We start from the raw sequence: 72,089 nt of genomic DNA on the forward strand, positions 1-72,089 counted from the left end.
TTACCCATTTTGAAGCATGAGTCGCATAGACAAGCCAAGTACCATTGCGAAACATTGCCTCATAAATATATAGATCATTAGCATATTGGCATCCAATCTATAACTCCGTGGGTCGGCAAAAAAACGTACTGCTGTTGCTATACGATTCTGTTGTATGCTGTACCATTACATATAGGCATAAGAAGAGATGACAGAGTTCTGCATCCATCAGCGCCATGCCATGAATTCAAAACGTCTGTTTAAAGGCAGGTACTGGAAACTGTTTTTCTTGACTTCAATTGCCACCTAGAAAAGCAGCGCTTATAGCATCTGCAATCGCGTGTTTTAAAAATTAACGTGAGAGAGCGAGCATCAACATATATAAAAGATCAGGCATAAAATCTTCCCAACGTTTCAGTAGAATCAGAAATGGATCACCGTGGTCCTAATTGCTCTGTATGTTACTGGTTAAGGTGCATACTTTAAACGAATAGGACTGCTGGTCGTTGGTCATATAAAGACTATACATAGTGCATACAGAAGTCCTCAATAGCTGCCCAGCCGTTCCATAAAGTTATTAGGACACTCTGCATGCAGTAAATAACTGAAATAATATTTTAGTGTTGCATACCATTAGAGACCTTTGTGGATGGAAAAAAATGCCGTGGAATAAAGTTAATAGATGTATATAAACACGTACGTACTTCAAAAATCATGAACGATGATCTACTTGGATAAAGAGCACTTAATCTCCCCAACAGTCCCCAAATAAGAGCTCGCTATGTTCTGATCTAATTAGAAAGTTCCGCTACTCATTGTCACTGAGGCAGGTGTTGGAGCGCGAAAGCTTGATAGACGACCTGCAGACAGATGATTGTTCATCGAACATGGCCCAGTTAACCCTATGCATTCGTCTCGCAAAAAGGGTTTCAATTTCTTTTTCTTTGCGTGAGTTGATATACCTTTGTGCTGTTCAGGCAGATTGTCATCCTAGCAATAATTGCTATCGTCCACTGATTTATTTGATTCGGTGATTCAGTGTAACTTAACTAAATGCCAGGTGCCTTTTGTGTCTGCACTGAGATCATATCGACAGACTTCTATTGTGGATTCAAACATTTCGACCGTTTTGTTAACCATTCGACTATTTTGAATAATCCTGGTTCACCCTTTTGCCATGAATTTGAGAAGTAACACAACGGGAGAGACGAGGTGCTAAATAACATGTCGGATACGTCGATTCGTTAATTTTTCTAAGGAAAGTAGACCAAGAGTGTTCATATGCTGAGCGTAGATTCTGCTAACCGCGCGTATTGAAACCGGCCGTGCATAACACAAGGCGAATATTTCGAAGCTGAACTCGCGTATCTCATGACTTTCGTACTAGCGTGTATGAGAATCGAAAGCCGTGAAGCTACAAGGAAAATCCCTATATGAATAAGCAGAAGAGACTAGTGCCAGGAAATTAATTTACCCCGCGGAAGTTTGTCTACATTAAATTTGGAAAGTAACTACGACAGTTCGTATCACGACGTCACTATATCTTGCCTCGAGCTGTTCTAAATAATAGTGGTAAAACACACATATGTTTGCACACTCGTTCATAGTTTCGGCCCGCTATCATCTTGCAATATTTGCCATTAGACATGTTGCCGTTTGTGCAATTTTAAGCCATATTTAAGCACAGGATTATCACATAGTATGTTTTTGTTAGTTGCTTTCTTACCTTATGATATTGGTTATTCCGCAGACGAGGCTATTGGTAGTTTTTTTTTTGCTATGATTGCACCATGTCGCAAAAATTGGCTAAATAAATATATACCCCTGAGAGTATTTAACCTAATGCACAAATTAAACGGCTTTTTGCAGTAGGACAATAGGACCTTTACTTTTTTGACGGTGCAGTCGTGTGCATAGTTACAGATGCCAACTTCCCACATATACTATACGTATATACACATTTTCAACTTGAAAAATCAAAGCACCACTATAAAGATTCGTTGGTAGTTATTTCTAGTAGTATTTTTAGAATTTTTAAGCGTAACCTAGAACATATGAGACACTTTGTAAAGATTCTACAAAGTTCTGTGGGATTCGCTAAACCTAATAATATAAACGGAAGCGATTTTACATGCAAGCGACGTCCGGCACTTCCAAGTACCTATCTCGTCTTAAAACACACTTTAGCGATGGATTTATGACTTGAGAAAGTCACATCCTTCATCACCTAATATAATGCGATTAGGTGGAAGGCTGTCTGTCACAGCAGATATTAGAAAATTGTGATGGCTTCTAGTTGTGAAGATACCTCATGTCATAACGGGAAAAATATTAAAAATAAATTCTATATATTTAACATAAATTAGATTTACTCATCCGAATTCGCATTTACACTTATTATCAGCTCGATGCTTTAGCTTTTTTACAGAAAAAATACAAATAGCTCTGAGAAACATCTTAAAAAATTGACCAAATATTACACATTGAGTTCAGTATTTTTTTATTTCTGTTAATTCATCGTCAAGCTTTCCTTATAGAACTTGATTTTTAGCTTTGTATTATGAGCGTTTATGAAAAAAGTTGTAATTTTTTATTCGTAGACCCGTAACTTTATAACGCAGTTATTTATTAAACAAAACAGAATAGATACATTTATACGTAATACTTACGCGCAGAAGGCTTGGTATTGGTATGGTAATTGGCTGTTGCGTATAATGTCCTACCTATAAGAGCCCTCTCTTGTTATCCACGCGGGCCGCCCAGAGGTTTCCAAGGAGCAGATGTGCTTCTACTTACATTATCGTATACTCATATTAGGGGCATGCCACTGAGTAATTTGTATCGCGCGTACCATTTTGTGTTCTATATTGTATACTAACGGCGATCGACCCAATGTAGTCGGGCGTGCCTACATAAAGCTCTTCTATAGCCTTTTACACGTTACTGTGTCAGAAATCTTCTGTATGATACCGCATTGAATGTCTACTCTAGTCCTTCTTTAATATTAAATAAGTAACCAGAACCTATTGAAACTGCCATAATCGTAAGAGGGATATTCGCTCTGCGGCGCAAAACGATGGAGCCAGTTAAGAACATCCAATGGCCGACCTTACCCGTCCTGTGATAACTTCGGTTTGCTTTTGTGAAATGCTCTTTTGCCTGAATTGATGCATCATTATAAGAATAGATGAGGCGAATCGGGCGTCGCTCTACTTGGCCGGAAGCTACTCTGATTGAGCAAGGCCTTTTGTAACCGTATGACCGCAAACAACCAAAACGCTGTATAGACATCAGTGAGCACATTGTGGTAGAGCACCGCGTAAAACACACTCTATAAGTTTTGAGTTAAGAATGGATGTCCGCCTTTAAGTAATCTTTTGTTAAGGATCGAATCGCTCAAACATTCGGTTCCGAGCAAATAAATTTTGAAAAACACGTTCAACATGGACTGTTAAAGGTAAAAATCGGTTCGAAATCTTACTAAGAAAAACGGAATGAACTGAGATTATGTTCTGTCGGTTGATATATACTTCTTATACGATTGTCGTTAAAAAAAAAAGGATTGTTAATTGCATTCTGTTATCTCGTTACCTCCGGATCATTATTGAGGAAGTTGAAATCCATTACAAGGATGGCTTAGGGAATCAAGGATGAGCGCTACTATACTTAATAATTGCAGTTACGTATATCTACTAAATGAGAGCTCTGTGATCCATTTTCATAGAAATATATCTAGTGGATTAAAAACAAGGTCTCAAGGTATCCCTAACGTCTCAAATTTTTCACCCCTCAATGGTGGTAGTTAGTGTTGGTGTTGGTGATTATATCTAATTAGCTAGTACACCATTGTGTACCAGCTAATTAGATATAATCAAGAGCGAATTGACATACTGATTTAACGTCAGTTGTCTACTTTTTTAGTTAAAAGTGTAATTCATAACATCTAAACGGCATCTCCCTGTTTTTTTATACACGAAGTCGTACAAGCGAAATACATAAATGGTAACTTTGTTTAGGAAATCTGCATCAACAAGCTTTTGAATTCTGTCCTGTCTAAAATGGTTTTGAATCTCTTGTCAATGCAGGCGATGTACAAAATAGTTCCAATTTAGGACGCTAGTGATTTGCAAGATTTTTAAGATTTTTCGAAATTTTCAAGGGTTAAAAGAATTGCCAAAATGTGCGCTGTTTTGTTTGCATTTTGCACGAGCGGGAAGTTAGGTCAATGTTCGTAGAAACGCGTATTGTTTTCCAGGGAGGCCACGTGAGTGAGTCTAGTATCGGAATCTTTCACAATTTTCCTGTCAATAATGATTGCATGAGTGTACAGTATTTGTATGTTTACCATGCTGCCTTGAAGTTCTATTAAAGGAACTTCAGATATGAAAGTCTGGTTGGATTCAATATGAGTGGACCGGATCTTCGATGCTGTACCGAAAATGTGATTCTGAAAACCTACTCACGCAAGGAGGTTCGTCCGAGATTAAGAACTAACAAGTGGTATTCGCAATGTTAAATAAATGCAAGTTGGCCCGTTTTTTGTCAGTTGGACTAATTTTGTATATTTTTCCTTTTGATATTCATGTATTTTTAAGTCGATGTCCTCTAATAAGAAAGAATTTCTATCTGAGGATTGAAGGACACATTTAAAAAAAACGCGTAATAAGGACTTTTGTGACCGAGCGAACGAAAGGTTCCTTTAGAAGGTAAGGGCGCCACGTGTCTCGCGAGGGTTTTAAATATATTGAACTTTAGGAAAAGTAAATAAACTCACTGCTAAGGACACTTTTCGCTAGTTAGTAGCCACGTAGCAAGATGTTCGATGCTATCCCGATGTTACCTATATATACGAGCCGTCTTTCTCCAGCTCTAAAAGGGCATATGTCAAGAGTAACTAAAGGTTACACATTTTTTTTTTCGCAGTGTCACCAGTATTCCTTATAGCACAGAAAAATCAGCAAAAGCCAGTTTTCGTAACCATTCAGGTAAACCATATGATTCGTAGGAATACGTTCTTCGCCCGAAATCTCCTTTGAAAGTAAGGTGACCCAATTAGTTCTTCTGCTTTTGAGAACAACAATATTTGAGTAAAAGATAGGGATCTTAAGATCTCGATAGAGACCACAAGATGTTTCTCTATTATCTTAGGAACCCTCAGAGGATTTAAAGATGATTCCACTTGTGTTCTACTGGCTTTGGAGGTTAATGATTTACTTTACGATATTTCATACGTTTGTCCTTCAATTGTATGAGGTAGCATAAAGCTTAGTTCGAGAAAATAGGAATGAAGCATCCCCAGTGTCCTGGAGGGAGTGGACTTTTGCGATCTTTTATCCAATGGGGTCATAGAACTCTTCTCTAGAACTATTTTTCGGAGCATTAGCGGTACTGCAGGGTTGAAGCCAATAAAAAAGGTCTATAAGGCCTTTACAAAGCAAAAGATGTTGCCGTTTGTTATTGAGAGGATTGCCAGAGAGAGTTTAGAAGCTGCCTCAGCTTAGCCTTGATTTTGGGTATCTCATCTATCAATCTAAAATTGTCTGTTCTTCTTTTGGCGAAGGCTTTTTGCGTTTGATACTCACCTAGTACTTTACCTTTGCATTTCGTCTAGGGCTAGAGCCGACTACATGACTGCTTAATAAAACACTGTCATTCGCTTTGCCACCCGATAGGGCTGGCATAATCTAATACCTAACGCGCTCCTGGAAGAGCCACACTCTATTCATTTGCTACAAATACGCTATTCTTAACGTTAAACTCCCTTTGAATGATGTGCGTTTCGTTAGAAATATAAAGAGCATGTGTACAGCTTGCACTTGTGTATTGATCTATGTGAAGCTGCTAATTTCGGTGTTTGGTTTTCATTAGAGATTTTAATTGATGTGAACGAGAGATCCATGAGTCTGAGATAATTTTGTTCACTTCGTAACAACTCCTTCCATGCCTTACATGTAAACATATGTGCTGTAATTGTTAAAAACTTTTATCTCTAGAGTTACTGAAACTACTTTATATATACTTTAATAATATACTTTGTAGGACCTACCTTTGATTGCTAAAGATTACGCTAATCGACAGCCATATCCTTTGCACTTCAGTAATATATTGATTTGTGACTGAAATCAATATAAGGAACCTCATAGGACGTGGGCGGTCAGCAACTGTACAAACACCCCCTAGTACATTTTACCCATTTGTGAAACCTGAGGTTGCTTACTGTATATTCAGTACTTCGTTAAGATAACACTCGTTTGAATAGTAGAGCAGGGACCTGTTATTTACAAAGGGACATATGTAAAGGACGTTCTCATGTGAAAAGACTGTTTTGGAAAAGCTCTGCGATAGCATGAGTGTCCGGATCGGTCCTGTTTTCTTCGAACGGTCTAGCGCTTTCTCTTTCTCCAGGAAAACGAAATTTTTCTTAGGCCTGATGGACACGAAGTGCGGTCACTGATGTCTCTTGTTAGCTTAGTATGCTCGTTTTTTTTACGACGATCTGATTTTTGTAGTACAAATTAGGCCTGCTTTGATGCGCCTCAGGCACCAGAGAGCATTTTTAACCACACTTACCTCTACGGTAAAGCTTCTTGCCATAAAAAATCATGAACTCTACATATGACACCCGGAATTCGAACCGAAATATTCGCTTAGTACCAAGCAAAAAACAACATAGTTATAGCATTTTGTGTTGGATCAATCTTTATGTTAAAGAACTCCCTGTATTTCATGTCATTTATAGTTTTTTTTCCAAAGAACGTAAGTCCATCGAATAATTATTAACTGTTAATGGTTGGTTGGCGCGCTTTCAAAAAAATAACTGACCGCTTAAGTGTTTTGTTTACATACGGCATTAAACTCTGTTCTGGATAAATTACCTAATAATACTCGTAATATTCTTGCGAAGCTAATTCAATTTTCAACAAACAATTGAGATGTGTATAATTTGATGTGTATGTGCCCTGGCCTGGCAACACGTTTTTATGTCGACCACGAACGAAAGCCCAAAATCACGTCTCTTCGACGGCGTGACTTGCGCGTTGCCCGAGGGGGGCCAGACCATTTACGCATTTCGCGATATTTTGGCTAATGCAAGTCCTTAGCGTACACTCAGTTTACAAAATATGGCTTGCGTGAAGCACGGTCCTAGCATCCGGAAGATGGCCTATATTTTCCCACTGCGCGTCCTGAAATCGATACTAGATGTAAATCAAGACTTATGTACATATTGGATGCCTCCTACACTACTATAGTGAAAAATCTATTACTTGTAAAATACTTAAGAACAAGAAATGCTTCGTGGTTTTATCTGTACCTAGATATAATACTAAGGACTATATTCTGACACTAAGCCAGGCTCATCAGCCGTTTTCAGACTTGCTCAAGTCTTGTCTTGTCTGCTCCCACAACCGATAGGTGGTGTACCTATTCTTTTTTTTATCGTAACATGTCTTTGAATCATCATTTATTTTGACTTTAGGCTTTTCGCAATAGATATGAATATCCAAGCGCTTTGCTGAATTTTCCATTTAAAAGAGTAAACGGTAAAAGATCACTTGTTCAGATAAGAGGATTAAACATGTATACATTATATTTAATTTTACATAGCTCATGTAATATACATAATAAAGCAAATATACTGTAACAAGTTAAATTGTCGAAGATGGACGTTACAAAGTAAAGCCATACTATTTGGGCAGTCGAATCGATACAAACAAATACTTACTATAAAAACACTAACCCTCATTGGAGAACTACTCAGAAAAGTTAACTTTTTTTACTGTCACATTAGATTGAATGGCTTTTACGGTGTGTACATAATTAAACTTAGTTTACTCTGACATTATTACAATTGCGATAGACGAATCCGCATAAATGTATATATGTATATATAATGAAGCCGCTAAAACCATCATTTTATGCTAAGGCGGTTTTCCTAATCAATTTCCTGTACGATCGGTTGATTGCCCTTTACAATTACTTATATTAACGCCTATTTGCGCTATGCATTAGAAACGTTTTAAGCGCGTACATCAATCTGAATTGTGTAGAAATTATACTTTATATTTTTTTCCGTAAGCTTGATCGGTGCAGGAAGATGGTATAGTTATTTGATGGGTACAACAGGTGGACAACATATTTCAGAATAACTTTTTTTTTTTGTATCAAGCATAGGCGCCCGTGACTTCACTCTGCCTTTTCAGCTAGAATCTTCCAGTTCTATGACCTGAAGTCGCTTACTCTAGGAGCCCGTCCTGACATTATGGATGTTTAATTATGACATATATTGGTGGTATATACAAGATGCTGTATCAATCAGAAATGCGCTGTTACCGTACATACTTCGTACCACGAGTGATTACAGCGCCGTCGAATCATAACAGCACTCATTGACATCGCCTGACAGTTTGCCCGGTTAATCGCATCCCTGTATCAGGTAGGCATTTGTCGACATCATCCCTATTAGAACTCACAGTGGAAGAGCGTCAGAGTTACTGCTGCTGCCAATACAAACACGACTGCTTTCCAAAGAGTTAAATCCTGCTGACGGTGGGATCCTTGATGATTATTACACGCCGGCTGCCTCTATGGTTTCGGCCGTTGCCGTGCCGTAATGAGACGCTCACTTGCTGATTGATTGGGTTAATTGTTTGATTAGTACTAAAGGAAGCTGTTTTACCGACCGCCTGAGGCACGCTAGAATCCGCTGACATCAGCATAGCGTTATCTGGTCACCTCCGTTCATCGCTGTTTATTGTACGTAGCATTTCTACGCCACACGTAAAAAAAACTCGTGGTACACGCGTGAACATCGGCTTTTTTCAAGGGGAAGGGGAGGGGGGAGGAACCTTGCCCCAGAGCCACAGACACAGGCGGATAGACAGACAGACCGACATACTAACAAAATAGAACGACCGATAGAGATAACCTAATCGCGCGAATGCGATCATAAAGCTGATCGACAGGGGAGTTAACGTCATCGTCGTCGCCAGCAACCATAAAATGATGTCCCACATGTGGTTCATACTTCCACTACCGTCATCGCTACTGTAACCTGGATAGATGCTACTAAAATAAGATAAGCCGAGAACCCTCCAACAATAGAGATTATAAGTTCAAGTGCGAAGACGACCTCATCACTTGCAACCCCCGTCGCCGGTGGAGACTAGCTGTAGGCTTAGATCATCATTATCATCTGAACCCTCATCCTTCACTTTCCACCCTCTTCCCTTATACAACACTGCATTTCTATTTGAATAATCCCGCTTGTGTGACTCCCCGCTGTTACGTCGGCCGGCGTACTTCTTGCCAACAGGGCCAGAGCCCGGCTCTCTGGAATCGGACAGCCTCCCTGATACTGTTTACCGAGTCCACCGCCGGGAGGAGCCACGGTGGTCGGGAAGGAGGGCTCTTCTCAGAGAAACTCTGCGTAAAGCCGTCAACGACAAGTAGAGCACCGTGGAATGAGCGGCCGGGGCCCGTCCCGATAAGCGACTACCGCACGGCGCGAGCTTGGACTCCGGCTCGATGCTAGGGGTCACCATAGAGAAAACTCCTACCAGCACTTAGGTTTCCATCTCTTTCTCGCACCCTTTCTCTCTTCCCGGCGCTCTCTCTTTCTTTGGTTTTCTTGGAATACTCTTTTCCTTAGAGGAGTATCAGACTGGTTGCAGTTCTTCTGCTGAGGCGGCTTTGGCATTGGGGTAGTGGCAAAAAAGCGTAGGTCGTCGTCGGCTATAGCTGGGAGAAGAGATTGGGAGGCATCGCCAGGCTGCTATTGAGCAGACGCGCGGGGGAAGAAAGAGATAGTGTGTCATATAGGGGGTACTACTAACGCGTGCTAGTCGCCGATAGTGGACGCGTGCCACCGAAGAGGCAAGCCCTGAAACCTTTGAGGGAGCGAAGGAAAGAGAACGAGGAGGAAAGATATCGAGAGCAAGGGGAGAGAGAGGGGTTGAGCAACCTAAGGAGATGTGGGGGAGTGCGGGGCAATTCAGGAACCCGCAGGAGAGCACGGCTCCGAGGGAGAAGGCAGGAGCAGACACGAAGGGCGTCGCGCGAACGAAAAAAGGCTTGTTTTGGAGTTAGCGGTTCTGTTGTTGTGCTCAGGAGGTCCGCTGTGGAGTGCGTGCAGTGGCAGAAGCAGAAACATCAGCAGCCACCAGCCGTACAGAGAGCAGCTGGAAGAGGCAGCAAGCAGCAACGAGCTGTAGCGGAAAGGCACGAAAGCTGACTGGTGAACTGAGCTGGCGAGCAGCACAGACACCAGCAGCAGCAACAGCAGCTGGACTATAAGATCATCCAGCAGCCGAAGGTACACTGTTGGGTTACCGCCAACAAGATTCACTACAACTGTTATTACAATCATTACGTTACGAATAATACGCGCATCGTTCGGCAGCCAGTCTGAGTTAGGCTTTCACCTGCCTGAACCAAATCGAGTCAGATTGAGTAGCCACTGATCACCAAACAGGCAGATAAGCAGGTAGGCAGCGGGTAAAACAATAGCAGCGCTGCTGCTGCCTACCTCAGTTAGTTTTGTGCTGTATGCCGCACGGCATCGTGCCGAAATCAGTTCGTCGTGCCCATCATCATCACCATCATTGGGGGTTGTTGTGTTTGGTGTACAGTGGTCCGTGTGGTGTTCAGTGTTTTGTGAGGAAAAAGAGAGATAGGGAAAGAAAACAGGCCGACGACAACGACAGCAGCAGCAGCGGCTGGACCAGCAGCAGCAGCAGCGAAAAAACAGGCGACGACGAACAAGCTTCTCCACGCTAGAAGCGGAACAGTTCCTCTATTCACATCATTCATTCGACTACAACAGATTCTATCAATACAACAAACACGATTGCTCGACCATCACGAATAGAATATCTACTATACAATAGCTACAAATGCTAGCCTCTTTGGTATAATACGGTAATCATTTTATTTGGCCTTATACTACTACTCTACGAATACACCGCGACGGCTGCACAGATAGAGTCATCTTTATTTCACTCGGTCTGTTTACTATCTGCCTGGGTGAGTGTGTTTGCTTACGCTGCGTCTATTAGTGGCAGCGGCTACGGCTACGGCGACGGCTTTTGCGCGATATCTGAGCGAACTTCAGTGAGGTGATCGTAGAAAGATAGAGGGAGTGCGAAATCAGCAGTAGTTAGAAAAAGAAAACAAATCAACGATAAGCAGAAGAAATAGTAGATCGAACGTGCGTGCGTCCGTGTGGTTATCAGCCGATCGGAGTGTGGAGTGTTGTGTCGATTGGTGCTTTTCGTGAGATTCGTTCACGAGGAATCGCCAGTGTAAAATATAGAGAAGAAAAAAGATATTGAGTATCAAAAAAAAAAATAAAAAAGAAGATCATCCAATCCCGTCTTGTTGTCGTATCGCGTCTTGTCTTCTTGTTTCGTAAGTCGACCCAGTTGGCCCGGGAGCCCGGCAGAGCGGCGAATGCCTATGGGGGACTACGGAAGCCTGACCACAGGCGAGGTGCGCTCGCTGAGCCCCAGCTTTCCACAGCCACAGGTCACCTCCCCGAGTAGCCACAACAGCCATGGCAGCCACTCGTCACAAAGCCCGTCGCAGAATGGCTCGAGCGGCACTCCTGTCGGAACACCTGGCGAAGGCCGTCCAGGCGCCAGGGAGACAAGCGTACAGAATTCGTTGTTCTACGATGCTGACAGCGAAGCGCTATCGGTCGCGAACGGTTCCGTGGGATCGGTAGGTCTCGACGGTAAATGCAGCGTCAAGACCGGCGTGGGAGGTGTTGGTGGTAGCGGTGGCGGCGGGGGCGAGCCAGATGGCTCTGACGAACTCTGTCCAGGTGGAGGAGTGCCGGGTCTTGGAGTGGCTGGAGTTCCAGGCGCGAATTATTGGTCAAGCCTGGATTGCTCATCCAGCGATCAGCTGACCGGCAACGCCATGAACTCGATGAACGGTGGACTGAACGGCCTCAATGGAGCGCTCAGCCCGCAGGCGATATTTCAACGGCGAGCGATTACCGGTGGCGGCGGTAGCAACGGCAGCGGAGGCGGTGGTAGTGGTGGGGGCAATGGGGCAGGCGGCGGAGGGGGGCATTCTAGCCCCAGCTCGCTCGTTGGCAATATGTCGGTGTGTTCGAATGGTACGGGTTCGATGGCCGGCCTTGGCGGGTCGCAGGGTTCGCGACTAACGGTGAACACGTCCGGGTCTTCGAACCTGTTCGGCGCCTACTCCGACTGGTCAACCAACAGCCAGCACGGCGGAGGACAGCAAACAACAGCATGGTCATCGGGCAACGGGCTTGCATGGCCCCCACAAAAACGGCTGCTGAATTCGGTAAGCTCGGTGTCGAGTTCGCCAGGTGCAAGTGCAGGCGGTACAGGTAGTGCAGGTGGACTGATCAAAAGTCCAAGTCAGCAGGCCGTGGGTCAGCCAACTGGCCCAAACTCAACTTGTGCCCCAGGACCAAAGGGTAGCATTATATCACCATCGAAATTTCGACGCAGCACCACCCTGCCTATGACGAAACCCGGATTCCAGTCGTTTGCCGATTTTCAGGACCAGGACCTTAGAAGCCATGACATCATCAATTTCCAGGTTAGTATTCAAAGAGAAAAATGTGAAAAGGAAAGACAACAAAAGCAACTTGTTTAGTACTTGCGTGCCACGTACCGGCTGTACTGTCATGTGGATGTGATTTTGTGAAACAGCTATATCGTAACGGCCGTACGTCTGTACTTTTAGATGTTTTCGTTTCGTCTCCTTTCACCTGTCGGACGCAATTCATTCTAAACGACAAAGTGCTTGCGCTATTTTCGTACAACGCCCGCGGTAGAGGGCCAGTTGCCAGCAGGTGTATCATTGGCCTAAACGGTGCTCTCTCTGGTTTTTTTCTAGTGTGGCAAAACGGTAGAAACAACAGAAGGTTGGCCCTGTGACTCGTGTCCCTTAGGAATCTCCCACCCTACACAGTTTTCAGCTACAGTTTATTTCCGTTTTTCTATCCACCCACTCGTCCTCCCGTCCAGCGTGCCTATCCTACTCTCTTCGAAAAAGCTGGGTGCCTTTCCTTTAAATTTAATACTTATTTTCGATTCCGGGCTTCTTTTTTCCTGACCGGAGGCTGGCGGGATTTCCATACAATTCGTGCCAGGATTCGGCAGGGCGCCACCCTCACTCATCTCCGATTTTCCGCCTTACCCGTTTCTTTAGGTAACTGCTTCGCCGTCTTGCTCCCTCTATCGTAGAGCGGGTGCGGAGGCGGCTACCCAGTGCTAAGGGATGCTTTTTAACAACACCTACTGAGGTACTTTTTATTTTAATATCTATGATAATCAGTTGTTTACGAAGAAGCAACGAGACAAAAGACCGACAACAATACTTCTCAAGCTCAACAGCCATAGCTGTAGTAGTACAAGTAGAAGTAGTCATAGTGACGGAAGTGGTGATTGCGTCCCTCACGAGCGAGAGTGACCCAAGAAAAAGCAGAAAAGAAAAATAGAGCGTTTGAAAGCGATCGCGAAGCTTCAAACAGTCCAGATAGAGACGGAAAAATTGCGTGACCTGGCGTTCGTATATCTGTCTGTCACTGTCTCCCTGTATGTCCGTAGTTCTACCGACAGAAAAAGCGGAAAGCATCAGTGCGAGAATCAGTCGGCCGGCCGTGTGAATGCCACTGATGAAGAGCTAGCGCTGCAGGCGTACGCACAACCAAGCGATTGGTTGTTGGGCACTCTGTACCCCTTAGATGAAACAGCTATCTCCTCCAGATGAAACAGCTATCTCTACTAGCCGTCCTGATCCGCCGAACCGCAACAGGCGAAGGGTTCGTATATTGACGCGAATTGCTGCTACGGCTTGAATGTACTGTGGGAATATACTTGCAGGAACGGAACAGTAATCGGCAACATGTATACTTTCATTACTCGCTTCTTACCGCTCCCACGGAATAGGACCGAGTGGTACAAATTCTCTGGTGGGCAAGCCAGTCGACCATCTAGCTAGATAGGGCAAGCTGAAGTTAGCTGCTTCTATCTGGAGTGACATGCCTTCGGTTTCGGCGAGTCTTTAGTGAGTCTTCGATGCATTAGTCGCCATACGCGTAGGACGTGTATCCCTTCCGCATGCAGCGGTACCCTAGCACCGTCCCCATATTTCTCAGACGGTTGTGTAGAGCACTGAAAGAGACGGGCTGGGAGACAGAGTGCACGGGACATGAGCGCTCCAATATTTGAACCAGATCTCCTAGGGTAGGTGCTTGATCGAGCTGAGCAGCAGCAACCAGAATTGAAGACGTGCGTCGGCTTAAAAGTTTATTTAATTTCGATATTCGATTCGAGCCTAGAGTGAATGCTGTAGTAGCAGTGTTGGCGACCCGACTAGCAGTAGCATGGAGTATACGCATCGGCAAAATCGGCTGAAGTCAACTTTACTTCGACACTGTCGTGGCAGCCACCTAGAGAGCGGGCGAACGATCTAGGTGAACCCCATGGATGCCATTGCCCGTCAACATTTTAGCTTGCCGCCTTTTCTGCGCGGTCTCTGAAGCAACCTGCCGCTGCTGATGCTACAGCAGACGCCGCTGCCATCGCCAACCTCTTCTTAGAAGCTCCGAACACACTTACGTTTCTCAGTGCCTCTTATCCACCACTTGTCCGTCGAACCCCAACAGCTTACCTTGGCTAGCCCCGTCATCGAGGGCTCTCGAACTGTGTATTGAAGTCCTGCTTCAGTCGATCCATAACGGAGGATCTAAGGACCTCAACGAAGTTTACTCAAAAAAATTTAATAAGGTAACGTAGCCAAGCCAAACACTTCTGTGTGTTGAGCTGGCTGGGAATATGGCACCCATTTTTTCAGCAGGCGTACATTTTACGTTACACGATAGAACTGCCTCGCACAAGCAGCTCTCGTTGGCCGGGCGGACCCGAGCGGATTTTAACGGGAAGACGAGTAGGGTGCCCGTTCGACGCATCGGTTTAGCAATGGCTGAAGCTGAGGGGCGTGCGTTGGAACAGCATAACCCCAAGCAAAAAACAGAAAAATAGAGCGAGCACCCCACAGTGTTATAACTGTTGCAGCCCCACAGATGCAACGCTGCGTACCGATGGCCCAAAGGACTTTTTGTTCGTTAATCTAAGCCTCAAAAAGATAGAGGCGTGTGCGACCTCTTTTTAGGCATTCATTTATCCATCAAGCTGGTTTGAGAAACGGAAACAGCGGTAGCCATGCCGGTTGTCTAGCCAATGCGTATTAGGCAGGAACCGACGTCCAATAGCTCTTGTTCGTAGACGGGCCCTGTCGCACCTGACCGCGCTTCGCGAAATCGTGCACGGTCGAGTCAGAAAGCGAACGATTGTGTTAAGTGTTCCAAAACATCCTCTGCCATTTTCGGAACACAATGTCGGCTTGACTAGCCCCCAAAAAAGAATGAACATATTCTCCCACTTTTCTGTGTCGGCCCTTGCGTGAATTTCGCATGTTAAAAAAACACCAGGAAGCATTAATCTCTCCTTATAGTCGCTTGATGGATACGCTTAAACTATGAATTTTATGATACCAGATACAACTATAGCGCCCTTATGAACGACGAAGTCGGTAATCGCGTGCTAGTCTTCATGGTGCCAGTTGTGCTGACGAATACCTCTTCCTAATAGTTGCGCCAACTCGTTTATGCTTTGCTTTCTGTGTCGTTCGAACATCACTATGACGAGCTTGGATAAAGACAGGTCGTTGGATTGTAGAAACTTGGCCAGCGGTAGTGGCCGGTCGCCAATAGTTGCTTGTCTATTCGATGGAAACCGCCGGTTCCTCCCCGTCAGATGTTGACTAGCGGAGGCACATATGGAAGAGTGGTCGAATCCTCTCTGTCACCATCTATATTAGTAGCCCTAATTATCGCAGGAGCCGTTATCATTAGTGTGGTCACTGACATGCGTCTGTCGCGTTCCCTACTTTCATCCAGTTTGCCCGTGTCCTCCCTGATCACTTACTAGAAATATGGATCTTTGTTTTCGTTGGGAAAGCTCATTTGGTCCACAGCTTTGCACCTCGGCAGTTCTAGAGCTCGGTCTTTCAGTTCATTGATCGGTCCGGCAAGGACGGCGCACATGAGCATGAGTTTCAATGGAGCAGTCTTCTGGTCTCCTGACATCTTGGGCGTCTTCTAATGTCAAATTTTTTGGAAGAAAGTTGCCAGGTTTTTGCCATCTACTCGTAGATCGGCTAATCAGAGGTACGATGGCGTGCCGGTGATATGAGTGGACCACCAATATGGCCAGGCTCCTCATTGCCCTAAGCCCAACCCGAACTGCCTTAGTGGCTGATGGAGACGAGGGGAAGCAACGGTGGCCAGGCCTCCTCCTACATAACACCCTTCAGCTGGTGAAGTAGTTGACTACAGGAACGATGTTGTTGGTCGGCGGTTTATTATTCACTGAAACCCACACAAAAAGCGAAGCAGAACGAAGAAGTAATCGCTGCGCCGTTGGTCGAATCAGGCACCAAGTTCACCTATTTGAATGACTGGCTTCCAATCTACATTATGGACGAACCGGCCGCCTAACCGAATGCGATGGAAACCGTACACGATCTTTAATAATTGTACTTGATAATTGAATAATTGAAATGAAGATTTGGTTAAGATGAAATTTCGATCGGCGTTTAAAATTTTCATTTAGATTAAAAAAAGCTTATTAAAACGAATCGGATTAGCTTAGGACTCAAAACGACTCAAGCGGATTTCCTAAATATAAATTTGATTCTTCAGATTAAAAATGATCGCCGACTCGAAGAGGAGATGTCGGCCGATGAAAGGAGAAAATAAGTTAACTGATATGTCTGAAAGCATTTGGACATAACTTTATAAATCGAAGTAGCGAAAATAACTACAGGAAAATTAACTAGGCTGGCCTGCGAAAAGCTTTCGAAAATGATTTGCGGTTCGATAGAAAATACAGGGCTAGCTTTATCTACCTACATATATATATATATATATATATATATAGCAGTTAAAACATTATTTGGGCCGCGTCCTGCCTGAACGTACTAAAAAATCGTTCAGAATACGCAAAACATTGGATGAACACCATACACGATACCTAATGAAACATATCAAACAGCACGATCATGATATTGTTGTATCTGTTGTTGCTAGCCAAGCGATGTCTTACAAAAAAAAATAGTAATCATTACTTCAGAGACATTGCTGGTTTACTTCAGAGTAAACCAGCAATTAGCGCATCAACTTCAGTCCCTTTCCCACAACGATACCACGTTGCGAATTATGGTATACATTGTTTTCGGCCTGTTCCTTTTACCTTATTCACAGGGGATTTGCTAGAATTAAATAGACCACCTTACACACCAATGTACATATACTGAAGAGGAAATATTGTCTCATTGTTTTAAGCTCACGAACGATTGTAGCAGTATTAAAGCAGCAGAGCACCCCCATACATCTCCCCTTTTTCGTGTCCTCTTGCCAGCTTTCTACGCTGATAAAAGCATCGACATAAATTGGCAGACATTTGTCCAGATATCGCTATACGCGCAAAGTGTGCACATACGAACATAACTGGAAACTCACAGCTCGATCTGTGACAGTCTGTACCAGTCGATTCTATTGAAAAGCAACGATTGATAATGTTTTATGGTAGGTAGTGGCTGTTGCCGGCGGTCTGTTTTTTGTGCCAGCCCAGCGGCGAGCCAGCCATCGTATTTCCGCCGTAGCCTAGCAACATTACGCCGTGGCAGATCACGTCGAGCAGCAGCTGGCGAAAGAGCGATGGAGAGAGACCAAGAAGCGGCCAACGAAGGCGAGGCAACGTATTATCTCGAGTGAGTTTCTAGCTATCTAGCTGACTAGCTTTAATGGCTAATAAGTCGAAATATTATAGTGTAGAATTTTCGATTCTCCCAGAACTGCATTTTGACTGTCGTCGTTTCTGGACCATGAGCTGTCCAGTAACTCTGGTGGACACCGGATCGTTGGACGAGTCAAGACCTAAAGCTCGAAGCCACTGAGCCAGCCAATCAGAGGTTGTATTATATTATGAACTGATCCTATATAATACGTCAAGGATTCGTCGCCCTTTTCGCAAGTGAAACGGATGGGAGATGGAGCACAGAAATAGGTCTACCTGTTTTCGTCCTTTTTCGTCATCATTTGACCGCGTGCTAGTATTGGCGGTGAAAGGCAGAGGAAACGAGGATGAAATGGAGGTCAAAGAAGTCTATCAGTTGCTATAGTGGAAGGCACTAAAGTGCCATTAGTTGGTGCCAGTGATCTTGCTGCAGGCTCGCATAATGTCCATATATGTGTATCCACATATCTTTGCGTACGTAGCATGCGGGAACGCCAATCCGCTCCTGCACGAAGGCTATGCTATCTACCGTTGTTTCCTGCACGCACAACATGCGGCACCGACTCGCGATGGTCGCTACACCAGACATATGTATATCAGACAGAGAAAGAGTGCCCAGTAGAAGCAGTGGGCGGGACATCCTTTGACACGTCTTGTCTACAAAGGGCATTGAGCTCTATAATTAAGAGCGACAATTAATTAGATGAATAAAGAGAAAAACGGGAAGTGATTCGTTCCGTTGAGAATCGCGTCGTGTTGTGTTATGCTGTGCCTCACGCGAACAGCTAACTAGGTAAAGCGAGACATAAGTATACCCACATCGTAGGCGCAGTTCGAGTAACGAGCACGCACGCATATGCCTGAGTGCAGTGAGGCGGTCGGATGTAGGACGCAAATGCAGGAAAAAATCGACAAAAAAAAAAAAAATTAGGCTATATAGAAAAATTAAGCTATATAGAAAAACGACGGATTCACTTTTCCAACCAAAGCCTTCAGCAGAAATTTACAACAAAAGCTAAATATACGTAGCACTGCTATATACATTTTACATAGATGTGCATTGAATGTATAAAAAAATTTTCAACCTTTTCGGATAACGTTCAGCATTAGTTCAGAACACATGCCAAAGCCAGTCGTGCAGGTGTTTGCTTTTGTGATATATTGTCCATCGTCATCTAGCTGACAGTTCATCATGGACTTTTCATGTTAAAATTTTAGGCTCTTTAGGTCAAAGTAAGTAGTACTTTTAAACAAGAAACCAGGTCTAGCGAATGGGCCACAACCAAAAGAGAAACGGTTCTCAGTTGAATTAGAAAATGATATGGCACACCATCGGGGCTGTGTGTGTGTGGTCGGGCTTTGCCCCATGCAGCGAGATCACATTACAATTTCGTTGACCCCTAAACGACCTTCTTACTAATTGAACTGGTCGGTGTAGTTACTTCACATTGACATCCTTGCCCAACAACCGTTTCACGGTAACTTGAAAACTCATCATTCATTGTCTCGCTGAATACACCTTGTCCTTTATATATCTAATCTGTCTAGAATAGGATATTAGGAGTAAAAGCCCACCTCTTATCGTCAGTAATAAGCAATAAGTTGACAGAAAAAATAGCTTTTTTTTTTTTTTTACTCTATTGGTAAGGGAACTGCACCGCAGTCACAGGGTAGTTTGTTTAATCAGTAACTTTGTCTCATATAGGAGAATCTGCTGAGCTACCCCCAGCGTTTGTTCTGCGTGTAAGAGGGAGTTTTGTTAGTCACCTTTAAACTGCTTTAGCATGAAACATATTCCTTTAACTTATTCCATGAAACAGATTACCGTTTAGAGGAAAACTTTCGATATGGGAAACGAATTTGTCAAATGCTTCATACACACCGGAACAAAAGGCGACATTTTTTTAGAGCGATGGATACCTTGCTCAGAATGTAAATGTTGCCTTTTTCACAATGGCCATTTGAAATGTAAACACATCGAAAGTCCGTGTGAATATTGATATCCTCATGAAACGTCTGTGTTGATAAAAACATGCAATCCGGAAAGAAGTGGTGCCGAATAAATAAATGTCCGCTATATGTATGTTAACGTTATGAAATTTCCATATTGACCATATGGAGTCAAATCGATCTGATCAATTCGCCGAACAGTAAATCCATGATGTTGGGTGTTTGAAATGCCACATCAGTAGAGATTCTGTAAAAACGTAGCGGCTTCACAATATCAAACCAAGTCGACTTCGTATCTGATTGTGTGTATGATGTATCGGTATACGACAAACAACCCGTAATTTACATAACGGCATAGAATACATTAAGCGTATGTGCTAGTGTTGTGAAGTATCATAGGCTGGATAACCCTTATCTTCTCTCGAAGAACCGGGAGGCGGCTAATTCGTACCCTATGACTAACTTAGTCATTACGGGTTATAGAATGGTAGTGCTGTCATACTGCTGTTCGTAGTGGTAGCGGAAAGTTTGTAAAATAATGCTATAATAATTCATCTCCTGCGCTATTAAAAGGGGCCGATCAGAAGTCAAACGTTCCGCGACGACGCGCTATTTCCGTATATTATAATTTGCCACTATTTTATTAACCCCTTTCTATTAGAGGAACGGGGGTGCTCCACTGGGGTCGGTGGTCGTCAGTTTATTTCTAATACGAATTAACGGAAAGGGTATAAAGTAAACATGTATTATTTCTCGATCACTGAGAATGATACGTTATTATTTTATTTTAGATATAATCACTACCAGTATGGTTTAGTCAGTGGAAGAATTATAGAAGAAACTATCAAATGGTCCTGTAAGCCTAGCCCTATGTCCTGTGCATTCACATGCGCTGAAATCGTCGACATTTCCGTGTATAAAGTCTGCCGCGCATTGATTATCAATGGCTAATACCAATAGATGATAGCCTGAACACATATCGATGAGAAGACTTAGCGAGGTTTTATCAATAGCGTTTTCGTAGAATACCGAATGAACCAGAAGAAGAGCTCAACAAGAAAAGGAGTAAAGAAAAATCTGAAATAGTAAAGGCGAATTAATTAAAAAATTCACAAAATAAAATTGTTTACATTAATCGTCAGTACTCTGTCGTCGTCGTCGTCGTCGTCGTCGCTCCATGCGACATGACAAAATAATTGGTCCTATCTCAGCGCAGTATCCATAAATCCATAATAGATATATCTTGCGTTATTATTTCATGTTATATATATATATATATATATATATATATATATATATATATATATATATATATATATGAAATAAAAGTTTTCTTTTCATCAAAGAAAACTTGCATTTTCTATAACTTCGCTTATGGTTTTCACCTCTGCCGCAGCCGCCGCCCTCGACTTTGACGACAATAGTAACAATCACAATAACACGAACGCCACCTAGTCGTAGACCCGCACAATATTATATATTAGGCACAATATTAGGTTGCTGTTGCTCTTCGGTGCTGAGTATTATCCGTTCTTAACGGCCTGTGCTAGCATTAAGGAAGCACACTACAGATCGTTGCCTGCTAGTCAGGCACCGGAAAATGGAAGGGAGCGGATAGCCTAGAGGGACGACATGGGATTGGAGAGGAACTAGGGAAACAGGAGGAAGTAAGGGCAATGGGATCAAGATCTAAGCAGTAGACATTGCGACGGCCACGTTGTGACGGGCCAGGTCGAGCCCAGTCAGGATCCACTCTCGTATGTTCGGTCGGCGTGCGATTGGTTGTTAGCTGCCGTTGGACTCTAGGTCCTCTTCGAGACTCGCTATTCGCTACCTCGTCAACTTGTTTTCGTCTGGTCTCAGAAGTATCGAATGTCATTGCGGCGCGCTGTTGACGCATTCAGTCGCCCCCTCCACTGCTACTGAAGCTTTCGTTGCCTCTTCGTACCCGGTCAGCAGCGCCATTGTTATTGGTTCCATCACCGCCTTTACCGTGGCCACGGTCGATTGTTTGCAAGCGCTTTGCCGCAGCGAGCACGAAAGAAGTAGCAATCGGTGATATTCATTATTTGCTTCTCTCTTGTTTCGGCCGCTGCTCTTTCCGCTGTCACGAGCTGCCGGTCTTAACGCAGCTACAGCTCCGCCGTCCAGCGGCGTCGCACTTGGCCGGGCCGTAGACACGTGGCGTCCCATAGCGTCGTGCACTCATGCAGCGATACATAGTTGTGAGCTTATGCGTTTGGCAAAACAGGCCGAGTCGTTTATATCTCAATGCCTATTCTTATCTTTCTGCCTATCGTTGGCTTGGGCAATTAGTCAGCTAGCAATACGGACGACTAACGCACTAACAATACCGAGGCCTGTTCGCTGTGAAAATATTGAATAGTCCGTGTGTGTAGCGGTAGTGCCGGAGGACTGCGGCTCGTCATTGGGGCGAGAGAGAAAGCTCATGATCACAAAGGAGAAAGGACGGCCGATTCGAGATCGGAGAATTATTATAAATAGGCGATGCCATGAAGATGAGAAGTAATACGTATGCAATATTGAGAAATAGAATGACCAGCTGGAATGCCTGATTGATCGAACAGCCCATAGCAAAAGTTCGTCATAACAAACAAAGATGCAAGAGTCTATCGTAACGTGTTATGGCATTGATCTAATGTCTATATGTGTGCGTGTTGACACACAAACGAATTGAAGGATCGGACAAGCAAAAATTTGTCCGACCAGCCCATTTGTACCTGCTGAAACCTGAAATGGGTGTTTCGGAAGGACATCTTATGCACGTTTCTATCTATTTCTAGCCAAGAAAACTAATCGATTTATTCGAAAAGCTCTTATCAGTAGTCATACCAATCCAGTAGAAAACCAGCAACGGGTTGTAGCTTCCAATAAAGCTCTGTCATCAGTTTACCCTTGACCTAGGGCATACAACAACTGTACAATATGTTGCCAGAAGACGCTTGTTGGTTGAATAGAAGAAGAATCTCGTATATTATATCTGGACAGATAGCTGACCTAATAGGGTCCTGTCACAGCGAACCAGTTTAGGATTACGGATATTCATGCTGCAACCCACGCAACAACATAAGCTCTTGCCATACTTACTAGAAGATATATCCAGGAAGTTCGAAATAAACTGCGATATGTTTAGAGGACTGTTGCTAACATCTCACACTGTTGCTGCGTCAAAAAAGCCCACTTTGTCTGAAACAAAACTACAAATTATGGGACTATGGAAATGCTTGTTCGCTTTTGACATATGAACGAGGATCAGTTATTGCCCAGTCTTAGCCCCACCGAAATTATAAATTTCCAGAATTGCTTGTTTGCAACAACACAACTGAACGTGAGACTCTTGAAGAAACAAAAACCAGTTCTTACTCATCAGAGCGACAGGAACGCGGTAGGGAAATGGCTACGAGAATTCTACAAGTACTTGAAAGGATACAAAACAGGGATCTGTGATAATGTTGGTGCTTCAATACGCGATTTAGCCGCTAAATTTAACCTGGGAATGAATGTTATGGCTCGAACCGTTTACGACCTCATGTATAAGTTTTGTACTACTAAGATCAGACAGGAGCTCCTAGAGTACAACAATGTTAAGGAAGCCGATCTGTCGACCCGTTCCTAGGTTCTCTTAAGCGCCGAACAGCCGACCGTACCTGATCACTTCAGCGATGCAAAAATACATACTGTTGCCGTAGTGCCGAACCGATCAGCAAAAAAAACCGCTGGCTTACCCAAGATGTTTCCATTGTACGTAAAATTAAATTTCCAGCTGGTGCTCACGTTTGAAGTGTTTTGTCCGGCCGAGAAGAGATCAGGCCGCTACAGTTATCTCAGAAAGACGTGTCCGTTAGTAAAGGTTCTATCTGTATGTTCTGTAAAATTGTAATTCAACGAAAAATAGCTGCTGTGCCAAATGGTAGGATGTAACGTGTTTCGCGTAGGCAGGGAACCTACTCATAAGAAACGCAAGCTAGCCCATGTTGGTTAGTGACAGTTCCGAAACGACGATTTATATACATAAGTGCCTTTTAACTCAGCGGTGGGTCAAATAAATCTGTATGGAGCGTGGCTGAAAGAAGCTGTGCCATAATAACGTCGATTATTATATTAAACGTCGATATTATAGCTATTAAGAAGACGCTCAAAAGTATGATTAGAAATGTTATCAAAAATGAGTTTTTTCGCTTATCAAATGTTCGACTGGCATTAATTGTGGGAAGATAACAGCAAATTGCCTGAGAAGATAAACGCGCAGTGCAGAACGCGAAGACAATTTCCTGATGGTTTTCTTGTTTACATACTATTAATTGAAATAATAAAGACTAACAATGTGGTTACTGGGATGAACGCGGCATAAAAGGTGTGCTTTCGTTTGAGACTGCATCTACATGTACGTACTCATAGCCATATGCACATACGCTTAAGGTAGAGCGGACCAATATGATTCTTTTCAAGAATAATACTCGCGTCCATACGCTTCGAATTGTTAAGGGCACACACGCTGTCACAATGGTATCGAGTCAAATGTATATATATATACAGTGACACCGATCATAAATAATAGTGTGCATTTGAGTACCAGAGATACTACCAACCGTGGCGGTTCTATTTAGCGTTGAAGCTGCCACCACGCTCTGGTAAGCTTCTCCACCTCTGTGGAGTGTGTTCATCCAATCACTCGTTTTATTGAATATAAGATTCTACTAAGGACGTTAGTATGTATGTACAAGACGAACACTCGAGGCCAGAGCCGATGCTACCGATTCGACCCGGGGTTTCGGGGCCACGGTGCATACTTCAGCCGAGGGCTGAGCGCTGCGGCAATCCCATTGATAGAGACGTTTTTCGCAGCCGATCACCGGGAGGAACAAGCGCGGCCTTAATGGCTCGTACCTGAGCGGCATGATGGAAACGATCAGTTAGACCCACCTGCTTTCGCACGGTCCTTCTTTTCGAAGCAGCTGTAGAAGCAGTAAAGGAGGCTTCGTCCTAATTTTCATAAGCCTATGCACCCAATGTCAATATAGGCGATTATGTCGATGGTAGAATTAGTTAAGCTGATCTTGTTATTATGGGTGCGTTGTTGCGCATGTGTACACGGCTCGCCAGCCAACAGCAACGAAATTCGCTGATGATGCAAAGATCTACGCATATGCGAGCCTATAAGCAATAGAAATACATCGGGGAAAGATGGCGGTGCGATGTAACTAAACGTATCATCTTGGTGCTGACGTATATACTTTTGGTTAATTTTGTTTTTAAGATGCACGCATCGGCTCGTGGATCTTCACCTGAGGAAATATATGACGATTTTTTTTGCTGGATGTCTTTCGTTCGAGCCGACAGTGACACATGATTGTACATTATTTGATTTTGTAATGATACATTTATAGTTACAAAGCTCTGAGCTACTTGTGTAAGATTTTACACGTTCTAATCAATACCGAATCGAAGTTAGGGACTATCAAAGAAGTTTGGATACAATTAGATAATAAGTATTCTGAGATAGAATAAGAGAGAGAAGAAGTGCTGAACTGCACATCTTCTCCAAACATGCAGCACGAGTTAATCACGAATAATTACATACGGAACTGCACCAGTGGCACCGACATAGAATATATATGCCGGTAGGACTTACTTGACCCCCTATAGCAAGTGTATCACGCCATTGTTACTGCTACGCCGTCGCCATCACTGTTAACCAACGTATACGCTGCCCAGCACTAAACGCGCGGGCGTACGCAAATGCCAGAGAGTCACCGCCACTTCTCAGTGACTTTAAAATAACTAAGCGTCATCACCGGTTCAGCTGCTGCCGCTTTTGGTGCTGCTCCAGTTCAAATAGCAGAGCGAATACCGAATCATGTAGAAACCTACGTTATTCTGGGTTAAAGTGCCATTGTCACTTGTCGTACTTCTAGCACTACCACTACAAGGCGGAGAAGTACTATACGCACGACAGCGAAGCGACTCCCTAGCATGATATTGTACGAGCACCGCAGGCACCAGGGCTGGCATGCTGAGCTTCTGGTGGGCCTTCTGTTCCGTCAAAGATTGGACATGATGGTAGCGGACGGCATGTGTGTTTAGTTGCCATTCCGCCTGCCTGTTTCCCTCCAGCACACCCTCTGCTCCCAGCCGACATCTCTAGACCCTGGGGACATTCGTGGCTGCATTAAAGTGAGTGAGTGAGTGAGTGAATGAATGAGCAAACGTCGAGCGCGGAGTTTGCAGAGAGTGCGAACGAATGCAAAAGAGAGAAAGGGCGTAGCTTGTCCAGCTCTTCTGACACTTGCATTTGCGCAAGCTGAACTTCGGCGCTATCTGCTGGACCCACTGTATTTAAGTCCCTGTCTTATAAAGGGGATCCGAGCATCATCACTCATGCTTGCCTGCAGTCTCCCTGTAGGGACAGAGCTGTGCGGTTAACAATGGGATGGCTGGAACTGCAGGGCGTCCTATCAAGAACAGAGGCGGCAGAACTCGTTTTGAACCTCAGAATGAGGGTTCTGGTCACTGGAAGCCGTAGACACACCTGGGGTTCATTGAGAGTTCCGTTTCATAGTCACAACGACACACACACATATATGGACATATCTAAAAGGTTTGTATGCGTCGTCAGTTTCAGATATCGATGTATCCTGCAGCCGGTCAGTTAAACCATAAGCTGTAGTTGGGTATCCTGATTGACAGCGGCTGAAACTTGTGGTATGGATGGTGGATGCCTTCATATATAGAAATGAAGATAAACATTAAAACCTATATTTTGCATGTATTGGATGGACAGATTCGTGGAAATGGACCCGTAATTATTATTTTTATTTGATGACTGCAGTGTATTTGTGTGTCGTCTGTGTAATAGTTAGTACAGAAATGTGTGTTAATTTTTGTGTGGGGAAATCTCACGATGTCGCCGATAAGATCGCACGGCTGATAGACACACTTGCGTATCATTATTCAATATGCTCAACTCATTATTAAACTGCCCAAATATTTGATAAATTTGATGAGAACGAAGATGCAGGTTGAAAAGCAGCTCGACTTTATCGAAACGTGATGAACGCTCGAATACCGAAACATGGGAATATTTATTGTTTGTGGTCACGTTCATACGCTGCACCTTGTTGTAGGTCGATTCTTCAGACCGTTGTATCCACTATTATAATTTGCTTATAATACAGCTGAAACGAAGTTAAAGACGCCGCAGCAGACGCTTTCGAAATTGTTCAAATTGCCACCGCGTCTAACGAATGATTTATATAATTCTTCCATGTGCTACATCTCGAAGTCAAGTATAGTGTAAGAATGAAACTGCTGAGATTTCGGCGTCTTAGAACGCTTGTGTCTGAGAGACGAATGCCCAGGTAGTAGCATTTTATAGTTTACCACCTTAATAATGCGGCGATCGCTACCCGTTAGATAGACCAGTTATAATAAGGTACGGTAATTATACAGCACCCTAATTTACGTGTCGTTATTATCTTGATAGTGCTTCGTGTTTGTTCGTCGCGTTGCTCGCGATCTCCGTTGATGGTATTCAAGGTTCTGTTCGTTGCTACAGTTATGTCGTTCATTCAAATCTCCAACTTCCTCCGTCTTCTAGCGTACTTCAGTCGTCGGCCTGTTCATTTAATTAATTTTGATAAAAAAAAAGAGGTCCTTTCACGCCACCCAGACATAACTGATCAGTGGCTTATGGCGATATGAAGCAGTAATTTATGCGACGTAGTATAAGATCACTCGCAAATAATGCGTTCTCACATGTTGATATGCGTGAGTGAGTGTGTATGTGCATGATATTTATAAGGTCTTTTTCTGAAAGACCGATCCTACATGACAACCTGCCACGCCGCTGTCCACCCGGGTCGCCTTCCCTATCCATGCTGCCTGTCGTCATTCCGTCGTCACCGTCAGATTGAATCGTGCTGTAATAGCTACGGAATAGACATAGACATGAGCCAAACGATTCTGCCATATCTGTACTAAAGTAATAAACCACTCAGGCGACCGACGGACTATATGGGCCAGCCTGTCAAATGTGCCAAAAGGACGACACGCTTTAACGCTGACATATGGTATCAGCCTCAGCTAAGCTATATATATATATATATATATATATATATATAGATAGACTCATAACAAAATCGCGAGTAACGATAAAAAGTAAAAAAAATCACGGTCGTTTTTTTATTAAAGTGATGCTATCCTTGCCGCTGCACGTTTTCGATGAAGTCTCTGTGGGACTGATGACAAAACCACCACTATTTTCATTGTGGCCCACAAATTTCATCCATATGGTGTTAGACATTTTCAAGATGAGTCGTGCTGCTTTCTTCGCTAGCTTCAACTTGTTATTCCGTGCCGACACTTCCTTTATTTTGTTTTCTCTCGTTTCGTTTTTCTTTCGTCTTTTTACTGCCATCGATCGTTATTACCGGCAAATGTATTGTCGCGATACGAGCCACAAAAGACAGCGCGCTCGTAGGATAATAGCAAAATTTTAGCTAAATGCACATATAGTCCTTCGCACGGATTCGTTACCCTTTCCCTCTCTGCTTTGCCCCCATTCCTCATGCATCGCTTCGTTACGGCAAGTCTAGTCACATCAAGTTGATGTAAGCTAGAGACTCGAAGTGGGCAGGTTACCGCTGCTCCTGGCCGAGTTCAGTTGCAACTGTTGTTGTTGTTGTTGTTGTTGTTGTCACATTGTTGTCTTCGTCGTTGTCGTGACGTAGTTGGCTCTGCCGCGCGCCCTCTCGCCCGAGTTGGAGCGTGCCTTGTGGCCATGATCGTGTTTGAATGTGGTTGTGGGATAGTGTGCTTATGTTCAGATTGCTATTTTCTGCATCAAGCGCTTTATAAAAGCTGGACGAGTAATATGGAACAAGTGGGCGGTGTTGGAAGTGTGGACGACCCGTTAACTGTTCATTCAAAGCGACGTTTTCGAAACGTGCCTCGTTGGAGAGTTATACACGCCTAACGTGTGTGAGCAGGAGAACAAGAGACGGACGACATAGTGAAATCGAAGTCTCCTGACTTTCAACGTTACGGTAATTTCCAGCTACTTATTTTAGATTTATCCACATATGAGGGAAAAATTATTTAATGAACTACTGTTGCGCAGGTAAGCTGCTGCCAACAAAAAGAAAAAACGAATGGACAAATAAAACGTTGAGCTAAATGGGGCTATTTTGCAAAAACGAAGAGTGGATAATAACGAAAAGTTCATGGGATATTGAAAAACATTTTACTTATTTTTTTTTTTTAACAAGTTTTTAGCATTTTAATGAGAATCTAAGCGAGATTTCGACTGATGGGCCTAATTAATTTTACATCTGTACTTCAACAGCTTTTCTTTTACTATTGATACCTAGTTGTCAACAGCAGCTGTTTCATCCTAGTAGCACGTGTCAATTCCTATCAGAACTGTTTTTTTCTAGACGCGAGCTTTTGCGTGATCTAAGAGCGCTACAAAATCAATAGGTCTAGGCAAATGTTAACCAACGCATAACGGATATGTTTCTTATTAGACTGTGTTGCTCACTGTGTTACTAGAATTATCCGCCTAAAAAATGGCTGATGTTTCTCCACTATTGTACGTTGCTATCGCTCAGTCATAACAAACTATTCCTAACCTCGTCGTTGATATCTCTGTTACACTGGGGAATATCGATGCGCTCATTAGATTTATAGACCACAGTAACTTTTCGCTTGTCGATTGCTCTTAGGCTCTCTCTCTTTCTGAAATTGTTTGATAATGTTCAAGATTGTATCGTGTAATGTAGCCATTATCAAGCATCGTTGTAACTTTCAATAGAAAAAAATTACGTATCAGGTGGATTCTACATCTTCCGGTAAATACTGCGAAAACCCTTCATCTCGTGACAAGTTTGTTTTGGTGAATTAGAAATACGTGGTCTCCTTGAAAAAGCGTTTTCTTGTTTTTCATGAATACCCGATCAATCAGAGTTGGTACAAGATACATATTTCGCTAGTTCACCTGTAGACCCATCGAAATTTACTAAGCGTCCCAACACAAAGTAGATCTCATAGCCGTCCTGTTTGGAGGAGCAACCCCGGTAGCATCTTTGCGCAGCTTCCCGACTCATCGATCACTCATTCAACTTTCAACACTTACTTACACCTACTTACACTTACTTAATACTTACAAAAGGCCCTACATTGGTAATTACGATCGGCTCGTCACTCTTTCAACAGAAAGCAGTGAAAAGTTGACGAGAACGTCATTTGTCGACAACCAACGTCGAATGCACTTAGCATGAACGAAGGGCCGCTCGACCTTCCCAGCCTGCGCCAGTGAAAGGATTAGCCGATGAGCTGACCCTCGCCGCAATTTTTTGATAGTCGGCAGGAGTAGTTCGGCCGTCTCTCTCCAACCGTCGTCTCTTTAACCAAAAAATACTGAGCATCGACCGCTAGTTACTGCCGCTTTTTGAACTCAGTCTTCGACTCAGAGACCGACTGCTGGGCATACAGCAGTCGGGTGCTCTCGACGTTTACCACATCGGCGCCACCGTTTAGCCTGCAAGGTATAGACCATAGGCTACAAAAGGCAGCGAACAACAAAAGGGGGCATGAAACGGAACTTCTGCTAACGCAATAGGATGATGGACTGGCTAAAAGGAAGGTCGGGGAGGTATTGCCACTGATAAAAAGCAACATGGTTTGCAATCAGATTCACTAAGCTTACTGATGTTCGCTCGAAGGCACCCACAAGAAAGCGCGCACTTTCAGCGTGGCATCGCACAGCGTCTAACGCCACTGATGTCGACGAAATGAGGGGTATGCTTTTGGTGCTGTTATTAAAGTGGCGAGTGGATAAAAATGTCCGCAGGAAAAACGTTTCTGCAACTAGTACAACTGAGACTCGTTAGCTAGTGGCTTCGTTGGTTGGGCTTTTGCGGATCAGTCAGCAGCTACGAAAAAAAGCAGTTTTGCGTTTGACTCGACCATTGCGCGCGGACCATATCCAGTTCCTTGGAGCGGTCCGATCAGTTCTAGGTTCAGCATAGGCTCATTAAGCCTACACGTCTCAGCTCGAAAGGAAAGAAAAGCAGAAGCTTTTACTTCAATCGTCATACAGACGTATCGGTAGATTATACCATCTGTACTAGCGCAGGCAAAGCAGCGGGCTGCTTTTTGCTGCCCTTCCGCTCCTAGTCGCAACGGCGTCAACACCCTGCCTTTTTTCGACGATTCTACATCGTGCGTGTTTCCGGGGCGTAATCTGGCTGTCACAGATGAAGTAGAGTATCAGAGGCACGATTAGTACCTGTTACTGCCATGCCAGGTTTCCTGTTGCTTCTGGCGCTGCGCGACAAACTCAACCTGGCGCTGGTTTACGAATCGTCGTATCAACCCAATCACATAAGCCCCGGTATGCGGATATATTGGACATCTTGTACATTCTGATACTCTGGTATGCCCGTGTTACGCGCACCACGTCTTACTTGTCGCTTGTTCACTCCAGAACTCAAGCTGTTTCTCTCTCTCTGTCTCTCTCTCTCTCTCTCTCTCTCTCCTAATTCTACGTTGGGAAGTGAAAGGTGGAAGGCTCAAACAGGCAAAGTGAAGCGAACAATCGACCCTAACAGGTAAAGACAGACGCCATCTGGAAACTATCTAAACATAGTAATATTATACAGTGGCATGCTGGAACATGAAGGATAATCCTAACCGATAATAACGATGATGATACAGACAATCGAACATCTATTTACAATCAACTCTTTCTCTTCACGATAGATTTTGTTTTAATTCAGATTTGAACAGCGTCAGCAGATTTGAGCAGTCAAACTATGTAATTTTGCTTCATGTAGAAGGACGTATAGGATCGGATGAATCTTCGGGTATTATCTGTTTGCCAGAAAGGTTTACGACACAATTGAACAGGGCGATCTCCATGAGAGGTAAAAAGAGCATACTTGCTATCATAGTAATAAATTGACAATATTGAAAGTCATAGCCTGCCATAACTCAGTTACAGGGTTCCTGTGGCCACTAAACGGAATCGTAGTCTAAAAGCCAAGCGGACTGGATGTTCACGGGATATCCACGTGGGCACTATGAGTGTGACAAATTGCTTTTTCATCTTGTTTACATCGGTGTCAGGGCCATTTTTAAGACGAATTTCCTATTACGGACGTACCTCATACCTTACGAATGCGCTTCTTTCGTGAGTTAACCCTGGAAGCCTAAACCTGATCGAATTATAAGCAAGCTGGCACTCTGGTTGTGAGCGGCCCCTTCTCGTCTTTCATCCTTTGCCCAGATCCACACTCACATTTGCGTATTAGCAATGAACAGGAGAGTAAACTTTGGCATCTCGGCTGACCCCATTAAAAATTTCAATCTACTACAATTTTGCTTTACATGTGTAGGCAGATAGCTGCACGTCGTCTACCTTTGTAGAAATATGTTCTGGCATGAATCTGCTCCATTTGCGGCGTTTACTACTGATACTACCCGCGTTCTTTTGAACAGTGAATATTTCGAATACTAGCACAGACAAGGTCAGATAGTCTTGTTTCTCTGCGGCCGGTCTCTGTAGAACACGCCCGAATTCTTTATGGCCGCGCTTTTACTATCCACAAACCTAGTCTTGTATTGGCCTGCCGACTGACCGTGGCGGCTATCTGAAACGGGAACAGCTCCCGGCGTCTGTGATGCGCTAAAAACTATAAGGAAGGCAGTAACGGGAGCCGTATCGGTGGCTGAGGTAATGCTACTGGAATAGGAAATCACTGATGTGAATTGTGCCAGTGCGTTCCCCTGTTTCCATTACAAAATAATCGACATAAAAATTACCCGTTGAAACCTAAATCAGCGAGATACGGAAAAGCGGCAACGCAAGCCAAGATTGTCTGTGCATCTGGCGACACTGACGAAAAGGACCGTCCGAAGACCGAACGTCCGTCGTTACAACATGTACGTATTCGTAATTCCTGGGTCAACTGTCGTGTTATCGCCGGCTGTAGAGGGTAACGCGTTACGGTGACGATATTGTTAGTATAGCAGCATAATACCCAGCAGGAATATGAGCGGGCAAAAAATACACCACTTTGAAGGGACGAATACGGATTGATATCATGATAGGGTACAGCAGTTGGCCTGACAGGTCCGCAAATAGACTACAGGAAGTTGATCATTTATGCCTGCACGCTGTAAACGAAACAAGGCAAGACGACACAAGGCTGGCGAGTTCGACAAATGAAGAACTTCTGTTGTTCGATGTTCGATAAGCAAAATGACAATTAAGGGCAATAAATCATTTACGAAAACCACCCAGGCGACCTCGGTGGGGCTGCTGGTACTTTTTTTCCATTGCTGTGGTTCGGACCGAGCAGAAATACTATATCTATCGCTTTGATTCGCTCGCGGCTCACAACATGAACGGACACAGTTTGCTCACGATAGGATGAATCCGAATTCGGCAGTAAGTTTGGAGCATTGAAACAGTATGTGTATGCATACCTTGGTCTAACCATTAAATCGTGCAAGGGGGCAACAGATAACAGGTACAGGCAATCACGTTCGAGGTTCAATAAACACGGTAAATCCAAGACAGAGTAAACCACTTACAATATCTGCGCTGGCTATGGCAGCTCCACTTTTACTTACTACCAGTGTTATTCGGTAATCATTCAATTGTCGAGGTAATTGCATCTTAATCAAAATTCGTGTAAGCAGACGCGTATAAATTATCGGTTCGTAGGTGACGTCCCTTGCCAGTAATTGTTAGTTGAACCTTACTTGTGATATGCACCATAGATCATGCTAACAAGTATATTAAGGCCATATGTGTATCTTTAGTAATAACAATCTTGAGAGTCAGTGCCACAAAGCAAAAAAAAGACACGTGTATGTATATATGTCTTTTTTCGCTCTATATATCGGTGGCCAGGTATCGCGTAGGTGCATGTGTGCTCCGAATTCCGTCCCTGCGGATTTTATTGACTACCCTTAACCAAACGAAGGTGCATTCGGAAATTGGCCCCAGTTTCCATTACGTAAAAAAATCATGACCCTGGAGGCTATTTTAATAGTGCAGATTTTTCGGTCTTAATTTACCTTTCATGCACACGGCGGAGAGTCCTGCATATCCGGTGCGCGTAGTAGCCGACACATGAGATGGAAAAAATCTATCGGAACTTCGAGCTATATCTAGTTGAATAACAGAACTGTCCATGTCAGCTTTGTCAAAGTACTGCTTCAGAGTGGTTTTACTGAAGAAATCGTGCAGATTGTAAGCTTTGATACTATGTCGATGATTAATATATTAACCACTGTGGGAACTCTGAAGGACTAGACATTCACGTTAGCTTCTCCCCAATTAAGCTTGTAACCGCCCAATGTAAGAGCAGGTACTAAACGTTAACGGAGACAGTCGCCTCGTTCAGTTGCCATCATTCCAAGAATAAATGGGCAAAAAGACCAATTGATCGCCACCTGATTAAATTTTTTAAACTATCTTTTAGTCTGAAACGTACGCAGATGAAAGTCACTTAGTAAACCGCATATCTTTCCGTTAATTTGATGTAGTATTATATTTTACTAATTATTACACAAACTTCACAATATCAGCTTACGGCATAAACGAAACAGATCCATTCACTCTGTCCTTAGGTTAAGAATGCAGGCTTTGGCTAAGCAGTGCGACCTATCGCATAAGTGCTGCGGATTCTCCTAAATCATGAATCTTTTGGTTTCATCTTCAAATACTTTGTCCCTCAGTCCTCTTAACGCGCCGAATACAAATGGTAGATTGAAATTTATGATCTGAAAACAATGTCATCGTCCCCTGAAACAGCAAAAAAATCTCGTGTTTCTTTGCTCGCTCCGAACAGCTGTATCGACGCGTGCATGTGTGTGTCTTTCTACTAATATATATGTCGAACTGGGGTTACGTGAGCACTGCTTTACAGTTACGTTCCGTCCACCACGATGCCTCGATTGAAGTGTTTGGGCGGCAGACAGCACCAGATTTACTATCCATGAAGCATCGTGTCACCGATTTGTCGACTGTCGCAGAGTCGCGCACTGCGGAACGCTGTGATACCAGGGCGAGGGTATTGAAGTGTGGATGGCGACAAAAACCATGACAATTTGACCATCAATGCTGTTCGTCAAATGCTTTATCGGAACGGCTGCTAGATACAGACAGTCCAATCCTGTCATTGTCATTCGGAATAGTCCATAACACTAGTACAAAGAGAAGGGGGGCTCTGGAGTCATGCGAGCGGTGGTACTCGTATTGTGGCAGAGTTGAGTGGACAGAGAGAAACAGAGGCCAATTTAGGAGGCGACTAGGGGCTAGTCTGACACTAAGGTACTTTCCGTTTGGTTAGCGCCGAAAGGGAGGACGCAAGTGAGGACTCACGGTAGCTTGTCGAGGCTGGTTTGTAAAGAGTTCAGGAGTTGGTTTGGAAAGCCTTGAATGGCTATAATAGGAGGTAAGCGGGGTAGGGATGATGGGGCATACGGCTATAGCGGTAGGGGTATTGATCCGGTCGATTGCAGCTTATTACATCGGTACTGTGTTGTTGTGCTAGCGACGATACCGAACCGACAGCCTGTCTATCCTTCGGCCTGTCGGCCATTTTTTAACTAGCTGGGCCAGTCTAGCACAGCCATGCAGTGCCGCCAGTGAGTTAGTACCGATACGAGGCAGAATAAGACGCCCCAACCCCAACGCAATGTGCTACCCCAAAGAGACGCCTGCCTACAGTGACTGCAACAACGTTGACGGGGACGATGACGTCAGCGCCGGCTGTTGGTGACGACTGCCGCCATTCGACAATAGCAATCAATAGCTAGTAGTTGTAATATCCGTGTAAGAAAGAGAGAGACGGGAATCGAGAAAAACAATATATCAGAATTGTCCGTCGCAATATCCAGCTGCTTCTGGCAGTTACATAAAGTCAAAAATGGAGTTCTGGCAGCAAGCGCGCAAAAAATTGACATCACTATGCAACCTCATCGACGAGTATACTCCGGTGTTGAATTGTTCTGAAGTGAAGCTGCGACCCAAGTCTCAACGAAGGGGAAACAAACGTAATTATGACCTGTCACCGTAGCTCTTCTCAACTGAACTTCCCAATTCAAAAGTAGAGTATAATGGAATTTTTTATGGAAAATTGTGCAAAGCGTTTGACATGATGGCATCATTAAGTATCTGTATTCTGTTTAGAAATAGAAATTATCCGCACATATTCCGCTATTAGAAGAGAAAGAGAACACATCAAAAAACTACCTTTCAGGATAAAAAATCATAAATATCGAACTATCGGAACGGCGGCAGCAGCAGGGTCAGCAATGAAATTGCCCGTGTACGTGAGATGTAATGAAGGCTAGTATATGTAAATAAATTTGGTTGTATATCTCCTTTATCATATCACACCACATCGAAGACCTGCGTCAGCCCAACGCGGTTATCACGAGACCGTGAAGCGCGGTCACAATTCTAGGGACCCATAACTCATACGAGTTATGGGTAAGTGGCCAAACGAGCGGCTTGCATCCAATATACTACCGTCTCGTGTAGTTACTTGCTAAACATATCTATTCGTTGAGAGTACTATTACCCTGTCTTCGTTTCGTTCGTGTAATTTGCAATTAGCAGGTATATTGTACCTCCCTGATGTAAGCAATTGGGATTGAGGTTGTTACGAATGCTGCATAGTAATCTAGCCGGATAAATTCTAGACTCACACGAAGCTTCGTTCATATCTGTATTTGTGTATCTCGCAAAAATCGAAGTACATTGCTCATGTATAAGTGTTTGTCAGCGTTGCTAACTAACTCTACCAAGCTAATTCGCATACGGTGGTTACCCTAAGATATGTGGGCGTTTACTTTTAAATGGGCACAATTACACTTTAAACACTTGGATGAACGGCGGCGACGGATGGACGGAAAAACAAAGTAAGTACAATGCATTTCTTTCTAGTTTACTGTTTACGCACGAGAACGGCTGCTACAGCCATTTCTGCGTCATTTTACGGGGGCGCCTGAATGGCTGGGGAAACGCACGCCTCATAATAGGGGGGATGACGACTCCCATCCCGTGTGCGGCTGCTCCCGTTAGACAGGCTCTAGCATTTCGGCCGCTTCTGTCCCATCTTAGCCCTTCCCAGTACCCTCCACCGTGTCCCGTTAGCTACACTCACTTTTCTCTTCTCTCACCCTAGGCTCTCACTCCTGGGCGAAAACGGAAGCAAATTGCTCGCGTGCAGTTACGCTTCCGCACAGCAGTACATATCTCTGCTTGTACGTATGCCTTTGCTATCTGTGACTGTTTGGATGGCAGAGAACGTTAGCTTGCGAACTTGGAAGCGTGCATGGTCGGACCGGGAAACGCCCCCTGGAGCGAAAAGGTTGCCGGAACGTTGTCGCAATCGCATCTGCATGGTATAGAGTAAATGGCCAAATGTACTACCACCACCGTTGCAAATACCATACTGCTGCTACCACTACGACCATAATCAGCCAGTGGGTCACCCAACCCAGCTAGGCAGTGTCTACTGCGAACGCGGCAGAAGCCGCCGCGAACGTTGTCACCGCCACCGTCAACAAAGAAAAAGGCATCACGGACGGCTCTTTCTGCTTACGTTAGGTACACGTATATATATATAGGTGTTGTCTATGCGATGTAAAATGGATAGCCTGTACATATGTCAAGTGAAGCATCTCTGTATTTCTATACGGGACTTCACCCGATACAAGAACAGTATCTATTCGATACGTTTAGTTTGGCGCGCTAAACATATAGACGTATTTCTCCTAATTATACACAGCACAAATGAGGAACTCGTGCGAATGCAGAGATATATAATATTTTACTATCGCAAAGTTACCAGTGCGAGAAAACTGGCGAATATTGAAGCGGACATAAGGCTCCGGATGATATGAAACTGAATACTCCATCGAGTTTGGGATACGAAGACTGCAATGAAGAACGCAATTTGCTGCTCTCAGAGGTATTTAATTCAAATTAAAAGGTTCTTCCTTTGATTGTAGCAGGTCCCGTGTAGCGCTATGTTAGTTGAACTTAGATGCATAGCAATAAGATTAGAAGCTGCATTTTTTCTTCCTTTCATTCGATTCGAGGCGAATCGATCTACGTCATTATCAATAAATACAGACATGTCGTTCCACGTCGAAATAAATATAACAATCGGCAGTTAATTTGTCCATGTGGCTACATGGCCATTCTAATATTGAACTTCTTGATTCACTGATGAACACGCTGAAGTAGATACGACTGGTTCTTTGTAAATATCATAAGCAAGAAGCAAAACCACCAGTTGTGGTCGATAGGCTATAGCACAGGCGCAGCTCTTTAGCTTTGTCTGTTAGTCGTCTGGGCGAGAAGACTTCGACGTGCCTCGAAGAGCAGAAGTCCTTACTAGAATGTTGGTAAAAGGACACTGACCGGAACGACCCCAACGTTTCGGTTTCGTTCGGCTGTTCGATGTAGGACCAAAGCGCAGGGACGTTAAGCGTTTCAGTATTTGTACCATGTCCTAGTAGGACAAGATTTGTGACAAAAGCGCTGGTTTATTAGGTTATTTAAATTGCTAGAAGTCGTTTATTTTACGCTTCCAGTCGACACGCATTCATCATGTGTCCGTTCACGTCCGTGACCTTCGCAGACAATTATTATTGCTTCTATTAAACTGGTATCGTCACTTGGCAGCGAAAACAGTGAAATTCCTCCTAGAATTTGCCGGGCAGTCTTCATTACCGTAACACCTATGCGATATGACCGCCTTGATTTTTATGTATTATATATAAACGTGAGGTTAGGTAGCAGTTAACCCCAATTAAATAGAGCTGTATTGTATTGAGATGAAGATCGCTTTACCTGAATCATGTTGAACGCTTTAGTGCGATCCCGAGACGATGGACACATAGCGATAAGAACTCTACACTGACGGAAGGTTAGCAGCATTTTCAAGGTCTGACGCAAGGACACGGTCAGATTACGTACGTAATATTTGAAGATTTAGTTACGTATTTTTTTTAAGCAAAATTGTGATGAAAAGGTTTTAATCAGTGTAACGCAATTTTCTTGAATCTGTAACACGTCTGCATCGCCGGTAAAACAGAATACTCCTAACTGTAGAAAAAGTGTTTTCATTGCACGATGTCATCTTGATCTGCGAAATTTGCCTATTTCATAGCAGAAATATAGAAAATACTTTGGCCGGAAGGGGGTATTACAACAATATTGTCACCATCATCGGGATCGAATTGGGCATGCCGACTCTCTCCGACCTCCGACAACCTGAGTTTATCACTGAACTTCTTTTCCGTAGCTTAACGTGTCGAGAAGGAACGTTTGTCAATCGTTTACCGAGCTAGTCGTTTCGTTGACATGGTAGATGCAGGGCGCTAATGTCAGATCAGACGAAATGTTCGGATGATATGGCTTTGGAACGTCAGAACTCGTAATACCATATTATACTAAAATCGTACCTGCACTCAGCTCAACAACGAATGTTATTTAGTTTTTCGAATCATCGAAACAATTAGGCCAAGTAAATAATTCGCATCCTTAATGTTTCCACAAAAAAGATGTGAGCTATATTGTTGTTGAAACAGGCAGCAGTTCTACGTAATTTTCGCTATGCCGTAATAAATACCGTGATTATGGATCCAAAACAAAAACTAAACACAGATTTGTAGTTATGTGTTAAATGTGGCATTACATGAAAACAATGTTACACCATGTTGAATAATAGATCGAATATAACCAGTACAACACGTGAGTCCGTCGTCACTTACCTTCATATACAGACACTTGACAAATTGCCGCTCCGACACAAAATAGATATGCTCTGCATAGGAGATAGAATACCGACAGAACGCTTCCACTACTTTGTTTCTAAACGATCAAAAACCCATTATAGTCTAAAGTTTGCTTACGTTAGTGTGGTAATAATAACCAAGCAAACTGACAGGTGTAATTAAATATAGATTCATTCAATCAATCCGATCAAAGCTGACCTCATTGTTTACATTGCAGCCGGTCGCATCTACCATTGAAGCACAAGATACATGAGGACAAACAGTAGGTACTTAGTCGTTTGAGGGATCATGCTCGCTCCTTCCATTGCTCTCGCTCTTGGCCTAGACTAGCTAATTTAAAAAAAACTTCATGCTAAAAGAGTAGATAATTAAGAACGACTAAGTGCAGTTTTTTGAGCTCTCGGCCTTCCGTCTATAAGCGCGAGCCGAAACAGGCCTCGAAGCACTTTTGTTGTTCGCAAAGTGACGTCACCAGCCTGTCTTATGGCGATCTCCCTGGCTGCCCCTGTGTAACAGGCTTAGCAATGGTGATGGGCGCCTTTCACTCCCACTAATATATACTGATGATGATTTGATCTCGTCTCTTCAAGGTCTCCAAAATCTTCTTCCGCTGACAGTAGGAAATCTGCCATTAGGCGTATTTCAGTCCGCCGTTGATCTTGCGTTGAGTTGTGGCGCAGAACCGTCCATGCTTCTTAATGTGTTCGTCTATCTAGTATCTTTTTCTTTACCTATATCCACTTCAGGATGCAGCGCCGTAACAACATAGAAATAACCTCCATAGAGTTGGATGTGCGTGTTCGGGCTAACAATCAGTGGAGGTCCAGTGAATCGTTTGTTCACTAGAATTTCGTCAGATGCGAGGGATGAACCGGCGGACAAATGGCGAGTTGAAGCTCTACTCCGACGAAGCATTAAATCTCCCAGGAGGCCAGCCTTCGCATTGTAAGTCAACATTTGCTACTGAGGTTGCTGCGATCCATGCTATTTCCTCTGCTATAAATGCAACTGATGTAATAAACTCGACTGACAGCGACTAATTTAAACAACAAAGGTGTCTTGATTTGTCTTCAGCCTCAGCAGCGTTTATTAGACTAAATAAAAACAACGTCAAACGAACAGGAAATAAACGAAGCTTATTCACGTTTTCCCGTATGTCAAACGATGCACGGTTGTATTTTCTTTAATGTGTCGATCACTTATGATTAAAGAGTTTTTGATAGAGCTTAAACGTAGGGCCAATCCCCGTAGCGGTCCGGCAGTAACGTGTCGTTTACTAAACCTATAAATATGACGCGGATATTTTCTGTTTTGTACTGGGCGAGGCGAGCCATCTAAGGCAGCGCTTGATCAAAACAGGCTCGTACGTACCATTCGAAACATTTACTTAATCGCATTTGAGGTAGAGCGAAAACCGAAGAGAATGCCCAACATTCGCTAGATGCTGGGGTCAATTATGGAATAGGACACATCTTAAACTGTCCCTTCGTTTAAAATATGAACCAATAACTAATATAGTCTTGTATTTAGTATTCTATTTTAAAGGAAGACAGAAAGGCGGTGACAGATTGGTTCGAAGCAGCACCGATGATCTTATCAGAGAAAATAACGAGGGACTATATAATGTATTTAGGCAAAGAGCCACTAGAAGGATGACGTCGAGTATACCACCCACTCAAGCAGGGATAGGGTAGCTCAATGAACATAGATATGCACGGCTGTTGGTCTGTCAACGGCGGTTTTGCATAAAAGTTTTCTGTAACTTCTCTTAAAAAAATATTAGAAAAAATTTACTCTTCCAGAATTTGTTTTTACAACGAGCTGTTTAATTATTAGTATTCCAATATTTTTTCAATGGCGAATTACCAAGTTCACGAGTTAATTCTGTCGTGGAAACATCAAGGACAGGAATCGTACGAACACTTATCTAATTTTCTTGGTACTTGTCTGTCGCTGCAACTCTACAGAGCTTCGTCGGGCAAATAGGACTTCGGCTGAAGAGGTTGCACTTCATTGTCTAAATGTATATTGTAGTATATATACTTAAATGCGTGCCGATTTGTAAATGTTGTTGATTGCTTAGCTGATAACTGGAAATATAATAAGTGCTATGTGTCCATATCTGGAGCAACAATAGAACTTCTTGAGAAAGTTGTTATACTATCCCTTTAACTTGTTTGTTGTTAATACAGTATTAAGGTAATATGTTTTGGCGTTCCGTACATCGTAAGCTCGAAGACATACATACATATAGGGTAGAACGCAAATAATTATATATGTTTACACTGTATATTTGGAAACTACGATATATATGTATGTGGCTTCATACACATTGAACCGTACGTAACTTTTTTATTGATAAAAATCTCGCACGGGATTAATCAATGTTCGGCCTCAAGACCGACCCACCGATTTGCGCACACAACAAGCAGGCGTTGCTCCCAAGAGTCTGCTGTACGGTACTGCTAGGAGACAGAACAGGCACATACTCGCGTAGCGATGGAGACAATAGCATGTTTGTGTTAGAACATTAGCTGACTAAGACTCAGTAACTAGCTATCTTTATTACTTAGAAACCATTTTCGACGCAACGCTGTTATCATTACTATTAGTGATGGTGCTAAGTGGGTTTCGTTTTTAGCGGAACGAACCTGAGAGCAATCATAGTAACCAGGCCATTATACGTTCAAGTCAGACGACTTGGGACACAAATCTGCTAACACGGAGCAGCAAAAGCGGCCGACAAACACACGTTTATGGGGGAGAGAGGAAACAATCGACAGAGACAGAGAATGATATGTATATATATAGAGCGTGAGAGAGAGAGAGAGAGAAAACTCTAAAAATGTACATATAACGGGAAAAAAGAGAAGCAGATTTTGGTGAGGGAGTATCAGCACTACCAGAAGCAGGGAGCGGGCAAATTTCAACATATTATCATTGTTATGCTCCTCTCCACCCACTGGCTGGCTGGCTGGCTGGCTGGCTCGTTATAATCTCTAAGGAATTCGTTGTTTTTCGTCCGCCTTTCGTTCGGGGGTAGCGCCCGGTGTATAGGGAGATTGCCACGAGCAACGTCGTCGTTAGCTCTGACATCGTTAGCCTGTGCCTCTGTCGAATTCCCTCATAAAGCTTTAACCCAGTAATGTTCTCCTCCAATTGTTAGTTCAGCCAGTGTCGGGCTCTTGCTCCAGCCCATCTCTCTACTCTCCCCAAATCCGGGCAATGGTAGCTGTTGCTTGTCTTTGCGTCTGCCGTTTAAGCGATCTCATCGTTGAGCTCTATTGCTGCTTCCGGAGCTACCGCATCGTACTTCATTGGAAAGGACAGCCAACCAGATCGGCAGCAAGGCAGCCGAAACCTCGGCGGCTTAACCATTTGCGAGCCGCTTTTTCGTCATCTCAGTGCGTATTGTACGGTCGTTGGCGCTCGTCGCTTCCATCGCCGTTGCTGCGATTACCAGGCCGACATCAGCAGAACCGACAGTAGCGATTAGTTGTGAGGCCGTCTGCCAAAAAAGAAGGGAGCAGCACGCTAGCATCGGCAGCGCACGAATCGAGAAAAGGTCCCTTGGGTGGCAACGGCCCGGGGGCATAATCTGTTCGTCCAAGGAATTTGAGCATGAGCTGAGCGCATATTTATGTTCTGTTACTAGTCGTGCTGTCATTGCTTCGGTACCGCTACCCCAAGCAATAGTGGTCTCGCAGTTCTTGCTATCGCAGCTTCCATCCCCGTAACTATTAGCATTTTGCTGAACACTCGCGCGGTACGGACAACGGCTAGGTTCAACGACTATTGTTTTACACCAGCACTTTTCCTTCTGTTTTGTTTACGATTGCTTCTGTTGCTGATGCTTTCGTTTTGGCTAGTCTAATCTGATATGATTTTTCCGTTACCTTCGAGTAACGGCAGCAGCACGCAGCATTCAGCTTCCTTGCCCTTCTTCCATTTGCTCTCAACGCACTCCTCTCTTGATGCCACTGGCAGAGTGACCTTTCGCCTCGCTCTCGTTCTGTTTGTTTATAAATCGTTCCAGCTCCCACAGTGGTAATACGAGCGGCCGTAAGGGAACGTTCGAGTGTCAGTCGGCCGCTCACTGCCCCATCTTGGCCGTGCCCGCCTTCTCGCCCCTCTGTCGCCTGCTGTTCCTTAGCCCCGCTAGCTACGACAGCGCCGACTGAAAATCCTATTGCATTTCACGAGTCGATGCTCAAGTAAGGTGCCAAAGCCGCATAGCCGCTAGAAGAGCAGCGAGGACCGTCAGCAACAACGGCAACTGGAAGCTCCAGCAGCAGCATTACGACGGCCAAAATCACCGCGGACCGGCAGATAGATAGTTTTACCACAAACTAACAGCAACAACAGATATATTTACATGTTTCCTTATTATAACGGCAGCTGTAGAAAGAGAACAGGACGAACCTACAAACGGAGGTTCTAGGTAAGAGATGGGAATTGGTGAAGTGTAAGCATTGGTGATGGTCGACGCAGCCTTCGTAGTTCGGTAGCCGAAAATAGTGGCCGAGAGGTGGGCTTGAGAGAACCAAGTAAAAGCAAGCGAGGCCGAAGGTGCCGCTGTCGTCACGGGACTAGGTTCCCGTCGCCGCTCGTGACATGGCCGTGCTATCATCTGCGTCGTCCCCTCGAGCAATCCATTTGATCTCTCGTGCTTTCTTTATCTCGTTTCTTCTCGCGGTGTCCCCGATGACGTTCGTGGCTGGGATGCATGGATGAATGGGCATCGACCCGTATTTGGCTCATATTTTTTCGCCGTTCTTACCACTCTGCAGCAGTAGCAAGTAAAAGCTACGCTAATTCTAATGAAACCAAAAGGACTTGGTTTCTAAAATCTAACAACTAGCGTTAAGCTCGAACCTTCTGCTTGCGAAAGAGCTTCACCTACCTATGGCTTGATGCCTTCTTGATGAAAAAACAGCGCACAGTAGCACACAAATGTGGCGCATTTTTTTAAAAGTGAAAGGCGATAGGTATCGTGAGAAACAGAGCAAGGAAGTCATACAGTTTGTTAGCAAAGGAAAAAAAGAAGTATCGAAAAATGAATCTTGGCAAAACCATCATCAGCGACATTATTACTAGCCTCACCAAATCGGTATGATCGCAAACAACTACGACATTGACGCCCGCGCGTAAAAAGACCAAGGCTTAAGAAGATCGACTCTTCCCGGCAGCCCGTCTGCGCAGTTCAGCGTCACACTATCGCTCCGTGGAAATTCTAGAGGCTCCACTAAGGCGTCCGGTCGTGCTGTCGCAGTCGCAGTCGGCGCTGCTGTTGCCATCGGTTCTGTTTATAAGCAGTGTCACCGGTCCTACAACTAAAGCATACGGCAGCGAAACGACTAAACACTGACGAAGAAGACGACGGCCGATCTGATGAAGACCGAGCGATCAGGCTATGAAAACCTTCTCGAACTGTCTGTGATGCTCCTTCCGTATTGCCGTTGCTCTCTCGTTTCCCTCATTCGATTTTTCTTGTTCTTGAAGCCGTCGTTCATTCTTCTAATTCCTATCCTCACTAGCTAGCCTTCCATGCTTCCGTCCACTGCGCAAATGTATTGGAAGAAGGTGGCGGGCGGTCGATCGGGCACCGGTTTTCTAGGTGGGCGTTGGCGCCAATGGGGCGTCTCCGCTATCGCTTCCTCTGTTCGTTTTTATTCTCTTTCCTTGGCTTTGCTGGGTTCTTTCGAAGACGGAGTTTTGGCCTCGTCTGGCCTGCCGCCACTATCAGCGAACTAGGCGTCAGCAGGACGAAGGTGCTAGTACTGGTAGCCTGGCGTTAGTAGAGGATAGCTGATGAGGCAGGATCAGACGGATAAGGTCGGACGAAAAGGTTGCGGTGAGCGGGCAAAGCAGGATCGGGGAATCCTTCATTATTTCTAGTGCGGCTGCTGCTGCTGCTACCACCTTTGCCGCAGTTCTTTCTTCTTTATACCGCTTTCTATTTCGTTTGTTTCTCGTTCGCGCCCTTTGTGTCCCCGTTGTTTTCTCGGTCGGTACGTTGCCTTCGTCGGCGCTTGCTTTGCCGTGCCGGTGATGCGGATCGGACTAGCAGCGAGTTCGAGATTCGGAGAGTACTGGCGGACTCATTCATTGCCAAAACTGTAAAGCCGCCCTGCCTTTCCCCATTGCATCGTAGTATTTCAGTCGATGAAGCTGCTTGCAACGAAGGACGCGGCTAAAGTCAGTTCAGACACAGTACAAAGCAGTAGCAACGGTGGCGACACCAACACATCGAGCTATTCTGAAAGCGAAAGCGAAGTGCTGGTTGATTCACTAAGTTTTGTAATGTCCTGAATTCTTTCGCGCGTCACGAAGTATCGAGTCGGCTCCCACTCAAAGGCGAAGCAATACGACGGCAGCGAGTTATTTTGATCGGGGGTAGCCTGGACCAACGGAGAGCGTTAGTTTGATAAGCTCGGAAAAGTGCCCGCAATTAAGCTGATGATACTGTAACTGCGAGCGTGCATATCATTCCAGAAATAGCCTGGCTGGAACGGATTACAAAAACAGTAATAGCAAGAATAATGTTGCTGCCGTCGATACTAGCCACATTCAGAAAGATGCGTACTCAGTATAATTAGTTTGCATCTGTTGTTTTGTATCTACGAATTAAATCTTATAAGAAACCCACCACACTGTGATAAATACAGAAGCGATAAAGTTTTACGACGTGGCAAAATAGTAACTATCAATACGAACTTGTTGAAGCATATCCAGAAAATTTTTCTTCATCAGCTGTGAAAAGTCTCTTCGTCGCGCTGCTGTAACGGCACGAACTCATTATCTGCACCTTACCCTCTACTAGCCGGACTGATGGATGGCCTAATCTGCTAATCGCTAAAAAAAAAAGTCATCAACAACGTCGTCGCACGGTGAACTTGGCGATGTCGACTTTGTTATTACCGTTGTTGGTGGCGTCTGAATTCTCAGACATGGCCTATGGCTTCGTCTCATCCGCAATCGATCTGTCGATATGCGTGTGCACTGAAGCACACACAAGTTTGTGTATGATAGAAGTATTGTCAACGTACCGATAGGAGACCGGCGGGCGGGCAGAGTCTGTCGACCACTGTCGTCTACCCTGCCCAATCACAAGCACTGAGGTAGTCCATCGAATAAGTCCATAATTATACCAAACACATGGAAAAGCCATAATAAAATCACACTTCGAGGGGGAGAGGCGACACGCAAAAGCTACAACGGAGGTTGAGATAGATAGTAACAGATATGGCGATCAGCATGAGGCGACTAGCTCAGGCTCCATACACGTTCATATCAGTATGGGATAACAAAAGTATATTACGGGGAGTGTGGTTTCGATCAACGATTTCCTACCAAGCAGCGACTGAAGTCGTTGGAATTGTTTCGTAGGAGTAGGGAATAGGTGCAGCTATATTTTTACTGCTTTTTTTTGGTGTGCTGTTGTAGGTGAGGTGTACGTTTAAAATAGGCTAAAGAAAGCTTGTGGTTTTGCCTAAGATCGATTTTTTTTTGTTGTAATTCACACAAAAAAAATCACCTGACGGGGAAATCATCTCTGTGGGCACTAACTTGCTTAGAGCTGATCTTAAACACGATCTGTCTAAGGGGACATAAGCTAAACAAAGCGGAGGAATACGACTGGGAGAGAGGCATGTCATAGTGAGCACGTCTACGTAGCGTTGACTTCCATAGGTCGGGACAGGAAGTTCCATCGATCTGACATTAGCGGTCCAGCAGATTTCGAGCAGGTACAAAGGTATTCGAAAACCAACAAGCTTTCCTATCAGCTTTTCGGGGTAGGTTAATCAGTTGATTTGTGGATGCACAGCTTCATGTTGCTTCAACGGCGAAAACGACGAGAAATTTCGGAGCGAGTTTTTTAGCGAAAAGCAAATAAATTGTTTTTTTTTTTCTTTTTATGCACATATAAATGTTTTTCGCTGCTGACGCATGCTTGTTTGATTATTCAAGGGAGTAAGTTAAAACGTCAATCGAGAGACTTTAAGTTATCCCTCAACTGCTCGTGTTATCACTAAATCGTTTCTGTTGGCCCCCACATTCATTCAGTATGTGTTTGCCCTACTTTTCAACATTTTTCTTTCCATCGTGATGAGTCACGCTTACTCTTTGATAGAAGCTTCGAAACTTCCTTCCACCATTCTCTGTCGCGTTCTATCACTTCTTGTTACGAAATCTGGGAGCAGCCAGTTGCTATGACGACTTCCATTACTACCAGGCTAGTTTTTCCTCATAACTACTAGTCATCTAGCCTTGCGCTGCACTTTTTCAGTTGTTTTCTTCTGTGGCCCAGCTTCTGGTCCCCGGGCTTCCGGCCGCTACCTCAACGCAAGTTCCACTGCTCGTCTTTGTTGTTACCTTACACCCATTCTCACTTACTACCCCAATGGAAGCTTGCTTTCAACCGGTTGCTTTTTCTATCAGTAGCTGCCGCTGCCGCAGGCCGCTTCTGAAAGCTACAAGCTCAGACTGGCGTTGACTGACCGCTCATCACCGGCTGGCCGTCGACCGCTACTTGAACCTGTAGCAAAGTCGCTCTCGCTGTGCCCATACACTGCTGCTGTTGCAATCAACAGTGTTTCCCCTACCGCTGCTTCTGCTGTAGTAACCGTTACAGAAGCCTGAATTTTCCTTTCCCCATCGGTTTCCGGAAAAGACAATGGATGAACGGACCGATGGACAGACGTAACGAAAGCTTCCGATGGATGCGCTCAAACGGGTCGACGTGGATTCGAGTAAAGCAGCAAAGTGCGAAGCACGAATAACTAACACTTCTGGCGTGCAGGCAGATTGCTGCCGGCACCAGCGGCGAGCAGAGGTAGCGCACGCCTACAAATGAGGCGAGGGCCAATCATCGGTAATCATCAGTCGATTACAACGAGTAATTACAACTTCCTCCACTTTGTGCCCAGTCACCAGTAGACCCATTCACGTGCTAAGCCCAGTCTGACTCACTGTGTCCTTCTTTCAGAAGGCAAAGGCCGGTACTGACTGCCACTACCAGTTTCAGTGCTATACTATTACCGTGCTCGTTTTTCCAGGTCCATTTTCCTTACGCGGAAAGGGCCTAGGAAAAAATGCACAAGCAGACATGAGCCCGACTGTCGGCCGAGCAGGAATGAGAAGCAGCCTCGCCCAGCAATGATTGAGGAGAGTGTTGGGGAGCTTGGCCGCTCGATGAGTTTTGGGCTTCGAATCAGCCAGAAGCCCACCCCCAAGATAAGCAGCGAGTTCGAAAAAGGGGTAGCAACTGTAGCAATACCAAAGGGCATTGAGTAGGTGATGGGAGGGTAACCTACAATAGGCAACGGATGTCCTGGCTATATCAGCCGAAACTCAGTGCACTTGCAGGTGGTTAGTTTGCTTATTAGTTGACACGTTCGTTGGCTCAGTTGGAAAGCCTTTTTTACGAATACTAGTATGAGTTTATAATTTATTATAGGTTGTTGAGCGTAATCCACAATGCAGACTACTATTACTGGATTACGGTACTGAGAAGAAACTGAGTGCGAATTAATGGCGTTGGTTTATTATTACCAATGGAACTATCGAGTGAAACCGTAGCTCACTGTTTTCTTTTGCAGACAAGGCTAGTAAACATAGTTCTTATAGAATTTAATACAACCGTAATATTACAGTAATACGGTATTGATTGACATCAAAAACGTTACGGTTTAAATATTAACGCGAAAATGTTCAATCGCTGATCGCTACGAACCGATGAACCGCGCTCCGTAAACAAATTGTTGAGACATTGAAACTGGCTGCACGCTTATTGGCGATATCGGTACGTGCCGCATTGACATATTCACATCCAGACGAAGACGGAAACAAATTTATCAATTTTTTACTGCCTGTTTGCCTAGAAAGAAAGCCGCATGTGCCTCGTCAGGAGCATAACAAATGTCGTATTCCTGTTCTAGAAAAAATGAGCCTGTCGCACGACTCATACAAACGAGTCCGCATGCGAAGAAATTCATGTGAGACAGAAGGTCTGCACGAACGAACATCGAGAAGAAAAAACTAATAGCAGGCAAAGAAGCAAGCGTATATAGGTGTCTACACGCCTGTACGTGCGGCAGAATCAGGTCAGAATCAGAGGTTTACTTATATTCGTCTTTCAGTTGCACACATCGTTGTTGTTGTTGTTGTCGTCGTCGCCGTCACTCAATGAGGGCCCCAGGCGAACGCCGGGACGAAAGTATTCCCAGTAACAGGCAGTCAGAGTGCGTCTTCTACCAAAAGTCTGAGGATGGTAACGATATTGCTGCTACCGAGGGCGGTGGTCGTGTTCATGGTTAGAAGGCAGCGGGGTTGGTAGGCAACGAATGAACCAAGCATGGAAAGGTTTCTTGAGGGTCCCCAGGGAGTACGTAAGCAACAGCTTCCTCGCTTTTCTTTTTCACAACGAAAGTCAGCGAATGTTCTTACCCGTCTGCAGCATTTCCTTCGACTGCGCAAGAAAGCAACAGCGACAAGAACACCAACGGTAGAAGCAACGCGAGTTGTTTCTAAGTCGCGTCAAAAGTTCGCTCTCTCTCTGCAGTTCGCGCGGGGAGATTTCTGATCTGCGCAGAGCCTTACCCTACACCGCCATGCACTTTAGTCACCGAGTCGGCCAAAGCTATCTGATTGCTTCGCCATGATTTGTGAGATGGCTCTGCAGTGACTAAAGACAAGCACCAACAAGATCCGGCAAGCAGACAGGCACAACCCTCTTCACCTTTCGCGCTTGTCATACTTCACGGCTTCTTGCGAAAAATCGGGTACATGGAGTAAGTCCAGCCCAGGGGACGGGGGTGGCAGCAGCGATAGAAGCGACAGTACTTCTCTTGGTGTTTGCCTGCCCTAGTGGTTGGCTGTGCCTTGCTGAGTAATTTTCGGTGCGGGCTCGGTCGAAGAAAAACTAGGCCGAACACAAACTGACTTCTTCTATTCCCCTGATCAAGTCGACGGCCGGCCGATGGCAGAACATCGCCAAGACAACATGCAGTATTGCCGTAAAGGCACAGAGCAGGTTTTGCGCCTTCACGAGTTGCTCGTTCACTTCCGCTCGTCTGTCCGTTCATTTTTTTGCACCAGCTTTTTTACCTCTTCAAACAAACCTTCGAGAAAGGAACCGTTGTCCTACTTTTGGAAACGCATAGTACAAATGTCCTTCATACCACACTCGACCCGTACGCTATCGTTCAACTCATGGATTGTTGTCAAGCGTCAACTTTTGCTTTGACTTCATAGCACTCTGCTACGCTACTAAGGCAGATATGGTACTTTTCGTTCTTCATCCTCTGGCCCGTTCCTTTACATCCTCACACACGCATACACACAGATATGCGCAAACTGTTTCTCTTTATCGAGTTGTCTTCGTCTTTGAGCTGTGTCTGTATCATAGTAACGTCAATGTCCATGGGGATGATGGAAAATGTGCGATGCGACCCCAAGCGAGGTAGTGCCGCCTTCACGAAGCAGGTTTCTCTCTGTCTTCCCTTTTGAAAACGAGAAAGAAGTCGACGCATTGGCGATAGTAAGGGAAAGGAACAAGCGGCCAGTGGCAATGTGAAACGAGAGAGACGAGTAACAAGACAAGAACAGGCTTATTCTTGTACCTGTGAGCTGAGATCTACGGCGGAGTGGTTATGGTCATAGCGCAAAGACTGGTAGTAGCGTGAAGGGTCGTTCTGGTTCCTTCACTGCCTACTTTGCCCCCGAAGCCCTGAGCGACGACGATGATGGCCCTGAGCGGAAAGGTCAGCAGTGGCGGTACAAAGGGATCGCTCCTTCTACAGTTCATCTGCAAACCTTTTTTCTCTAACCACCCCCAAGTATAACAATCATAACCACGGTGCTACCGTTTTATGAGGACGCAACTGCAAGACCACCTATTACCAGTATGTGTACTAGCACCGCTACACATTTTCTTCGCCGCCGCTTTGCCCTATGCCGGTGAGCGCTCTATCCACTTATCCACTGCGCATTTGTCATCGTACATTTGGCGGTGCGTACCATCTTTTCGTTCCCCTCCTTTTAAACCGTGTGTACGCGTCTATAGCATCCGTGGGTAGGCTTGTACAGAATAGGTATCAAAATGGCAATCGTTTGACGCTGCTGCTCCCTTTCGCTAGTGCCGCAATATATCATTCGGAATCGTCTTGAAACTTGTTGTGCAGATGCATTTCTATATACTCGTATACATTATAGATTTCGCAGTGCTAGTATTGATGCTAGCGCTGGTGTCGACTTCGGCTAGGCGTCCTGTGTTGGGAGGCGTATCCTGTTGGGCTAATATCTTGTGGAAAAAAGCCATCGCTAGCACCATCTGGTTAGGCAATGCACCGGGATGTAGCTCGAATGAAAAAAAAACTGCATTGACGACATTACCGAAACCGACGAAGATACAAAAAACGAAAGCTGTAAAGTGAATAAGATACGACAGAGGGAAGGACTAAATTGAACCAACCATTGCAGCATTACTTCTGTTGTTCTTCATCGAAAGGGAAAGTTTGGCGGTGATGGCAGTGGCCTGTAAAGCAGTACAGAGAATACCATACTTAGAAGCAATATTGCTAGAGGCACGTGCTGTGCGGTTGGATTTTGAGAGTTCGTCACCGCGCCGTTGCCACCGCATTCGTCGCGCGCATTGACGACGCCCCTAGTGCTTGTTGTTACTGTTTTGGGGAACTTGTAGAAAGCAGCTACAGTGACAATAGCGGCGTCGCCGGGAGTTGTTTTCTAAGGAGCTGTGCGCTGAGGTCTGCGTAAGCGAAATGGGAGGGAAGAAAGCCGCCATGGAGGCAAAAAAAGAATCGGTGAAGGAAATCAATGCGTCCCTCGAGAAGTCGTCGCGCCGACCTAAACGCAATACGGACTGAACAGCAGCTAGGCAAACAGGCGCTACGGTCAGAGCAGCATGGAAAAGAATGGCAGTCCCCCGGCAAGTAACTAGACAGCAGCAAATTCGTCGGAAAAGCATGAGAGGGAAAATAGAAAATGACTTAATCAACAACTCCCCTGATGAAAGAACCGGTAGTTGGTAAGCCCCAATACGGCTTACCAGCTGTAGGGGCTGCAGGAACTCGACTGTTTCAAACCCCCTAACTCCGTTAGGTTTTGTGGAGCTAGGTCTCTGCTGCCTAACCCAGTTAACTGCTCTTAGCCCATAACGAAGGCGATCGAGAACGAAGTCGGATGTTGGGCAGAGCTACTTCAACGCGCGGACTTAAAGCCCGTTAGAGCTTGCTTCCAATGCCCTTTTCTATACTCAGTTTCCAAGGCTTCTATAGACGATCCCTCATATTTAATAACTGTCTGTCGGAAGCAGCAGGACAGAGACGACGAATGGGCGAGCGGTTGGTCGGTCGACCACGAGGTCCACTATTGAACCTGCCTTCCAGCTTACCTGGTCGAAGCTTGTTAGACTTAGTTTGGGTCTGTTGAACCACCCTAAGGTGGGCTCTTATGGCTTATGGCTCTATCCGCCGACCCCCTGCCTGGGCGACAGCGACGAAGGCAAGTAAGCGGGGCTTATGTATGTGGCAGCGGCCATTGAAACTACTGTGTTTGCATGTACAGCCAGGGGACGAAGCCCGTGGAGAGATACACCTGAAACGTAGTACACATCGCTGCCATAGCCAATGGTGAACAATGGTCGGTGACGGTGGTTGGGTCTTAGCTAGTAGCCATATACAAATGTGGACGGACTAGAAGGGTCGAATCGAACAGTAATCCATAGACTAAACTTTGGAGGCTGCCACCACTAACGTGGCTAGAAGTCAGGAGAACCAAACAACAGTTAGACAAGCAGACCACCAGGAGTGCCGCACTGAAACATATGGTGGACCGCAGGGGCATGCACCAGCCAGGGGTGTTAACATAAAATGAAGGACTGTGGGTGACTGGGTCATGGAGGTGAAAGCCAAAGTGAGAACATACTAACGTTGTTTCTAGTGGCTTGCACAGCTAGAGGCAATGTCGTTGAGTGCCTGATAGCGGGTCGTGGACAGCCAGGGTGGGTCACCGTGCCGTCCTTCCATAGTTGCTTTTTCAGTAGTGCGCTTGAGTCGTGCTTGGTTTTCCTAGCCGCCATCCTCGTTCTCGTTGTCGTTATCGTCGCAACAAAAGTTAAGCGAATGGAGATTTAGACGTTCATTGGTTTTCCTCACTATTGGCGAGCAAGCAATTGCCAAGATGGCGGGCTTACTTGGCAAATTGGTCAGTTTGTTTGCTTGTTGAATCGCAGCCTTCCTTATCCAAGAACCGTCACCTGGTATGCGTCTCGGGAACTGCTTGCGTGTACTTCTAAAAGTGCACGAGAGGGCGTGATCGCTCATATCCCTGTATGCCCCCACACATCCCCTGTATGGCAAGCTATTCCACTATTTGTTCTTCTCGGTTCAGCACAACGCGTCAGCTTTCCACTAACTGCCTTCATGCTGCTCGCCTCATCCAAACGAGTCGACCAATGACGACCGGCACTCATTCGCTTTTTTGTCAGTCTGCTTTTCACGATGAAACGCTGGTGCACCGATACTGCGACTGTTTCCTATTCCTAAGAATAACTAGTACTAGGCAGCGGCGCAGCGACCAAGTGAGGTCCTTTCTGGCACGGCATTAAGATCGCTCCATTGGATAGGCTTTATCCAACCTTACCAGCAGCCCGATTCTCGCAACTGTTTCCGGCATTTTCCGAACAGACATCACCAACTCTCTTGATAACTACACTCTGATGAGGTCGCAAATAACCAACAGGCGTCATACTTATGGATATGAAGGTTTCGACTGCAATAGGATCCTAATGGCAAACTAGACTAGATGAAGTGGATAGAACGAACGAGTCGATCGAATCTATGCAGATCTTTATAGTAGCATAGCTGGAAAGCGACGTCATCATAAGAAAAATATATACGAAGTCTTTTGAAATATGAGTCTATTTGGTAGAGAACATACAGTCACAAGGAGTGCGTCTGAAGTGCGCCCACTTTACAAGAAATTCGGTCGAGGTTTATTGGCGGGTAGGGAATGCCATCAGGGTATGAGAGATATACAGGAGCGTATATCATTACATCAGCAGTGCGTTTTATAACCCGAGATAAATCAATGATCCTGTCGAACTTCGCTGACCTACCGCGCACTGCTCAAGCAATCTTGAAACGAATTTTCTTCCTAGACCCAACCGCGCTATCGGTTAAAATGCCTGGGTATGTATGAAATTCGTTTGAATGGCTTTTTGAGCACTCAGGATACGACGTCGATTTATGGCACCAATCCCAATCTCTTCTTACCTAACAGCGATTAGCACGACTAAACAATGTATGCGTCGGATAAAGATCTAATACAACTACTGAAAAACGACTTAATAATAAAGAATATAGACGGCTTGCTTCGTTCAGGTGACCTTTTGTGCTTTCAGAAAAACTACGATACTGAGAAAAGGTGTTTGCGATGTCCAAGATAAAACTGATCGGCTCTATTGTGCCCCAAACAAACCCATTTTAGTAAAAAATATTGGGTGATACTGAATAAAGCTTTTATTGCATCTACTTACAATGGTGTTCGTTTTTTGCGGAGATATATTGAATGCTATAATTTCAAATCATATACGGTCATAGCACGATGCACAAATTTTTTGCTTATTCTAACATATGTCTGTATCCACACATACACACGGCGGTGCTACCTAATATGAAAACATCACAAACTCGCACAAATATCACCGGACTTCATCTACACTTCAATACACAGCTGAGCTTATTGCCGACAAACAGAGGAATAACGGATGTTTTTTTACAATATTTGTACCCCGATCTGTCAGTAGGGCAGGGCTAGACAAGAGGGCAGGACAATAGGATCATGTGCGTTAAAGTCATAAGCGATATCGTCAGAGCGCAGGCCACCCATTACCAAGAGGAGCATTGTGGTGGCTAAGTAACTAGGCACCTCGGACGCTGTGATTGCGGTAGCAACGCGAACCTCCGCTGTCCCTATTGAAGTTTGTAGACGATTAAGCGAGATGCGTGTTAGTTGTCCTGGTACTATATTTGTCCGTCGACTCGCAGTTGCGTGCTAGGTTAGTTCTAGGCGAGCGACGTTGTCACCGAACAAGGTAGGCCATCTTCATTTTTTAAGGCTGCAGCTACATCGCGAAAGTCAAGTTGGACAGCACGGTGCAGCTTATGGCAGTTATATATATGTATATATATATATATATACACCATAGTTTACTCGTACAGTAACTTCCAATCGGCTCTTTTCGCAAACAGACATTGCCGGTGCCGTTAATGCGGTTGTTGTAATTGGTGCTAGTGGTTGTATTAGTGTTGACGACGCTGTTGTGATCAATCTATGTAGTGGGTGGCAATACAGTGGTAAAGCTGGCGCGAAAATAACCGAGCTTGCTTCTCCCCTTACTTGCACGACCATAATCGTCCCACGACCCTTTTTCCTAAGTAGCCATTAAAGTTGAGCTATTCATGTCTCTCCTTCCTCTCCGAGCCGGAGGTAGCTATGCGTACACCTTGCGGACCAATGATGATGAATATAATGATGGAAGCAAAAAGAAGACCAAGCTAACGGCATCTAGCACCTAGGCAAGCATTCGAAGTACACGTACCAACTAAGCCCTGGTGACCATCGCGGCTGCGGCAACAGCGTATTTCCGCAATGTTCCCGTATTGTTCCCGTACAGTCCTGGTCATAGACGAACCTGCGCGGCTTATGACCCAGGATGGGACGACCATTGACCAAATGAGAAAACAACACTATGGCCTCACTACATAACGATCACATAGCGTAGTCGCAGGCATCCGTTTGCGGCTGTGTGTGTATGTACGTGCTGCGGTGAGTCCGGATCGTATAGCTAGTACATGGCGCCCGCGAATAGCGGACCTCCCTCGCTGCTACCTAACTATCGTTCTCCATGCGGTACCCATGTGTACATGTAAATATATGCATACATGGTCATGGCTCACTCATATGAACGGACTTCGTCTGTGTGTGCATTTGTGCATTAACTTAGAGTGAAAACGAAAGCGGCAACTAAAGAAGAGTAGGGAAATCTCTGAGCAGAACATAGAGCGGTCGCGCTTTAAGTTATGTTGAACAACCAGGCGTTAACTAACGTAAAGAACAACATACTAGCAAAAGGGCTCATGCGCGTTTAACGTTACGCGGCATCCCTTTCCTTCTAGTCTCGCCCCTTTCACCACCGGAAAGCCCAAGGCGATATAGGTGGGAAACTTGAAAGTTACTGCACGTAGTAGTTTTAGACAGCGGCTAGCGACTGCGGATACGGGGCAACTCCGGCCGTCGGGGGTCATCCATGGGTCCCGCATGGGACTCAAGCAAACAAGCCATTTGGACGGGCTGCTGCTAGTGATGTCTGCTTGTGAGTCTTAAACGAGAGGATGCTGGGCTGAAGATAATGTGGGAGATGGACGATGCAGAGAAAGCAGGCTGTTCCTGAGCCACGAAGAGAACCAAGAACAAAGCAATCAAGGAAACAGCAGTCGCAGAAGAAATTTCGCTGGTACTGTGATGTAAGCAACTTCTCGCTACTAAACTGACGACCGGCTAGCCTGCCTGCTTATGTTTCATGTCAGCATAGCAGAACGGTTCAAGACGCTGGAAGTGCTGTGAGTTGCTAACGGCATAAGATGTAGTACTCGGTACGCAGGATGGTACTCGGAAGGGGCGCAAGCGTATAGTCACTGTGGTTGAGGAAAGAACAGGGGGGAGACGAATGGGCGTTAGCATCGCAGCTACTAAATGTGTTTTTATCCTGGCCAGCGATCAAATATGTGCATCAACGAAATATATTCGCGTGCTGAATCAAAACATCTCTATCGTTCTACTGTATCGAAGGAGAAAACAATTCAAACCTCTAGCATCGCTTGTAGTGTACATTAATCTCAACTCCTTAAAGTGTAGCGCTGGTGAAAAGCTTCGATTTTATGGTTGGTTTTTAACGTTAAATAGCCATTACACGTAGGCATGCAGTAATGTATATATGATATGCACAAGAAGGGATAGCGAATGATCAAAGGAGCAGCACACAAAAGGTAAGACGAAGCCACTTAATATCAAAACGACCGAAAATGGCGGTTCGGCGTCTGTCGCCAGCCGCTGTCCACGTCTATATTCGGTTTCAGTTTTTCAATCTGGTTCCGTTTTTTCCTTGGATTTTCTAAAATAAGACAAAATAGCGTGCTATAACGTCGCTTCCGTGGATATGCGCATAGGGCAGGCTAAGAATTGGGTTGTTCCGCCACGACGTGAAGGTCTAGTTGGAGATCCGAATCTATGCCAAACGCCCTTCAGCTGTTTCTGAATCCTATCCCGTTCCGTACGTTGCATTATTGACTTTCGAGATAGCTGTTGTTCGCTTCCCTAAATTGCAGTCGGCCTACTTCAATACTGGTCGGCAAGGATTGTCCTGTCATTGGTACCTGACGGTAACAAGCACTTGCTTGCAGGCGGCCACATAACTCCCCCACCTGTGGGACAGCATTGCGAAATATCGCCGTTAAATGATGCCTTGTCAGTAATATTCGTTGGTTGGAATAATATATTTTGCAAAAAATAGCAGTACTAGCAATAGTAGAAATTTTAGAAAATACCAAAAATACATTTGGCTACCTTTTTTATGGGCTTAGGCGAATGCGGTTGTACTCTATTGCTTACTCCATGAAGACTCACCAATCCTTCTTTGATATGCGATTACCGATTTAAGCTGAAGAAAGGAAATGTTCTTTCTTGACCTGCGACGTTCAGTGGTTCTCACCGTATCGCTGCCGCCAGCTTGTATAAAACTCAATGAGATTTGCAGGAGAACTCTCCACTGTACTTTTCCCGTTTATAGCTTCAACGACTTCAAGCTAGAGAGTTCGTCATTGGACAGGAACCGTTTCCAATCAGGTTTGGTGCAGTCTGATTAGAACGGAAGGAAGAGTGAATAACTAAGCTAGAACTAGGGGGTGATATAAGGAAATCAAAAGGCACAGTGGAAAAGTCAACCAACGGAGATTGAAGCGTAAGGAAAAAGCGAGTAAACCAAGTGACCGTCAAACAAAAAAAAAGAAAGTCGAGATACCTTCAAGAAGTAGCAGTAGCAGCATAAGTGGCGTATGCCTGAAAGACAAAGAAAGACTAGTCGTTTCCAGATGCAAATAAAACTGGAGTTCGATGTTCTGCTGCTGCTGCTGCCGCCGCCGTAGCTAAGTATTATGGCGGTGTTCGCAATGGTGATTTCGGTAACAGCGGTGGCCCTATCAACACCACTTTAGCCGCGACCAAATTGTTAATACTGACTCCGTCTACTCAGGACTTCAGTCCTAAACGGACTGGCCTTCTTATATTGATTTAATTTAGTTCAGAAGAAGCACGAAGACGGCATTGAGGAGCGGAGTTTGCTTCCACCGGGCGAACGTAAATTCTGTCTTGATCAGTGGCACAAACCAACTGAGTGGCAATTGCGTCAGCCTCCTTTCAGGATCAGTCCGTAAGGACTTGAGGAGGGATATTTGTCTCCATTATGAGTGGCAATCCCAATAGCCCGATTAGTCCGGGACTAGCCCCTGACCAGGCCACTTCCTGGATGATTCAGTACAGGAGACAGCGACTTAAGACGTTGCTGATGCCTGACGCTAACTGATCTTTCCTCTGGAGATAAAGCTTTCTCAACTTACATCTCACTTCGGGGCTGGGTTAATCCATCCGTTGTCAGCTATTTCAGCAATCCTAACCAAACGTCCCCTATGGGCCTTCCACCGATAATTCATAGAGCCCCTACATTACGTCGATAACTTTATTTGATCAGCGGGACTCAATGAGTTTAGCCAGTCAGGCCAGCCGTCAGTTAAAAATGAGTGTAACAAATTTTTGTGGGAGTCATGATATTTTTTCATAATTGCGCTCACCCTTCAACGTACCGAAATCACTTCCGTGTAAAATTATCTGTGCGCGCCTTTGACCCGAAGTTTATATCATAGCTTTGCATAAATAGCTTAAAAATATTTTGTAGAAAGGCAGATTCGCTTTTCACGAATTGTGACTCGTTTAACAGTCGTCGCCAGTTGGGTAAGCAAAGGACTCTGGGGTGTCTCTCCTGACTTTGCGGCTCGAATACGCTGCGTGGCGGGTCGGCCCAAGGTGGCGTTGCTTGTTGGTAGCTATACTGAGGCACTATCGTTCTATGTGCCTCCTGAGAATTCTTAGCCTGACGATCTAGTAAGATCCAACCAACAAAGCAAAAGGCCTCACTGCGTGGGCTATAGGGTCTAGCTAGAACCTGTTGTTCGTTTGCTGTATTAGAATGTAGTAGTTCAAACGACTTGTTCTAGCCGGATCGAAGAGAGAGCGCAGAACCGAGGTGGTCATGGGCCCAGTTGCCGGTACGAGGCACCGGCTACAGCAACGCTGAGCATGGCGAAGAACGTGGTGTTGAATGAAAATTGGCGCGTCTTTTTTAAAGGAGCTGGGAATGTAGGAAACCGTTGAGGGCATGTTCTGGGCTAAACGGGGTATAGGAGATAGTACAAGCAGCGAACCATGTCGAGGCATTCCAGTCTCCGGGTGTTGTGCCATTGAACAGACATTGTTAAGGGTGGGCGAACCGCCGCTGAGCAAATCGAGCCGAGCTAAACACGAAGCTGCAGACCGCTTTTAGGGGCCCGAGAGACGCCTGTTGCCTTCTCTGTACATAGCGGTCGGCTTGTGCTAATGTCCCGGTGTTGCTGCGCCCGTTTCACCACCATTGCCGCCTCTGCTTACGGTCTGTGCCTTTCTGATAGTAATGGTCGAGACACGAGGACACATTCGAATATTTCAGCGGGTTTCAAGCCGGCTGCAGCCCACGATTTTGTACACCACCACTTTCAGCCCCCGTTATCCTTATTCTAAACGGTGTGGCACCGTTGGGGAATTCTTCGTTTGTTGTCTGGCTCGCCGCGGGGCTCCCACTGTGTTTCCCTGCCACTCGGAGTACAAACTCTGAAAACAAAGAGGTAAGCGGTCACGCACACCGAACACGCTTGCTTCTGTAAACGTGCAAAGCCTATGAAGTTAAGGCCCCTCCCACCTTCTTCCCACCCTCGAGGACACGGCCTGGCTACCTCACTCAAACCTGGATACATTCTTCCACTTTCTCTGTGCAAATGATACCGTATCAGGCTGGCCCAGTCCGAATCAAACTGGTGTAAGGTGAAGTGCTCAAATGACGCCATGAATGAAGAAAGTGCTGCACGGGAGAGACGACGCCGCAACGTAAAGCTGCTGATAAAAGCAGATAGTAAAGGGCACTGACTTATTCCTTGGCCTACAATTTCTTCATTGAGAAGATCATAGGAAAAAATTGATCCTACAACGTTAGTAATGTTGAGATGACCGACCTCGTTTCAATCGAGACGGATCTGGCAATTTCTGTCGAAGAAGCGTAAAAAATCAAAGAAGCTTCTGCGTCTGTTTACGCTGCAAACGGAAGGTGTACATTCGGAAGGTTGTGGTGCATTGTTGGTAGGAAACCAAACTATTTTCAAGCAATTTGGATACGGATGCAAACGGCCGGCGGCCGTAAGTGGGGTCCGAAACTTGAACAGATTTCGTTCATAGAAATGGTTGAATACTTTGCTGCAGTGCTATCCTTGCATATATCACGATAGATTCAGTATTGAAACTCGCTATAACCTCAGCCGATTTTCTTGTAGCTAAGAGAGATTCGTTGGCTGCAGCACGAAAAGCGGGGACATCTTAAGGCACGTTACATTGCGTTCTTTTTCAGCGGTGAGAAAGCGTTTTGAAACAAGGTAAGGCCTGTCGGTTTTCCTGCACTATGGTCCTGCTGGGTCGTGGAGACCATAAGCCGAATCCTACAACTTCTTTTTCACTGTAATGAGAAAGATTACCTCAGACACTACGAGAGAGCAGCATCACGAAAGGCTCGAGCCCCCCCTAGAGCATTCCAGGTCATAAAGTTGGTACACTGTTCGTCGACGCCGGGCTTTTGGACGCGATAGCGTGGTACGGAGTCGGTTGACTCCGCGACCATCAAGTATGGGAATGGGAGGTTAGATCAAAATCAAAAATTCCCTGTTGTTCTCAATTCCGCGTTCCTTTATACATCCGCTAGCCTACTCAGTGCTGCAAGCACCAGTTGATTCAAGGGACTCGAAGGCTTTCACCTTGTTTTGGGTTTAGCTGGGTTTCGCTCTGCTTTCACGGCCTCTTTTATGTGTAGCTCCAAGCGGGGCGCTGGCAGCCGAGGGATGGACGATTACAGCTTAGAGCGTACAGCGAGCGCCACGATGAAGAAGAGGGGTGAATGAAAGCGACTGAGAGAAGCAGGGAAAAGGGCCAAAATGGCTGACAGCCCAATAACGGACGGCGGGTGAGCGACAGATCTTGGATCTTTGACAACATTCTACACGAGATGACCGAGCGTTCACAGTGCCGCAGATCTCGCATCCCCCTATCTCCCAGGAGCTCTTTGTAGCAAGAGGCTCCTTCTCTCTCCTTCACCAGGTTATAAGTGAAGACAGACTCACATCATCCGGAGATGGAAGCTGTACCCGGCACTCAAGGAGAAGTAGTGGTAATACTGATATAATGCCAGCAGGCGCGGAAGGGCGCTTGCTTCAGCTGTCGGCTTTATCTCGTTTAGTCGATTCCATGGCGCACCCTCGCCCTCATTCTCATATGCAGTCCGTTCATTTTGCCTAAAACAGGACCGCACAGGCCAGCAAAAACTGGACTAGTTAGCGGCATCTCATACGAGGTGGTTGCCAAGTCTGCTGCCCCTTCTTCGTCCTGCGCGATGCAACACATACTATGTCGTATTCCGCATAGTTTGTCTCGTCTCTCAATTTGTCCTTCTGCTTCCAATGCTGCTGTTCTAGCCGAATGTTGCAAACCATTATTATTCTTGGAACTTGCTTACAGTGCTGTTGACTCCTCACGAAGCTCAGTAAGGGGAAGGACCTTTATGTCCTAACCGATAGGCGGTCCGCCGTGGGACATTGAGTCGACGACTGCTGCCAAAGATGAGCATTCTGTTCCTTATCATAGGAAGGCGCAAGGGACGCTAGTTTGTGACTTGGAGCGTGACGCTGACCATTGTGCAGAACGGCTTTCGTACGCTAGTAACTGCTTACGGGCTATTGATTATGGTCCTTCATGAGACATGTGTGGGCAAATGTATGTTTTCTATGCTGGAAAAAACCTTGCGAATTTCAAATCATAGTATTTATGAAGTGCGTATGCAATAACTGACTCGATCTATAGACGGGCTTCCAAAAAAAGTCCGCCATCGGGTTACCATGATCAGATTCGAGGCCTAATACTGGTCATATGACTACACGAAGATCTTCGTTGCATTGCTCATTGAGACGCGGTAAGTTTACAGGGAGACGGACGAAACAAAGATCGTGTTACTATTCAAACCTGGGATAACAGGGATAGTCGCGATCACTACCAAGGGTAAGTTGTGAGAAGCAATTAAATACATTGTGCTGTGCTAATTTTCCCATCCAGTTTCAAGTTTTACATGATCGAGCATTTAACAAGCGAGCTCATCTCAGTTGACGTTTGTATTAGTTGTAAAAGAGAACGAAGTGGCTCATTTAGTTGCAAAAAGACAGTTGCGATAGCTGAGCTATGCCGCCCTTGTACGATAGCAGTCTGATGAAACGAAAACGATGTGAACGAACGGGGGAGCCATTGAGAACTATAGCCAATTCTAGAAGCGATAATCTTCACGACGTAATAATAGTTGTGCAATGGTCCACACCTTAACGAAATTCATGATACGAAAGCAAACGCGAGAGTAAGTTCGTCGAAAGGGTTTGTTTCTTCACGGTGAACTGAAATGTAAGAGTACTTCGCTGTGCATCAATGACCTAAATCATTTCTGATATAAAATAATCCGATTTTAGCTTCTCGGATCGATAGTTCATATTGGTTACGAGGAATGAGACTTCTTATTTTATTATTTGCTTATTAAATTATCCCTTGACTGTGAAATAATATGTGATTTATCTCGCTATACAATAATAGTGGCTGTTTTTTTTTCCACTAGTGGTACAATGGCATTGTTTGACTGTGAACAACTCGTTTAATATGACCGTGATTTCAATATATTTTACTTATTTAGGTAAGTAAGCACATTGTTCACGGGAACAAGTTTAACTTTAATTCGTAATCAGGGTCTACTAATTAGGGAGTTTCGATGTTTTCTTTTCATAATTACTTAGCATATATAAATATCGATTACTTAGTACTAAAGGTAGACATCACTTTTACGTTACGAATTAGCGAGTTCTAACCGAACATCTTCGTATGAGATGCTAAATAGCCTTGTAGTGGTAAGTCCAGCACTATCTTTGTAGTGATTTACGTGTGTTCCGAGTCCTCGATCGCGGCGGCGGTAGCGGTGAGGAACAAGACAAGCGTATACGTTGGTGTCCCGATTTGGGCTCCCCCGTTTATTACTCTCTCTCTCTCTCTCCATTTCTTAGTTCTGCATCTGCTGCCTGAAGCTCCGGAGATGCGATAACAATTTATAATTCACTAGGCATTGGAACTGCCAGACCTTAGCAGGAAGACAGGAGACAGGAGCCTGCAGAAGTGTCAGAAGGTGCTGTTTCTGACGAAGGCTTTCAAGCACGGCGACGATGAATGGCCTGCTGTTGGCCTGTTCCGTCAGTACAGCCGCTACGCGGACCACTGAAACTGGAGCTGTTATCTTTTGCCCACTAACCAGGATAGGTGTGCACCTCAGACGTTACCAAAATGTTGGCGCCGCGGTAGAAACTAGGTAGTGATCATTTTCATCCTTAGCAAGCGTTCGCGCCGTAGTCGCTATTACCGGTGTATCGAGGCAAAACAATAGTCTGTCTCCATAAAACTTCATCGATTGCTTAAGAGCAACGAACAACAAGAGGTTTGTCGAAAAAGTACTTGTGCCTTTCCGATTCATGTTTCACTACCGCCACCAATAAAACGCTTGCATCCTATCTTACGCTGTTACGTATGGGCAAAGCCCGAAGTCAGTTACGCGCATCTGGCTTGTGCTCGAGAATTAATATACAAACTGCTGAGCAGTAAGGGAAATCATCAGCGAAATGATTTATATTCGATAGAACAGTATTGAGGGGTCAATATTTGGATAAGCAACAGCAAAACTATAGCTTTCGGAAGGGAACTGGTTAGCAGATTGCTACGTATCTGGGTATTTATGTGCAAAGAGATATCAAACCTGAAGTTCTTTTTATTGGGCGAGTGGCTAAAATTAGCAACGCTGTAAGTAAGTTGCACAAAAATCCACACAGAATCGTACTTTGTCCGCAACTATTCAGATCCATAGAATATTCTAGTAGGTCTGGGTTAGACCACATCCAAATTTACTAATCACATTTAAATCATAAGGAGCCATCGCAGTGTCAATAGTTTGCCAGAACGTATGACACTTATTGCCCTCACGTTTTTTCTTTTATGAACATCGCTGCAATAAGCACTAAAGCGCGTGGCATGGCAAAAACCAATTTGGTGGCAAAAAACCAAAATGGCGAACTAAAATTATAAGCTCAGATCATTTGGAAAAACATTGAGTCTCAGCTGGACATCGAACCACAACCGCGGCATAGGAAAGTTGTTACCACAAGGATGGTATTGAATCTAGGGCAATTCCTGTTTTAACCTAAAGCAATTATCTGTACATCACCCATTGTACTCGTATCGAATTCCCTATACGGTCTATTGTTAAATGCACTATAATCTGATTAATTAAAATTATAAATATAATGTCGGGTTTGAGAAGACAACAAAATTGATTTATTATATGTTCATCGTAGTCTAGCACGCCCTTGGTCCGCTACGCCCGGGGCAATGTTACACCTGCCGCACAGATAACAACGATAACGACAGGCAGTCCTTGGCTTATGTTGCCTATGTGTAGCTGTTCTTGTGTATGCTAGCTTTGAGCAACACCAACAACTAACTAAAGCAATTGCTTTAGCTGGAACAAACGGTGGCTTTTGTTTGCACGGCTGCACAGTGCCGGAGTACAGATCAAAGCTGGTGCACAAGCAGTAAATGAACAAACAGACCCAGTAAGAAACCAGTCAGCATACTAATAGGTAAGCACCATTGTCTCTCTGTCCAGATCGCTGTCGGCAAGAGGATGTAACTACAAAGAACCTTCATCCATCGATAGTTCGCTTTTCGCGTGGTCTCTGCTGACGAGAAGGGCGCAAGTGACGCTTCATAAATTAACGGCTACCGTTTCTCCTTCCACCACGAAAAACTGATTACCTTTACTTACTTTTTGGTTTGTCGTTTTCCTAGATCTCATCAATGCCCCTTTCTCCCCACTCAATTGTGCCAAATCGAAAGAGCCGACAAGGCGTTGGAAATTCTGCTGCTGTCGGCCACAAGAGGGGGAGTCACTTGTGATTCCTTTATCTCTGGGATGCTCCCATGCTCAACAACCAACGAATTGGTGAAATCGCAGCAGTTGCACTATACGCGCCCGAAAACGCCATGTATCCTGCTAGCTTATCTGCAACTCTCCAGCCACCTAGCGATTCCCTAATCGACGGTCCAATCAGCCGACCCAGCGAGCGAACAAAGCCGGCTGCCGTGAACGAAGAAGTCCGTATGTATGGTAGGAACACACGACGCCAATGACAACCACGTTTATAGCAGGAGGAGTTGCGTAGGCGAAGGGTAAGGGACCCAAGCGACGCGGGTCGTCCCACACGAGGCGGCAAGGAGCTGGAGGCAGGACCGGAGGGGCAAATGGGCGGTCAAGGACAGGGGATATCTATTAAAAGAATAGAGTGGCTGCTGGTGTTCCAAACTGCTCCACCCACCTCCGTTCTCTCTTGCTTTAACCACTACTGCTGTCACTGCTGCTGCTAGTAATGCTCGAGTGTGTTAAGGGCACCGCTAACGGCTTAAACCAAGAACCAGGCATGCGACAAGGTGCCATCGAGTATAGAGAAAGGAGAATACAGCGAGTGACGAAGACCAGAGGAGAGTAAAGCTGAAAACGGAGTGGACCAATACAGTAACGAAAGCTCGCACTAATGCTGCTCCTGCTATTCTTTGGACTTGCGCCCCTTTGCCATAGTTGAGTGCCGCTGATCGACATCACACCCCGTACAGGCACAGAGGGCACACCGTTATTTGCTGTTCTGCTCTCTAACCATCCGCGCCAGAGACGACGGGGGATAGATGGGTCAAAGAGAGTAAAAGAAAAACGAGGGAAATGAGGGGTCGTCTATAGTGCGAAGTAGCTGGAGAAGCTGAAGAAGGCCAAGCGGACGTGCTGGTAATGATATGAAAGCGGAACCACCGAAGCTGACAACTCCGTCGGCCTACGTTGGCCTATCGGTCGTTTCAAGGCGGATCGACGTGTCATATTCCCCGCTTCGTCTCTTTGCATTGTCTTCAAACTACGGCACGTCGAGTGGACACGTCCATGCACAACGAGAAAGCAGTGGCAGCACTCTCGGACCTAGCGGTAACGTCCGTTCTAATGGTAACAACGGCACCAGCAGCGCGCTTAGTTAAGGCTGCTTGTTGGTCAGCCTGGGCGAAAACAAGGGAAGTTCACGAGTAGCTGCCACTTACGCCATGACTATTATGCTTTACTACAGTACACACAGCTGTCATACGATACTGCTGTACAAGTTTTCAAAGTTCATACAATGCCCCACATTGGCTGCCATGTTTTTTGTGGGGGTCTACAGCCTTTAATGCCTCTCACGTGGCTCATTGCGTCGCTGTCGTCGTTGGTCTTGATGTTGTTGTTGTCGTCAATATGTGTAGGCAAGATGGTGGTGCATCAAACGTATATCAATGAACGCAGCTATGAACGCAGCGGCGTACAGTTACCGCCCCCCAGTGACAGGGGCGGTACTGTACGCCGCTTATTAAAGGTAGAGAAGGTGGGTGATGAATGACGGAAAGGGTCTTGAAGGGGCAAAGAAAAACAACCAATAGATACGACGAACGCTTTCTTTGTTTTTCGCCTTTTCTTTTTTCTCTCGTAGCAGCAGCAGCGCAAACGCCACGCTAGCAGTTTAGAGAGAAAGAGAATGTGTGGAGCGGAGAAGAGAGACGATAGAGGAGAAAAGTTGTGTGAAAAGTAGAAAATAAAAAATACCAACAAACGTTGCAAATAAGGATAGTAGAGACTAGGTTGCTAGCCACTATATTAATAGGGTAGGAGAGGAAGGAGAAAGCGGGCTGTGGAAAAGTTCCAAGCAGAAAGACAGCATGAAACGTGTCGCAGGACTTTCGCATGGAAACCGTGAGAAAAGCGAGGAGGGAATATTGAGCAGGTGACTTTTGAGGAAGCTGGCCTTCGGCCTCCATCCTCTGCCCATCGTACTGAGATCGAGGAGACAAGCTGTCAGGTGCGCACTCTTTAGTGAAACATTTACAAAATAACTATTCTGCTGATTTATTAGCTTTTGCTCAGCAAGCAGCGCACCGTGCAAACCTGTTTACCTGTAAAAGCACATCACCATTGCCTCGCCGCTGGCAGAAAACGCACTACCCGTAGATACCTGCACAGAAACGTCAAGGACCGCTGAAACGCTGTAAGAGCGTCAACATTCTTGGCCGTGGTGCCGCCCACTGTCTTCTATGGCTCTCTTAGGAAGTGTGGAACAAACCGAATGGCAACCTGTAGAGCTGAGGGAGCGCGAATTCCTGGATGCCGCGCCAGGGTGGTACGACGTCGATAACGAGACAGAAACATTACCTATTTGAGCGTATTTGACTATTTATCAGGTTGGCCTTCTTCCGCATCCTGTTTTACCCAAGCTTTCTTAAAAGCAATTTATTTGTTAAGTGATTAGCTTTATACTTTTTTCTTGGCAGCCCTTTCTGTATATCTTTGGTCAAGTCATTTTAAAGAGCAGCACAGCTTCTTCAGGTTGATTTGACCGACAAATAGAAGAGACACTTATTGCTAATAAGTTATTACATATACCTATGTTCATAATTTAGGATATGTGGCCAGCTTTGTGCTGTGATAATATAAGGTAAGAACGATGTACCTGAGTATGTCAGTGTACTGTAAACAATTTCCCTTTATTATTCATAAGCTTACGTAAAGTTGTAATTGAACAATCCGGACTGTTAAGGGTTCACCTTAGGAAACCTTAACTTTCTTTACCTCCATTTTCAAACGCTTCAATATATTGATGCAGCCGCACGTATCGTACTATGTTGTCCTGGCTGTTGGTTCCATTTGTGTCGCGTATAAACAAATGTTGTGAGACGCACCTTGAAAGAAAATAGGTAAAAATAGAGTATATTTCACGTCTGTGTGATGTGGGCGTGCTTGCACTTTTATTATTAAAAGCTAGACTTTCAGCACAGTGCATACAAATTGTTCACAAATAATTCTTGTCAACGAAACGGCGGTTTACTTCTTAAGAGTGATACATGTACGATAGTAAGGATGGAGTTTACAGCATAAAGGTGGAGTCCACTAAAAATAGGTAGAACTTTTCTCTGAAGGATTTTCTCACTTCAATGAGACAATGTAATTCGTCTGTGGCTGCTTTCTTACTTAGAGGACTAGAACGCGTGCACCCTGAGCTGCAAAAAACGAACCGTAGTACTGTTCTTATTTCTTCTAAAAGATAAAGAATAAGACACAGCTCGTTTACTTTTATATACGTGCGACGAACTTACGCTTCTTCTGCTAAGTAAGCAGCGGTTTTGAGCGATTCGATTTAAACTTAAAAAAACCCAGAATCACGCCTTTCACAATCTGTAAGACTCCGGCCTCACAACATATCTAAAACTGGGGAACTTTTTTTTAATTTCCTGCATGCGTTCGAGCTGGCCTTGTTTATTTCAATGATACCTTAATAATTCCAACAAGCAAACAAAAAAATGCAAAATGCTTAAACATTTTGCAAGCCATTTGTAATTAACTATATCCTTTCATATTTAGGCGCAACCACTGTCTGCAAGCAAGTTCCTGAAATGAAGGTGCCTAGTCGTTGGCCTGGTATCATGTCCCGCTATTCGACGACTTTTAAAGTTCTTTGCGTCTTATCATCCGCACTGACCGCTATTGCCTCTTTTAGGGCGTCCAACAAATTCGATAAACTAAACCGTCTAAGCTAGATGGCATTATCACCAGAACTAATGTTACAAGCTTTTTAGCGTTGTGCGCGGTCTGTGTTTCTTCTATCGCTGGGTCTGCGCACACACACGCTCTAATCATTTACTCACTGACCACCAACAAACAAAAATGGTTTGATTGGTTCAACGCCGCAAAGCTCAGTGCCGCCCGTGCGGCGGCGGCGGCGGCGGAAGCGGAAGAAACGTCCGACAAATCGCTGCCCATCTGACGAACTCATGTCGGTCTTTTCAACTCATAATTCAAATGGCTGTGGGCGCTTTCCACCCTCTCGATGTAGCGTCGTCGTTTTCTTCTACGCCTTTTTCCTTATCATCATCTCTAAAAAGCTTCCTTTTTTCCAGTCTTTGACCAAGCTTCTAGCCACTTTCTTGCTTTGTTTTAGCTCATCTGCTCGGCCCATGGATAATTCCTGTGACTCTCTGATTTGTGTGGATGGCGCTGCTGGCTCTTGTCAGGGCAGGCAGCTTGTGTTCGCTGGCCCTTGCGCGTGCTTCAGTATAGGTTGGGCTACGATCCCGTTTAAGATATTGTCTAGTCCGGTTAGTTAGTCGGCTTCGTTGTTTCTCGCGCGAGACACACCACCATCGCAGCAGTGAGTCAGCGTTGGTGATAACATGGTGCCCAGTCTGTCTTGGTAAGCGGTAGCGGGGCTAGTGGTAAAACTCGGGTGCACCTACCCATCGAGCGCGCAGCTGACTAGAAACATAGCCGATCAAATAGAGACAAGCCAACTAGATCTGCGAAAGGATGGCTGCTGTTGTTGCTGCTCGCGATACCGTGGTCCGTATCCCCTACTAAACCCTAACACATACAATATATGTATATCGAGAACATGGAAGTTGTGGGCCGGCTACGGCAGCGCCATTCCGCCGTAGGCGGCTACCACGGCCGCTGCCTCTCTTCCATCTTATTTTAGAGGTCCCGGTAGTATTTGCTAGTCTTCTTCTAGCAGCGGTAGCGGTACGAGGCCGCACGACTTAAAAACTGCTATTGATATCGATGCGGTTGTTCCCGTCAATGATGACGATGATTGTAAAGATGACGATTAGTCTTGGTTGCGGTACGATTACCATGTTCGTTTTTGTGCACCATGGAATAAACACTGCTATTACATACAAACACAGACAGAAGCACCAAAAACAGACAGGCACAGTCAGCCTGCACCGCATTACGCCACAACCCTACGAGATTTACCCAAACATACAGGATTACAGGGACATACGAACAGGTACGATTCAGACTCTTCTCAATAGCTACGCTGCCGGGCCGCTAAAGACGGCCGCCTAAACCCCAGTAAACTTGTTGGGCTTTGCGAACCATTACGAAGTCACCGGCAGCAGCGACTGTTGTGTCGGACGCGATGGTTACGCTCTGCAATGCTGCTAGAACGCTGGCCGGTTAGTAGATCGACAAGCATTGCTTCGCCAGCCATATCCATAATACCACAACACTATAGCATAGTGTAGAGCGTCAGCTGGCAGCGCCAATCAAGACACGGTGCTGGCGGTGTTTGGTGCTGCACCTCGCTGGCGGACGTGCGTTTGCTGTCGTCGCCCAGAGTGGCACCATTTATTTGGGCAATACACATTCAGCTGGTCATAGGCTGCTAGGTAAGCCACTTCGCTCGAACACGATATTTGCTAGGCTCAAACGGTGGTCATTGGTAAGCAAACGCGTGCGTCTGTGTATAATTGGCACGTAAGTGTAGCGCTCGCTAATGGAGCGAAACAACGGTGAATTTCGCGACTACAAATACCATTAATATATGATCGGAAAATAGTGATACACCGTATAGAAATAGCATATACATATGTAGAGGGAAAGTGGCCACTCTGCCAAAATGGATACTCGCTAAACTGGATGCGTCGTTTGTGTTTTTGCTCTTACCATAACCTCGTATATCATTGTGGACCACAATAGTTTGTATACCGTGAATAATCCGCGATCTTCTGCTACATCCGAGTAAGTTTTCTTTTTTTCTAGGTTACTGGAAAAGTTGTCTGCGCCGATCGATGCCTTTGCTTGTCCCACTGGTGGCGTTTGAAGACCGAAAACAATTCAGCTGGCGAGCGGGCGCCTCCAAAAAGTCTATACCTTTATATACCTTTATAACCTGTATGCGTGCACGAATAAATGAGTGCTGTATAAAGTTTATTCAATACTGTACAGCAGAGGAACGGCTGTATATTTGTGTGGAGACAATTTTTTTGCCAATTCGCAAACAAATCTTAGCACAAGATTTCATCTCGTCACACAAAAGGTTCCGCGTTGCTTGGCATCGACGAACACAACAT

At 45.0% G+C, this 72,089-nt stretch overlaps 2 protein-coding genes and 1 long non-coding RNA gene across 16 annotated transcripts in view; 2 read left to right on the top strand and 1 right to left on the bottom strand.

Moving 5' to 3' along the window:
- Positions 1-9,048: 9,048 nt before the first annotated feature.
- On the top strand, positions 9,049-40,673 carry LOC147754451 (uncharacterized). Of its 10 annotated transcripts, none has more exons than XR_015317884.1 (4): positions 27,174-28,837; positions 36,998-37,786; positions 38,697-38,795; positions 40,367-40,673. XR_015317884.1 is itself a non-coding variant. In XM_086976008.1 (2 exons), the coding sequence occupies exons 1-2, from the start codon at positions 11,428-11,430 to the stop codon at positions 40,379-40,381; spliced, it is 1,143 nt and encodes a 380-aa protein (XP_086832134.1). In that variant the 5' UTR covers positions 9,049-11,427; the 3' UTR covers positions 40,382-40,673. The 10 variants fall into 10 exon arrangements, 1 of the variants encoding a protein (XP_086832134.1); XR_015317882.1 differs by lacking the exon at positions 27,174-28,837 and adding an exon at positions 31,414-36,731; XR_015317889.1 differs by lacking the exons at positions 27,174-28,837; positions 36,998-37,786 and adding an exon at positions 24,820-27,151.
- Positions 40,674-68,701: 28,028 nt separating this feature from the next.
- LOC111255005 (uncharacterized) overlaps positions 68,702-72,089 on the bottom strand; it is a 16,911-nt gene continuing 13,523 nt past the window's right edge. For all 4 annotated transcript variants that reach the window (XR_002675320.2, XR_015317893.1, XR_015317892.1 and 1 more), the window contains one exon: positions 68,702-68,921. This is a non-coding gene — a long non-coding RNA (uncharacterized LOC111255005). The remainder of the gene's footprint in view (positions 68,922-72,089) is intronic.
- Positions 71,479-72,089, top strand: part of LOC111255003 (cytoplasmic polyadenylation element-binding protein 2-like) — a 256,990-nt gene continuing 256,379 nt past the window's right edge. The window contains exon 1 of one of the 2 annotated variants that reach the window (XM_086975999.1): positions 71,479-71,757. The gene's annotated coding sequence lies outside the window, so the exon portion shown is untranslated. The remainder of the gene's footprint in view (positions 71,758-72,089) is intronic. The other variant, XM_086976006.1, reaches the window with a different exon arrangement.

Source organism: Varroa destructor, unplaced genomic scaffold (assembly GCF_002443255.2).
Source record: "Varroa destructor unplaced genomic scaffold, Vdes_3.0 BEIS01000007.1, whole genome shotgun sequence".
Classification (NCBI taxonomy): Eukaryota; Metazoa; Arthropoda; class Arachnida; order Mesostigmata; family Varroidae; genus Varroa; species Varroa destructor.

What these genes read in the sequence shown, in the direction of transcription:
- LOC147754451 (XM_086976008.1), top strand. Translation starts at nt 11,428, where the DNA reads ATGCCTATGGGGGACTACGGAAGCCTGACCACAGGCGAGGTGCGCTCG.